At 37.6% G+C, this 72,089-nt stretch overlaps 2 protein-coding genes across 2 annotated transcripts; both read left to right on the top strand.

Moving 5' to 3' along the window:
- Positions 1-26,240: 26,240 nt before the first annotated feature.
- LOC125239446 (angiomotin-like) lies at positions 26,241-27,722 on the top strand. Its single transcript, XM_048147029.1, has 2 exons — positions 26,241-26,668; positions 27,310-27,722. Exons 1-2 carry the CDS (start codon positions 26,458-26,460, stop codon positions 27,720-27,722), a joined length of 624 nt encoding a protein of 207 aa, XP_048002986.1. The 5' UTR covers positions 26,241-26,457.
- An 18,193-nt stretch (positions 27,723-45,915) lies between these two features.
- Positions 45,916-55,625, top strand: LOC125239439. The gene is made up of 2 exons (XM_048147017.1): positions 45,916-46,251; positions 55,101-55,625. The coding sequence occupies exons 1-2, from the start codon at positions 45,916-45,918 to the stop codon at positions 55,437-55,439; spliced, it is 675 nt and encodes a 224-aa protein (XP_048002974.1). The 3' UTR covers positions 55,440-55,625.
- The last annotated feature ends 16,464 nt before the right edge of the window (positions 55,626-72,089 follow it).

The following is a 72,089-nucleotide window of genomic DNA, read 5'->3' as shown; positions in this document are numbered from 1 at the left end:
AGAGGAAGACATGTTGTACCGACTCCACATAACGTGGGATAAGGGTAGGAGGAAGAAGAAGAAGAAGAAGAAGAAGAAGAAGAGTTAAGTGATATCTAGCGAGAATCACGCGTCAATCGCGCATTCGCACGCTGTCTGAATGTACCTTTGGTGTAATCAGTCAAAAACCCTGACAAGAAAACCAAGAAAAGTAAACGTATTCATAGAAATCTTATTAAATGGACTGTCAATATTTGTCCCGATTTTTCCTCTATTAATAATAAAGCAATAAACTGCACTTCTAATATGACGGAATAGTTGTTTTCCATTAACCAGCAAATTGCTTCCAGTATCAATATTAAGCGGCATTGAAGGAAATAAGCTGGGAAATTACCCTCTTTTTTGTAGCTTTGAGTAACGTGGAGGCCTATTCTGTAAACGTATTGCCACCTAGCCAAACAAGACATCCGCCTAACAATATGTATACGTCAAATTATACGGTTCGGCACACTTATAGTAGAAATCAAATACTATACGCCAGGACCCCGACCAGGCCCCGTAGCCGACTGGCATTTCTACGACGCGAAACGAAATCGAAACGCCGCAGAAAGGTAGTCTGGCTCCTGTCGCGCCAATACGCAAGAGCGATAGAGATATACAGCTACGAAAGAGATATTATCGTGAGCGTTTCGTGAGTGTTTGTGCATTCGGCTATGTATACAGGCCTACGTCATTCGCTCGCGGTCGCGCGTGAAGTACGAGTATAGTCAACCAATTGGAACCCTAGGCCACTCTACAACCATGTCAAAATGACAAGCAGTAAGAGATTTCTTACAATTTTATTTATAACATCACTATGACATAATTCTACAGTGGCCTAGGGTTCTAATTGGTTGACAGTACCTACACGCTAGCTGTTCATTCGAATGAACAAGTGGCCGAGGGGCGTCACGCTCCCGCCTGTTGGTCGCGTGGCACGTACCTACTATTTTTCTGAGTTTTACGTAGTAATTAGTATTAGTTAAATAAAGCGTAGGTATTTGTTGTTTTGCGGGCAAATGGAGGATCTGTTACGTTAGTAACTTATACATATAGGAGGTAGGGCATAGCGAATGATATTCCGCTTTGTGTGGTAGGGCACAGCACAGCGGATATCGTCTCGCTCGAATCTAGAGCAGAGCCCAACTGGGGTAGTACCTCCGTCTTACAGAAGCCAAATAGCTCTAACCTACTCATAGTGTTGTGTTCCTGCCGGTGAGTAAGGCTGCCAGAGCTCAACGAGGGTGCGGTGCTGATGGCGGGAGGACTTACGGAACTAAATTGTTCCGTATATTGTCCTTTAGAGTCATCGGCAACCCGAACCCTCCTTGGAACTTGTACACTCCTTTTTGCTGTGTACTTAACACAGCAAAAGGGAATGTACAAGTTTCAAATGGGGTGGCAACGCGCATGTGACACTGTTTGCATTGCATGCGTTCATAGGTTACGGTGACCGCTTTCCATCAGGCGGACCGTATGCTTGTTTGCCACCGACGTAGTATATAAAAAAAAATACATAATTTATCGATACTACCTAGGTATCATGCCAAGATCTCGACAGTTCTGTTAAAAACAGTGCCCGATATAGAGTCTTCCGGCGTTACTTTTAGTCATTGTATGATAAAGAAATTCATGCCATGGCATGTTGTTTTTTATCATTTACCAGGTTTCATTTAAATCCATGAAGTTACTAAAGAAACGCCATAAGGAATAAGGATAGGTACTATTAAGATTTTTATTAGGTTTATAAAAGTAATACTATAAGCTCATCAGTCATCAGAATATCAAAGACCGTGGTATAAGGCATCTTGTTTTCTCAAAAAAAATTGAGATGAATTAAAGATTAAAACCTTTTTCAAGTTTCATCATCATCCTCCTTACGTTATCCCGGCATTTGCCACGCCTCACGGGAGCCTGGGTTCCGCTTTGACAACTAATCCCAAGATTTGGCTTAGGCACTAGTTTTTACGAAAGCGACTGCCATCTGACCTTCCAACCTGAAGGGTAAACTAGATCTTATTGGAATTAGTCCGGTTTCGTCACGGGGCGTTTTCCAAATTAAATCCCGAATATCGAATTTCACCAGATCTGGACGTGTTTGGGCTCATTCTTCTCAGAATCACGAGCTGATTCGATACCAACGATAAAAAAAATTAGTCCCTGTCATAAACTAACTATCAAACCTTCTCATACTTATTGCCTAGTTACTGTTGTTGACATTGTTGACATATTAAGCATTGCGCATTGTAATATGCCTACTTGAAAAATAAATATTTCATTTTCATTTCATTTTCATTTCATTTTATTTTGCTTGTCACTAAATTGAAAATATATTGTTATGATTGAATAACGTACATGTTTCTATTTTATTATGTAACAAATTGGGGACGATGGCGGACGAAACAGAACGCCTTATTCGTCTATACGCGGACAATTAACTAAGCTACAAACACAATTACAACAGATTCAACCTACGTCCGATTTCGAAGTAAGTCAGAGACTGTCAAGTTTAGAAAATTATGAAAAAAAATTCGATACAATTCAAAGTGAAATAGAAGCTCAATCAGAAAATTTAGAATCGGAGATAGAACAGCGACATACAACTGAAGAAAATATTTTACAACTGAAATTAAAACTGCACGGCTTACGCCCTACACCTATCACCGAGGCACCTTCAACGTACGTTTCCATTTCACAACCCACAAGGAGCTTAGAAGGTACGAGTACAGATCTACGACCACAACAAACACCCAGGCTCAATTTTACGCCTTTTCAAGAAAAAGAATCGTTCAAGAACTTTATTAAAAGACTGTCTGTATACCTGCTGCTGAACAATATAACTGACCCGAAAACTAAAGTATACATGTTATTATCAACACTACCTCCAGATCTACATGAAAGAGTCCACGATCTATCCTCTCCAGATGATTCAATTAACAAAACATTCGAAGAACTCTCAGACTTGTTAGACCAGTACATAGACCCGAAACCAAGCATCTGGGCGTCTCAACATACATTCATTACGCGCATGCAACAAGCTGATGAATCAGTTGCCATCTACGCGTCAGAACTAAAAAGGCTGTCGCTCAACTGTGAATTTAAATGCACGCACTGCAAAAAACCTACAATTGATTCATTTCTATCACTACAGTTGATACGTGGACTGAAGGATGGTGACATTAGAACCAAAATCTTACAAGAAGACGAAACCATGACATTTTCGAAATTGGTACATACTGCGACATCAATGGAGACTGGAAAAAACGAAAATTCAATTATGTCTACATCCATTCAGAAATGAACTACTGAGAATATTAACAAAATTTCGCAAGCGCAAAAACAAACAGTATACCCACCGAGATACAATACAAAAAGGACACAAATTACCATCAGAGACCTTAAGGGTAAATGCTACCGTTGCGGAGGTAACGATCACAAAGCAAACGAATGCGGCGCTATAAAAAGTACATGCATCAAGTGTCAAAAGGAAGGGCACTTAGCCCGTGTTTGCATGCAACGAACTGAACGCAATCAAACGAATCTCCTGAATCACTCAGCAAGTAGCGTCAGCACCAATGGCATGGCAGACATTCACCTCATCAAAAGCGAACTGTCAGACAAATTTATCATCACCGTTGACATTGAAGGCAAGAAGGTTAACATGGAATACGATACTGGAGCAGCACTTTCTGCAATGTCACTGAAGGACTACAAAAACCTAAAAATAAGTAACAAGATTTTACATACTTCTATGACATTCACAACCTATACTAAAGAACCTTTTGAACCCGTCGGCGTAGCATACGTTAAATGCAATTACAAAAAGCAAACATTTTATGGAAAATTATACATATTTGACATGGACGTCGAACCTGTTTTGGGTAAAAGCTGGATGAAAGAATTCAAAGTAGATTTGGCTGATATGAATAGCGTAGACACCTGCATGAAGACAACAAAATTTGAAAAGTTATTGGAAGAATGCGATTCTACCGTCTTCAATTCAAACTTGGGCGAGATTCCAAACGTTCGAGGCCACCTAACGCTGAAAGATGACGCGCGACCAATTTTCATCAAACCACGCAGAATTCCATACGCATTACGAGCCAAAGTAGATGATGAAATCGAAAGACTAGAAAAACAAGGAATCATTACAAAAATAGATCACTCCGATTGGGGTACACCAGTCGTACCTATAGTGAAACCCAATGGAAGCATACGACTTTGTGCAGACTACAAACAAAGCAATAAAAGATGAACAATACCCGATTCCTATAATTGAAGATATCTTTGCGGAGCGATTACAGACAAAATTCGGAGAGTTAAAAGTACCCTTCGCAGTACGCCGGCCAGTTCGGGATATTCACCCTATTTACTAATGTTTGGCAGAGAAGTAAGAACACGGCTGACGGCGAAGATTCGTGCGCCTCCAAAGTGCCATGCTCAATCTGCACCGAATACAAATCGGCAGTTCGCCTTAAACAGTCGAGTCCAAGCACGGAACTACTCCGGATCTGGACAGAAGTGGAAGTTCGGTACAGTGAAACGCCGACTTGGTAACCTACACTATGAAATTGCGATTGACGATGGACGTGTCTGGATACGTCACTTGGACCAACTGCTCCCGGCCTCCGGGATTCCCGGAAATCACGGGGGAGGCGTGTCATAAACTAACTATCAAACCTTCTCATGTAAGAATGTCCTATAATATTTATTTATTTATTTATTTATTTATTCTCATACTTATTGCCTAGTTACTGTTGTTGACATTGTTGACATATTTTGCTTGTCACTAAATTGAAAATATATTGTTATGATTGAATAACGTACATGTTTCTATTTTATTATGTAACAGTCCCAAATTTTCCATAGGTACAAAATTCGAGTTTCCAATACGTCACGCTAGGTAAGTTCATACTAAAGTCGTGACGTAAAAAGAAAAAAAAATTAGGACACATTTTTTTATCGTCGGGGTCTGAGAAGAATGAGCCCAAACACGCCCGGGGGAATTTTTTGAATCTCGCATACGGGATTTTGTCACTAAAATACCGGTTGAAACCGGTGACTTGCTTATTATTTTCAGTGACAATTTTCTGAATTCGAACGTGTGAGACTCAAAAATTAATTTAATTTGGAAAACGCCGAACGATGTTTTCCATCAACAAAAAGCGACCACCATTTCCAAGTTTGTAGAGGAGAAGCGGCCGCGAGCTTTGAGCAATATTTTTTCCTTGCAAGAAGTCAATTATACGATAGCGGATTATCAGAAAGGAAAATACGATTTTTGCTTGCAAAGAAATCATTTTTCGTATATATTTATTGGATTTATGTAATTTTTGGATGCAGAGTCATGTACAGAAAAGACTTACTGCAAAACATTTTTTTCTCAAAATTTTAATGAAATATGATGTCTACGTTGCTTATACCTAATGGACTCGGAAGTACCTATCGCTTTTTTAACCGCCGCCCCAAATCTCAAGGAAGGTGGTTCTCAATTCGCCTGTCTGTTTTTTTTAATGTTTGTTCCACGATATTTCCGTCGTTACTAGACCGATTTTGAAATATTTTTTTTTGTTTGAATGTATATGCATACAGATTGGTCCCATTTTTATCAAAACCCAGTTCTGATGATGGGATCCTGGAGAAATCGAGGGAACTCCTCAAATCTGTAAAGCATACATATGGTGATTTTTGTGTTTCTATAAGAACATCATGCATTCACGTACGGAACAGTGACATTTGGTGCAGTGTAACTGCTGATGATGGTCAGAACAGAACTCCTCAAATCTGAACGGCACACTTATAGTGACTTTGGTATTTTTATAAGAACATCATGCACCTACGTCCAGAACAGTGACATTTGGTGCAGTAGAGCTGCTGATGAAGATCAGAACGGAACTTCTTATATCTGAACGGCACGCTTATAATGACTTTGGTATTTTTAAAAGAACAGCTTGCGTATGTTTGTTAAGCATATTAATGTTATTGAAGAATTGAGGAAACTCCTCAAACCTTACCGGTATACGTAGGTATATTCATTTGTGTTACCATCAAATAATCAAAGATTTACATTAAAATCAGTTTTAAAAATACCTACACATTTCTACATAATCCAACACTCGCAAGTTGTACCTTTCGCCAGAACCCCAAAAGCGGCGGTTTTTTTTTTAATTATTGGCGCAACAACTCGAGAGGCCTGAAAAGAGATTTCATACTAGTACTTTTCAAGCGTAACTTGGCTGTGAGAATAAAAACCTAAAAATATCACGCTACCAATTGTACACATAATCCATTTTAATATCATAAATGGGAAAGTGTGTATGTCTGTTTGTTTGTCCGTCTTTCACGGCAAAACGGAGCGACGAATTGTCGAGATTTTTAAAATGGCGAGAATTGAAGGGATGGAGAGTGACAAAGGCTACATTTTGTCTCTACCTAACGCGAGCGAAACCGCGGGCATAAGCTAGTTCTGTATAAAGCAGCAAAATAAATAGTGTCCATTTAAAGTGAGAAACACGATTGCGTAGAGTGATACACTAAATGCTTCGCTAACTGTAGTTAGCGACAGTTGCGATAGCACTTAAGCGACAGTTACCAACTAAACTATTAGGGCCACTTGCACCAACGAAAATGGAGGGTTAACCCGAGCGTTAACCCACGATTTTATGTGGAATTTGACAGATGACAGCCCACTAACCCTGAGTTAAGTGATTGGTGCAAGTGGCCTTTAGTGACGCGCTTCACCGGAACATCTAACAAGAGTTTTTAACCCAGGACGCCGAAAATATGTTTTTAAATAATTATTAATGCATAACTCAAAACCCTTAATGGTATTAAATACATACAATACAACACGGAATCCCACACAACCCCCAAAGTGCGAAAGCCCTTAAAGCACTCAGGAATTCAAAGCTTTGACAGACGAGGCAATAACTCAAAACAGCAAGTTGCTCCGAGTGCTGGAGTTTTTGCCAATTTGTTACCGGGGCTTTCACAACATAGGCCCAGAGCTAATAGCGATTTAAATAAATAAAAAAATAGAAATATTTTTATTACCATAACACAAAAAGAATACAGCAAAAAAAAAACAAACAAAAATGAAAAGGTAATATGCAAATTCACTTAAACTAAGCATAGTATAAGAGCTAAGTACAGTGTGACATTTTTTTTATTGACATTTACATAATATACTACAATACTTACTCGTATCGTATATAAACTCACTCTTTTATTTTCAAAAGGGGAAGGTGGTTTATCTAATTGGAGATTTTTTTTTTTCACCACACCAACTGGTAAAGATCAATTTTGCTATTCGAAAACGGATAGCAAAATTTCATTTAATCCACAAGTGTGCAAAGTAATTTCTAACAAATTTTAACTTGATGTTTCTAGCTGGCTTGTAGAATTCACTAATCATAAATATGGAATACATTGATGGAATTGATTTAATTTGATGCTTTACAGTTAGTATTTTGTTCGTGTGGTGTGGTGAAAATTGTTATGTTTCACTCGGTGGCAAAGTTTATTTAACCTTCGTGCCTTGAAACCCTCGCAACGCTCAAGATTCCACTTTTTGCCCCCTTGTAAAACAAGACTTTGCCCCTTTGTAAAACAATAACTATTATTCTTAACTATACACAATTTTACTACTCTAAACTCAAGTACACCAACTGGTAAAGATCAATTTTGCTATTCGAAAACGGATAGCAAAATTTCATTTAATCCACAAGTGTGCAAAGTAATTTCTAACAAATTTTAACTTGATGTTTCTAGCTGGCTTGTAGAATTCACTAATCATAAATATGGAATACATTGATGGAATTGATTTAATTTGATGCTTTACAGTTAGTATTTTGTTCGTGTGGTGTGGTGAAAATTGTTATGTTTCACTCGGTGGCAAAGTTTATTTAACCTTCGTGCCTTGAAACCCTCGCAACGCTCAAGATTCCACTTTTTGCCCCCTTGTAAAACAAGACTTTGCCCCTTTGTAAAACAATAACTATTATTCTTAACTATACACAATTTTACTACTCTAAACTCAAGTAATGTTTCTTTATTGGTGTATATTCAAATTTGTCATATATCGAGGACGCACTTGTCTGAGAGCCAGGCGAGAATAAGCACCTAGCTCTTGGACTAGTGCGTCCCCGTAGACTCTCCCGATGACGTGATAAATGTAACGCGAGCAAACTGAAACAGAATACGCATTAGATTGATCCCGGCTCTTTATGGAGGAGATAAAATCATGTTTACAACCGTTCCCGATAAAATTACAACTGTGCCATAGCAACGAGGAGACACGCTGAAAGGTGCTGACAGGTAGAGCTGATTTCGCTTCTGATTTCTCAATTCAAACATCAGACTTTCTCAATTTTTACACATACTTAATGTTGTAAACGATACTTCATCACGTATAAGTATATTCAATTCAATTCAAAAACATTTCAGGTAAAACTCATAGTAAAAGAATACATTAAATACAATAAAAGCAACATAATTTAAATATTAAAAAATCGTCAATAAAAATTAAAAATAAAAGAAAAATAAAATTCAAAACATTAAATAAAAGTCAAAAAACATAAAAATTAAAATTATTCAATCTATTCCGATATTTACATTAAATTATACACCACGCCTCTAGAACCCATATGCAAGGAATTCCAGTGTCTCCAGAATGTACCGGCAGGATATCCAGAGATGAGCTGAAGCAGGCTGTTGGGACTATCACGTACCCGGTGCATGAGAGACTACGGAAGTTAGTTACGTTTCAAGGACAGCGTTGTGCCCGTGGTCTCGGTGGAGCGAACTGGCAAAAGTCGACCTCATTATCGCTCATAATAAATATTACGATATCTGTGATTATCCGACTTTCGCTTCCATTCACCAAAAACGGCTGATCAAAGTCAATAAATAAATGGAATCGTAAGGTACTAGTCCAAAAAATGTATTTTATATAAGTTTGAACCTGCAATCTGAGTTACCATTTATTAGTGTTATTACTAATTACTATTTACTCTATTGTATAGCCATAACGTGACATGATAACAGTGGACAATGTTGATGATTTACAATGTTATTCTAAACAGTACTCTAAGATTTATTAGGGTCAAACACGAATACATGTACAAAAATTACACTTCCAACTTTAAAATAAAACAGTACTTAACACTACTCCCATGCGAAAATTCATCCGCAACGCAGGCTTCGTCAGGTGGCCACAAATCCAAATCAACAACATGCTTCGTCAAACAAACTAATGATGATATCCGCAACAGGCTTCGTCATATATAAAATAATAACTTTAAGCTAAATGAAACCGTCCCGAATCGTACCTGGTTCAAATGTCCCCATCCACAGAACTAAATCAAGATAGAAGGAAAAAGTGTATCTACTTCGCGTGCGGAAAAGTTAAATAGCGAGCAACATTGTTCGCCGCGCAAGTCAGTCTGCTCCCGACCGCTGCCCGCGAGTGACATACAGTGAAAAATACAAAATGGGTCGGTATTCGATAATTAACTGTTTCAAACACCACCAATAAAAGCAAGGGTGTTAAACAAAGTGTTTCCTATCATCGGTAAGTACCATTTGTCCTAAAATATTTTTTATTAAATAAAAAACACGATTTTCCTATTTTTATCATCAAAACATTAGCTGACGTACGGCCGTCAAACTAGTTTTCCATTGCGGCTTTAATTTGACGAGTCCGACTTGGCGTGCGTTTAAAACAAGCGATATAAAAATAGGCTATTCAAACTGTCGAGACAAAGTGAAGGTAGATTTGTTATTTTGTCCGTCGAACTCACGTCGAACTTAAGAATAGTGGTGCACCACGGAACTATATCGTCATGTATGCTGCGATTTCCTTATTCGATTTAAATCGATTTAGCAAAGCAGTGGAAATTATAATTATGTTTTTATATTGTTATGAAACTATACATATAAAGTACCAGTGAAAAGTAAATTTAACTTTAAAATAGGTTACAGTTACGGTATTAACGTTGAATTTGTGGTCGGCAGAAAAACAAATACAAACATAATACGTTCTATATTTATTATGAATAAAAATAACTCTAAAAATGTGTTAATGGTTAATTATATTTATATATTACTAAAAGTTGTAACAAATAACATGAGGATAATGCTGTAAGTACATGGTCGATTTTCTTAAAAATATTACGAAATATTAACTAGTATTAATACCTACCTACAAAAATCTTTGTTCCTGGCCTTAGGCAAATTATATACCTACTAGTGAATTGTTTGTCATCACACGAATACAGGTATATACTTACTTCATTTCACAACGAAGATGAACATCCGATATTTTTAACTTCGGCGGGCATCCCGCACGCAACCTCCACAATCGATCGAATGGGTTACGCGGCGACAACGTTCCCATCACTAAAGTACACTCGTGACGTCATAGGTTCGACACAAAACGTTACACGCTCGGTTTCGCTGTTAATCGCCGAGCATTTTCCTTCTATCTTGATTTAGTTCTGTGTCCCCATCACACCGGCAGCGTTACCACGCTGAATAGCCAATGAGATCTGTTGGACCAGGTACGATCCGGACCGAGGGTCACATCCCTTGTCCCTTAGCCGCCGGCCCAAATCCCTTATAAACTTCTTCGCCTCCAGAGCTCAAGGTCCCGCAGTTTCGACTGCGACTGGCACAAAGTCGTACATTGGTACCAGGGCAGAGTATTTGGCATGCTTCATTTTGGCCGCATACTCCGCGGCTGACCCTGCAGACCTAACCGTAAGGTACCTGCAATCTTCACATTCGACATTCCATCACGACTTACACTTTCCTACTGCGCGAACATTTAAACTGCCAGCTTTTTGCTGACAGTATAAAATATAAATAGGTACGCTTGAATATAATATTCTGTCTATTTCCAGCAGCTGCCTTGTAACTGCGATGTTTTGGGCAGTACTCGCTGCCCGCTGGCTGTCTAACCACGGCGTGTTTTGCATAAACTGCCAGGGAATATTGATGGGCTGGTGCTGTGCAGAGGAACGATATTATCTGCCCAATTTTGATGGTTAAAATGAAATTAACCGTAAATTTGGCGCCCAACTTGGGGCCACCGACGTTTTAACTGTGATATGTAAATTTAAATAAATAAATAAATTAATAAATATTATAATAGGACATTCTTACACAGATAGACTGAGCCCCACGGTAAGCTCGAGAAGGCTTGTATTGTGGGTACTCGGTCAACGATATATATAATATACAAACACTTATATACATAGAAAACGTCCATGACTCAGGAACAAATATCTGTGATCATCACACAAATAAATGCCCTTACCGGGATTCGAACCCAGGACCGCGGCTCAGCAGGCAGAGTCACCACAGACTGAGCCAGACCGGTCGTCAAATTATGTACGTACACTGTTTATAACTGATTTTCTTTCAAAATAATACCTTTGCAATGTTTAGATCACGTATTCTGAAATGTAAACAACGACTGGCGTAATTTTAAAAGAAATAAATCACTAATTTGTAAACCTACGATCTTTCCCTAAATTAATATCAATAGTAGCATTCGTTTTCGAAACTGATATGCAAAACAAATACTGTGAAAAATATTATATTTTTTCTCTGATTTATAATGAATTGCATTATACATATTTCCATATACATCTACTTGAACTGCAACCCATTGTTTCCCAGCCTCTATAGTAATGTAGGTACTAATAACTTTCTACTTTAATTTGGCGCCCAACGTGGGACCTCCGATATCCATACTTTAATATTATAAATGGGAAAGTGTGTGTGTCTGTTTGTTTGTGCGTCTTTTACGGCAAAACAGAGAGACGTATTGGCGTGATTTTTTAAGTAGATGTAGTTGAAGGGATGGAGAGTTACATTGACTACTTTTTGTATTGGGAAGTTTGTATGGAACATTCCGCAATTTTCGAATTTAAGCCGCGGGCAAAAGCTAGTTCGAGTATAATCTCGTCGCTCGCCATCATCCGTTTATGTTTGCTCGGATTTGGGTCGGTATTGAATTTTAACTGTTTGTTGGGGCGCGATGGCCGGTTTTAATAATTGCGTTATCCGCTCTAACCACGTCACAGCGATCGGGAGGGTTATGTTCTCCATACAAATAAGACGAATAAATTACAGAAACAACCCACTTGGCATATAGTTTGACCTAAATCGGTTGTATGGCATTGATTTTGACTTTGACATGTAAATGACGGCGTTTATATTCAATTTAGCTGTCAACATTAATGTTGACACTGATTGACAAATTTAATGCGTGGCATAAATTGTACACAAATATCTAAGCCGAAAAGATATAAATAATAGTTAGAAAAAATACAGTATCACTGAGTGATAATGATAAGACCAAGATTTTGTTAATAGTAGAGATGGGCCGAATATTCGGTAAAATTCAGTATAAGGCATATTCGGCAAGTTTTTCAATGTTCGTATTTGGCCGAATAGTTCGGTTATATTGCCGAATATTTACAGAATAAACAAAGTAAATAAATAGCGTAAGTTGTTTTGTAATTCATCGGATAATGACATCCTATTTCAGCATTCTAAGGACCAAACGGGGTTAAAAATGTGTTACAATATAGGTAAGTACCTACAATAATTACGTAAAAAAGTAAAAATAACGTAGCTTAAGAAACAAAAACCAAAATTTTCTTATGCACTAAGTATAGGAAGATTAAGAGCCTTAGTTAGTACCAATTGCCAATCAGTGAAAAGTTTTTTATTTAAAATTTGGTGGAACCGAATATTCGTATTCGGCCCATCTCTAGTTAATAGTTTTTGAAGTGGAATTGCTTTTAGTAAATGCTAATAAATGGTCCTATTTTTAACATCCGACGCAAAGACGACAGACAGAGTGTTATTTATGTAGGTTTCGTTAGTCAGTAAAAAATTGTTCACAGTTCGAGTAATAAAGCAATAATCAAGAACGAATACAAGCTTACTTTGAATTGCAGAAATAAAATTGTAGATATCTGAGAAATAACAATATTATATAGAAACTCTATCAGAAATGAATGACAAACGGGCTTTATTGATTAAATTTTTCCCCGTAGTTCAAAGTTTAGTAATCTTAGTCAGTGAACCTAACATCGCCGGCCTTTGATAAACTTTAAATTTTTGAGAGCGAATTGAAATAAAGAACTGACAATTTGTTGCAATTGACCCTTGACTCTTAGACTGGTTTTAGATGGATGCATGGACCCGATATCGAGCTCAACGAATCCTTTACATCACAGCAGTCTCGTGTCAAACAGGATACGTTTGTAAATGGCCCCCGTCGGCCATTGGAGCTGCGGCTATGACGGATTAGCAGCGCCGTGGCAGCAGATGTATACTCGGCCACATTTTACATTTTTTTCCATACTACTATATACACAAAGAAAATTATTGTCTCAAAAAAAAAAGGAATAAGCAGAGTTCTGCTTTAGGAAGAATAAACTTCAAAAAATTTCTATTTTGTTTGTTAAGCAGATATTTTAGCTAAAAAAACAGGACGAACTGGTTCCGAAGTAAATGTTTGAATTTCCAATTTTTTTTGGATTAAAATATTTTTAACCGACGGAGCCACTGAAATTTACCAGAAGCATACAAACTTTTCTTTCTATTTATTTGCTTGTTTCCTCAGGAACTTTGACAATAGTGAATTTCTGGTTATTAAAACATGCCACTTCGGTGACATCTCCATGTCAACTATCAATAATGAACTGACTTTGCTTACAAATACCTTTTTATTAATAATTTTATTTTATGTAAAATTATTGTAAGTAAAATAAGATTATTATGATTTATGGAACTGATTTTCCTAAAACATAATTTTCATTGAATTTAGTACGTATTAAATTTGCGTTAGCACTGCCACGGTATCCTCAAATGGAAATATAATTTTGCAAATAAACTATGTCAGCTTCTTAAGAACCATTAAACGAGTATTTTTACAGAATAATGTGCTAGAGTGTACCCTTGATACGGTTGACGTGTCGGCGAGACGTGACAAGTTGCCGAGTGTACCGCTAACTGGACAGGTGAAGCTATGGATTACCCGGATATAATGCCGATACTCTATTGGTCCACGGTGGAACTAATAAAACACACACATGGCACAATATATAGCGAACCTATACTATAGTTGTCTTCCATAGATCAGATCTGATAAGATTCATAATTTGAGTAGGTAATATTTTTATCAGTCAAGTTCATATTACTCGTAAGAAGTATTTTTAACCCCCGACGCAAAAACGAAGGGGTGTTATAAGTTTAACGTATCTGTCTGTTTGTATGTCCATCTGTCTGTCTGTGGCATCGTAGCTCCCGAATGGATGAACCAATTTAAATTTAGTTTTTTTGAAATAAAACTATGGAAACGGATTAAATCGCGTATAATGAATTTAAAATACATCCCGACGTTTCGAACTCTTTACAGCGTTCGTGGTCAACGGGTGACTGAGGAAAAATTAAAATGTGCAAAAGCTACCCACTTACAAGAAATATTAACGAACCATGACCACAAATAATCTAGATTTCTAAGGCAGGTTCACACACTATTAATAAAGCTAGTTATACAATATTCAAAAAAATTTACCATTACTCTGTTAAAAAAATAATTAACCAATTAATCTACACAAAATTGACAAAGAAACAAACTGCAAATGTCCAACACCATACAACACAAATGCCTCACAGCCTTCGTCGTGCTTGTTCCATTATCAGATGTACTACTGGATCCCAAGCCGGTGGTAAAGTAAAGCCATCCTCTCTATTAAATTTTAGATTTTTTGTTTGATATCTGAATTAGTCGGTAGTGTTCATAGCCATGTTTCATGAAAATCGGTCCACTATGTCGGGTCGGGGGATTTTTCAATTTTTTTTATTTTGTGGTTAGGTTATCAGATAATGCGGGAGGGGTAAACTGGTCCAAGCACAGTTGTACATGAAGTAGGTAAGTACAGTCGACTTCGTAAATATGCGTACATTTTTTTCACTTTATTGCATAGTGTTACCTTAACACTATGCAATGAAATGTACACATATTTATGAACTCTACTGTACTTTTATTTGAGTCTAGACATCAACATATTTTCAGTACATTGTGGTATTTGATGGGTGTCAACAGCAGAAGTTGCATATAGTCGTGGAAAATCATATAGTCTAGTCTAATGACTGTAAAATTTCTTATGTATTACCTACTGTTCATGATTTCTTTTGCTTACCTAATATTAGCTTACATACCTATTTTTGTTAGTATGTTAACAATCTTTATATTCAGTAATGAACCTCCAGGTCTTTTTTTATCCAAATTACATAGTACCTACATTGTAGTACACCAACTCATTTGTTTATGTGACTGTTTGTGTTCTAAATAAATTAAAATAATAATAATAATAATATACAAAAAGTAAGTAACACTTCTTCCTAGCAACAATCACATTCATTATACACGTAAATTTTACCCTTGTTAACCTTAAAATTGTCTCCTTTGCCCTTACGCCCTCACGACACTCAACCTTTAACAGTTAAGCCAAACTTGTCCTAACCTGACCGCACTTTAAGTTAAGTACTACACTAATTAAGTTTAAATTAAAGTCCATGCACAAAAAGGTATACCTAAATGAATGACTGAGAGCTAACGGTTTAGCCAGACCGAAGCGGGTTCACTTGTAAGCCCTGAACTTTATAATTTTACTGGATTTTTTCTGTGACTTTTTGCATGAAATCAGTAATAGGGGCTAACGCCTGATGAAAAATTAAAGGCAATAATTAAATTTGAACAAAACGTTCAAATCAAGTAACAGGCGCTTCCTCACTACTAAGAGTGGCTTTTACTTTTCATGATACCTATTTTTTCAGGAGAAAATCATATGTCCTTGCCTGGAACTCGCTTGTTTTATACCAAATTTATAAGCATTATGAAACTTATCAGACAGCTACTTATATACCTTGTCCTTTCGAAAAGCATGCATTTTGATAATCAGATCAGGTTAGCGATGGAGCCCGATACATCATACTTCGTAGTGGGTGCTTCCGTTCTGACTAAAGTGATTAAAACTCCACTTTGACACTCAGACATAGGAAATAATGCAACTAATATGATATATTTTGTTAACATTCAAAATATATAATGGAACATTTTTACACGGTATGTATTTTTTTATATTATTATAAATGGGCTTACTCTTGGCTATAGACTAGTCAAAGGCCTACGATGAAGTGAAGTTGCCCAAGAAGGAATTGAAGATGCCTGTTGACCCTAGATTTGAATGTTTAATTTTATTTATTTGACCAACTTACATTTACAGAGAATCTAGGCATGCAAGTTATGGAATACAAACACTTAAAACTAACAATAAGCTTATAACTAAAATCAACTAATATTAATAGATGTGGGAGTGGATAATATGGACTCCAGGTAGCGGGCTGCAGTGGCTAGGACCTTAGGCTCTGTATGCAGAGAATGTCGTGGGATTATGTAAAATTATGTTATTAATATGGTTAAGTGCAACGTGTAAGAGGACTAGTCACTAGTGTTATTGTACTGGTCCTGGGTACCCTGGGTACTGGGGTCCCGAAAAATACAAAAAAAAATATGATCTTGTTTGTTCTTAAATAAAAGTGTAAAATTATAAACCAATAAGCATTCTATTTCTTCATTTTAAAAGTCGCCAAAGACGGAAACGTCACCTTCCGTCGGCCTAGCCGAAATGACAATCATTGACGCTAGACGTCTCTCTCTCGCGCCAATACGGAAGAAAGCGGGAAGAGCGATAGAGAAAGCTGCAATGATATTATCGTAAGCGTTAGTGCATTTGGCTGATCTTAAAACACTCCTAATGTAGCCTAACCGAAATGAAAATATTGACAATTTTTGACGCTAGACTCCGAACGAAACGCAGTCTGGCTCTGTCGAACCAATACGGAAGAGCGACAGAGACAGCTAGCTGCAACGACATTGTCATAAGCATTGCATTTGGCTGTGTACTCTGATCTTAAAACACAAATGTACAGAATGGCAGACGATTGCGAAGTTCTCGTCTCCGAGTTGACTCAGCGAGCATTTCGCATCCAGCTAATTTGATTCGCCGGTTGATGTATAGCGAAATGGAGGGGATCACTAAAGTATTGATGAGGCGTGGATGAGGCATTTTTATCATGCAATTTACTTACCCTTTGCGCAGCATGTCTTTTTTAGGGTTCCGTAGTCAACTAGGAACCCTTATAGTTTCGCCATGTCTGTCTGTCCGTCCGTCCGTCCGTCCGTCCGTCCGTCCGTCCGTCCGTCCGTCCGTCCGTCCGTCCGTCCGCGGATAATCTCAGTAACCGTAAGCACTAGAAAGCTGAAATTTGGTACTAATATGTATCTCAATCACGCCAACAAAGTGCAAAAATAAAAAATGGAAAAAAATGTTTTATTAGGGTACCCCCTACATGTAAAGTGGGGGCTGATATTTTTTTCATTCTAACCCCAACGTGTGATATATTGTTGGATAGGTATTTAAAAATGAAGAAGGGTTTATTAAGATCGTTTTTTGATAATATTAATAGTTTCGGAAATAATCGCTTCTAAAGGAAAAAAAAGTGCGTCCCCCCCCTCTAACTTTTGAACCCTATGTTCAAAAAATATGAAAAAAATCACAATAGTAGAACTTTATAAAAACTTTCTAGGAAAATTGTTTTGAACTTGATAGGTTTAGTAGTTTTTGAGAAAAATACGGAAAACTACGGAACCCTACACTGAGCGTGGCCCGACACGCTCTTGGCCGGTTTTTGTTTTATTAGACGTTCATGCCAATATCGTATCTTGGTACACAATCTGAATAGGGATGACGACTACATACAAAAATGGCATTCTGTTTAGTCCGTCAGTTAGATCGTCCAAAAATACTGTACACATAATTTTCGCTTTTTCTAATTAAGTAATGAAATAATACAAAAATATAGCAAAGTTCCGGAGTGCAGGGGACTTGTGACGTCACTTATAAGTAAAAATTGTACCTAGGCGTGACATCACGCGAAACTTCAACGCACTGTACCGTCGTCATTTTTCTTTTACGAGAAAAAAGAAAAAATACGTGTCTAAAATTCTTTGATAATCTAACTGACGGACTAATTATTTTTTTAGTCGTCTCGCCTATTCTACGCAATTAGTATTTCACCTCATTCACTATCATACGTTTGAAATTGGAAACGAAACAAATGACTGATCGATGAATTATTGTCATCTGAAGACAGATTCTCGAATTTGGTTTTAATCATAGCACTTATTAGTAACTTTAATTTAAGAACGTAGTTCAGCGAAAAATGATCCATATAACAAAATTATCATTGAAATGAATGACTTTTCCCATTGACAAAAGATTTAAATTATACTGTATATTTTTAATCCCCGACGCAAAAACGACGGGGTGTTATAAGTTTGGCGTGTCTGTCTGTCTGTCTGTCTGTCTATCTGTTTGTCTGTCTGTCTGTGTGTCTGTCTGTCTGTGGCATCGTAGCTCCCGAACGAATGAAGCGATTTAGATTTAGTTTTTTTTTGTCTGAAAGCTGAGTTAGTCGGGAGTGTTCTTAGCCATTTTTCATGAAAATCGGTCCACTATGTCGCGGTCGGGGGATTTTTCAAAATTTTAATTTTGTGGTTAGGTTATTTGTGGATTCCATCATTTTTAACCCCCGACGCAAAAACGACGGGGTGTTATAAGTTTGACGTGTCTGTCTGTCTGTCTGTCTGTCTGTCTGTCTGTCTGTCTGTCTGTCTGTCTGTCTGTCTGTCTGTCTGTCTGTCTGTCTGTCTGTCTGTTTGTCTGTGTGTGTGTCTGTCTGTGGCATCGTAGCTCTCGAACGGATGAACCGATTTTGATTTAGTTTTTTTTGTTTGAAAGCTGAATTAGTCGGGAGTGTTCTTAGCCATGTTTGATGGTAATCGGTCCACTATGTCGGAGGTTTTTCAAAATTTTAATTAGTTTTTTTTTTAATAAAAAAAAATTACAATGGTATGTGGCTGATTCTTAGCGGCCCGAAATGTATTACAAAAACACCTAAATACTATTTTTTTCAGCCTTCTAGCTCAAAAAATAAAGATTTTACACCCGGGTTAGATTTTTTTGAAAAAAAAATTTATCCAAATCGGTCCAAAAAAATGTCTATATATACTTACTTACTTACTTACTGCGATGGCTCAGCGACCCGAAGTGGATCTTGGCCTCCGACACTAGATTCCGCCATTCGCTCCTATCCTGTGCAATCTGATGCCACTCAGTCACTTGAAGGTCACGCAGGTCTTTCTGGACCTCGTCGATCCATCGGTACCTTGGCCTTCCGACCGGCCGTTTTTCAGTAGATCGCCACAAGTGAGCTCTTTTGGCCGCACGATCCTCTCCCATCCTCTCCACATGGCCGAGCCATCGCAGACGAGAAGCTTTACTCTCGCCGATGACGTTGGGCTCGCCCACTAGCTCTTCCACCTCCAAGTTCTTCCTGACTCTCCAAGAGCCATCCTCTCGTCTCGTAGGGCCTAAAATCTTTCTGAAGATCTTCCGCTCTGCCACTAAGAGCTTATTCTCCTCCTTCAGGGTCAACGTCCAAGCTTCGCATCCATATACCAAGATCGGTCTTATCACGGTCTTGTAAATCCTGATCTTGGTTCTTCTGCTGATGAGCTTGGACGTTAATATTTTGTGAAGGGCTGCTGAGCATCTTAGGGCATTCTGGATACGGATGTCGATTTTGTCTTCTCTCTGGTTGGTGTCAGTTATCGTGCAACCGAGGTACTTGAATGATGATACGCGCTTGTAGCAGTTCCCGTTAATGGTTATCCCGTCTCGGCGTCGTACCATTCTCCGTCTTTGCATGTGTAGATACTCCGTCTTCTCCAGACTGATTCTAAGCCCCACTTTTCCACCCTCCTCATCCAGAGCTTGTGCCATTTTTTGAACGTGCTCTTTAGTTTCACCTAGTAAGGCCAGATCGTCGGCGTATCCTACTATTTTGTGTCGGCCGTTCAACTCAACTCCCCCGTCATCGTCATACACTACGACTTTTCGAATGACGTACTCGAGTATCAAGTTGAACAGCAAGGGTGAAAGAGCATCGCCTTGTTTGAGCCCTGTAACGACATCAAACTCCTCCGTAAGGGTGCTACCCACTCTAACCCGCATTTTGCTTACTTGAGTGGCAACTTTGGTCATTCTGACTAGCTTGTCAGGTATGCCTAAGGTCTTGAGTATTTGGTAGAGAGCTTCCCTGTCGACGCTATCATAGGCTATATATACGAAAATATAAAATTCGTGTGGCACAATTGTGCCACCGAAAGCCCAAATCTGAAGTCCATTTTGGTCTATCTCTTATCGTTTCCGAGATATAACGTCTTGAAAGTACGAAATGTACTAAACTTCTACTATTTGTTTGTGAAATCGTTGCTATCACATTCCATCAGGCGCTCATGACTAAATTGTATGGAAGAGTCGAAATCCGACTCGCACTTGACCAATTATCGTAGAAAGTTGTGTTTCGACGTAAAACGATGAGGTGTTATAAGTTTGACGTGTCTATCTGTCTCTGTGTGTGTGTGTGTGTGTGTGTGTGTGTGTGTATGTGTGTGTCTGTCTGTGGCATCGCATCGTGTCGTAGCTCCTGAACGGATCTACCGATTTTGATTTATGTTTTTGTTTATAAAAGGTGAATTAGTCGAGTGTTTTTATTTATATTAGCTGTAGGTGAGGGCCTTTCTTCCCGTGGGAGAAGGCGACTGTGGGATGTGGGTTAAATTGTGGCGTAGGCGAGAGGCTGGCAACCTGTCACTGCAATGTCACAGTTTCGTTTTCTTTCAACCCCTTATTTGCCAACAGTGGCACTGAAACCTGAGTAATTTCATGTGCTCTGCCTACCCCTTCATGGGACACAGGCGTGATTGTATGTATATGTAGCTGTAGGTGATGGCCGCTGGTCCAAGATGGTCGCCGCCACAAAAAAAATATTTATTTATTATGGATTACAGAGGCAAGCATGATCGCGCGATAAATGATAAAACCAGCAGGGTTAGCACATGATGGCCGCGAGAGTATGTCACCGCGAGATAGACTACCGGTTCTTATGTCATTAATACAATTACGACAAAGACGTGTCATCTCATCTATCTCGCGGCGACATACTCTCGCGGCAATCATGTGCTAGGCCTAAAGGGGCGGCTCATTCTGCGATTCTATCGCCGCGCTACATGTACATGGCGGCGGCCGCGAGTTTCGCGGCCCGTTCACTGGTGACGACTGACGACCTTCACGCGGCGCAATAGAATTCTATGTCGGCTGCTCGCGTGCGGTCTGTTTGTTAATGTAGGTAAGAATTTAGAATGGCGGCATTTTATGAACATCAAAGGAGCCTTCAGTATTTGTACTATTATATTCTGTGATATTCGTACTATTAGTAAGTGCGAAAAGGACGGCCTGGCGCGACCATGCTATCGGTGCTGATTTTTAACCGCCGCCTCAAATCTCAAAGGAAGGGGTTCTCAATTCGTCTGTATTTTATTTTTTATGTTTGTTCCTCGATATCTCCGTCGCTACTGGACCGATTTTGAATTTTTTTTGATAGTATATGAATACAGATTGGTCCCATTTTTCTCAGAACCCAGTTCTGGGTGGCTAGCCGAATGGCACAATCGCTCACGAAACGCTCACGAAACGAAGCGCTAGTAGATATCTATCTCTATCGCGCTTGCGTATTGGCGCGGCAGAGCCAGCGGCGTATCGCTTTCGTTTGGCGTCGGAGAAATGCCATTCGGCTACGGGGCCTGATGATGGGATCCTGGAGAAATCGAGAGAACTCCTCAAATCTGAAAGGCATACATATGGTGATTTTTGTGTTTTTAAAGGAATGGCATGCATTTACTTACGGAACAGTGGCATTTGGTGCAGTGGAACTGCTGATGATGGTCAGAACGGAACTCCTCAAATCTGAACGGCACGCTTATAGTGACTTTAGTATTTTTATAAAAACAGCATGCACTTACCTCTAGAACATCTTGAACGTAAAAAATGTAGGTAAGTACTTAACATACAATTCGGTACTTGATTCCAAAACACAAGAAATATGACAAAAGAAAGAGCCCCCTACAAAAAGAAAGAAATAAAAACCTTAAATTATAAATTTAAAAAACCCCCGACACAAAAAAAAGGTGAATTAAATTAAAAATTAAATAAAAAAAGGGTGAAAAAAACTAAAAGTGCGAGCTTTCAAAAAGTAATAAAATAACTAAATAAGTAGCTCTAGGAATACCTACCTTCCTTCTTACGAAATACCTACCTTCTTCTTCTTAGGAATATCTACCTACCTTCTACCTTCTTACGAAATACGTAAGATGAAAACCTAACTACGAAATTCTTGAACGTAAAAATTTTGGTACTTAAACATAAAATTACTTGAATTCTTAAACACAAGAAATATGACAAAATAAATTATTAATTATTATTCTCTTTATTGATTTCCATTATTAATTAATGGTAAAGTGTTGTCGCGTCGGGGGACCGCTCTTTGCCTGTCTAACTTGAAACTTAAAAACTAAATATTCACACAGCTAAACTAACTTAATAAATGTTTAACAAAAAATTTACTAGGTACATACATTAAACTAACTACCTGAACATGAACAATGTACCTATACAACCAAAATGTCAAAGGAAGTATTAGAATTACAAGTAACGTATATGTTTACAACCAAACAAACTAGATAAGTGCTGAGCAAAAATTTCAACACCCAATCTTAAAATAAGACTCTAAAGATCTGCATCGGAAACACAACGCTACGCTAATATTGAGAGCGGTCCCCCGACGCGACAACACTTTACCATTAATTAATAATGGAAATCAATAAAGAGAATAATAATTAATAATTTATTTTGTCATATTTCTTGTGTTTAAGAATTCAAGTAATTTTTCTTACGTTTTGGACAGTTGATAAAGTTGGATAAGTCTTCGTTTCAAGATTTCATAGTACATTCTAGCACACATTGAGAATCATCATCCTTCAAATCAAGAGTGAACAGGCATCTTCTGGGCGAGCTCACTCCATCGTAGGCCACGTCTTTGCCTTTGGCTAGTCTGTGGCCAAGAGTAAGCCCATTTATAATAAATCTGATCTTCCAACCCACTAACTAACTAGGCCTCATTGGAATTAGTCCGGTTTTCCTTCTCCTAAAAGCAACTGGCAAATATCAAATTATATTTCGCACTTATGTTCCGAAACACTCGTTGGTACGAGCCGGTGTTCTAACCCGCGACCTCCGTATCGAAAGTCGCACGTTCTTACCGCTGGGTGCTTTTTTAGGGTTCCGTAGTCAACTAGGAACCCTTATAGTTTCGCCATGTCTGTCTGTCCGTCCGTCCGTCCGTCCGTCCGTCCGTCCGTCCGTCCGTCCGTCCGCGGATAATCTCAGTAACCGTAAGCACTAGAAAGCTGAAATTTGGTACCAATATGTATATCAATCACGCCAACAAAGTGCAAAAATAAAAAATGGAAAATAATGTTTTATTAGGGTACCCCCCCTACATGTAAAGTGGGGGCTGATATTTTTTTTCATTCCAACCCCAACGTGTGATATATAGTTGGATAGGTATTAAAAAATGAATAAGGGTTTACTAAGATCGTTTTTTGATAATATTAATATTTTCGGAAATAATCGCTCCTAAAGGAAAAAAAAGTGCGTCCCCCCCTCTAACTTTTGAACCATATGTTTAAAAAATATGAAAAAAATCAGAAAAGTAGAACTTTATAAAGAATTTCTAGGAAAATTATTTTGAACTTGATAGGTTCAGTAGTTTTTGAGAAAAATACGGAAAACTACGGAACCCTACACTGAGCGTGGCCCGACACGCTCTTGGCCGGTTTTTTTCTAGCACACATTGAGAATATCAAAAATAAATAAACCCCAACTCCTAAACGATTTTTCTACATCACCAGCAAAAACCCATCTTATTTCCATCGCATCCACTTTTCCTCACTCCCGACGTCTGATTGCCGTCTCGAATATTTATTAAATAAATATTGAACCGTCGCATTTATTCTGCGAAGACTTTTATAAACTTCTGTCAACACAGAATTCGACTTGCAGCGACTGTTTATTGGAAGCGGCGGATATTTAAATAAGGGCGCCATTTTATAAGGAAAGAGAACTGGGACAGGATAAAGACTAAGTAGGTTAGTTCTTACCTGGAAATAACTTGAATACTGAATATTTCACTAAGCAGCTTAGGGATTTGTATCTGAAAAGAATTTGAACAATCCTTAAGCCATAGTTCGATAATTATGTAACTACATATTTAGTTAAATTTAACACACCTCGGACACTGGCGATCAAATATATGAAAGAGGCGCCTTCTTAGCACACAGTCTAAGCTCGTGTAGGTGAACGCGTACTATGCTTGTATGAGTGAAATATGACAGGTCGACTGTTCGCTTTTTTGACAGGAGGTAACTGTGAGGTAACCAAGAGGGGGTGGGCGGCCATACTGTACGATAGTACTCTTTATTATACTGCCTACAGGGTTTCATAGCTGAGCAAACAAAATGTAACGCCTTGTACTACCTATGGAAGCAATGAAGATACTGATAACTAGCAAAGTATGTTATACTTTATTCGGCATTAATTTTAATCACCTCTTCTAGCCATTATCAGGCTTAACCAAGATCGCAATCGACACTATTATGGAACGAACGAAAAATTAAGCTTCTTCTGTATACTGTAATCTTTAGGGGTAAAGTGTCCATCCTATCTAAATCATCTGGAAGCCACTATCTAAATCATTCAAATTTTCAGAAATGTAATTACTTTTCCTACCTACTTATAATAGAAAAAATCCAATGAGAATTTTATTCCAGAACAAGTAATACAGCAGTGTATTAGGCAGGTTATTTAGTTCGGATTTCGGTTCCACCCGCGTCGGAAAATGTTCTAATTTCTTACGTTGCCCTTAATAGGCAATCTTTGAAAGATTACCATTGGGTGCGTTTAGACTTTACGATCGTCTTACGACTTGGTTGGAAAATGAAGTACCTAAGTACATACCTAAAACATAACGGCGCCTTCAAAAGAGAAAAGGCAAAAAACATGTGCGAGCACCGAAGAACTCAATCTCTTTTTAAAAATTGAAATTTTGAAAAAACCAACCGCGACATAGTGGACCGATTTTCATAAAACATGACTAAGAACACTCCCGACTAACTCAGCTTTCAGACAAAAAAACTAAATCTAAATCGGTTCATCCATTCGGGAGCTACGATGCCACAGACAGACACACACATAGACAGACAAATAGACAGAGAGACAGACAGACAGACACACAGACAGACACGTCAAACTTATAACACCCCGTCGTTTTTGCGTCGGGGGTTAAAAAACAACATTTAAGTAGAAGCAAATACATAATAGATAGATAAGGTGTAAGTGCGTTTTCACATTATCCGATCCGATATCGGATGTCGGACCGATATCCCATACATTACAGGCGCCATCTTGGATTTTTTCTATTGAAATCCTTCCGACATCCGATATCGGATCGGATAATGTGAAAACGGCCTAAGACGTGTGCTTCGGAACGGAGCCATCAAGAAATATATTAACACTTTCGAAACCGGGCTCTACGCGGCGCTACGACATTTTCGCTACATACGGGGAAACCCATGTAATCGGCTACGCTTCTACGAGCGGTGTGCCCGACAGTCGGGTTCTTGGTAGCGAAAGTGTTAAAATCGTTGTGTCTCGGTAACGTAGGTATTGTGGTTATCGCTCATCCTTATTCCGTACTTTAACTACCTACTAATATTCTCCACGGAGAGTCCACATCTGTATCCTTGGCTACAGGCCCTGAGAAACTTTTCACCGCAAGTAAAAAAAAAAATCACAGACAGAACCTTTCGCGTGTGACCCTTTTTAAACCCTGACGCAAAAAAGATGGGGTGTTATAAATTTGACGTGTCTGTCTGTATGTTTGTGTATGTGTCTGTCTGTGGCATCGTAGCTCCCTAACGGATGAACCGATTTAGATTTAGTTTTGTTTGAAACCTGGATTAGTCGGGAGTGTTCTTAGACATGTTTCATGAAAATCGGCCCACTATATCGCGATCGGGGTTCAAAGTTAATTTTTTTTAATATTGTATAACTAGCTTTATTAATAGTGTGTGAACCTGCCGTAAAAGTCTATATTAAACTTCTGTGATTCGCCCTTCGTGATTACACTGTACTTTACATGTAGTAGCACGCGAATGTGCTGCCATCGTACACAATTTTAGAGTAACATTTTTAACAAAAAAATATCTCGCCTAAATTGGGGGTATTTCATACACGTTTTGTGTGGCGGCCATCGTGCACGTACTTTTCCTTTGTTAGTGAAATAATTGTGTTTTTACTAAGTTTAGTGTAGTGTTTTGTGTTTGCGGATAACATGGGAAAACGCAAACATCGTGAGGAAGATGAGGAAGATTACTTGGAAAGAAAAATCCGAAGTCTCGAGAGGAAAAGATTGAAGATTCGTCGCAGGCGCCGTCATCGTAGTTATAGCCCTAGTACGTCCTCATATACAGATAATGAATATGAGTATGCGGACCAAGATATCGGTGAACCCGATCCCTTGCTAGAGGATTCGCAATATGAAGGTAAGATTTTCAGCTATCTTCGTCTAATCATTTGATAGAATGTGTCTTATGTACATGCCAGCTTTGTTTTATTAAATAGATACATTGTGCAATGAGTATAGTCTGTAAGGCTATTACCGACCCTAATTTATACCTTCAGTTCAATCCGAGAGGTTGATCGCTGTGTAAAAGGGAAGCACATATATTCCTAGAGCATCAGTCCGTGAGGCTATGCCGGAATACTATAGGTAAAATACCTGGTTGCGGCGAATTGTCAATGCTATCAGTCTAGACTACAGTCCGCGAGACTGTAGCACGACTGCCTATATGTTTAAGAACATTAATTACGTTAATTACAACGGCTTATATGTACTATTTTATACGTAAGTATATAGATATGTAGATACGTATGTAGATACGTACGTAGTTATAGTATAACATCCAACATCGAGGAAGTAGGCGGTAGAAACACTACCTATTACCCTACCAAATGGGCAATTCACAAAGATCACCGAGCCGCTTATGATGTCTGACCAGTATAAGCGTTGGTCTCTGATTGAAAACATCATGTCTAGAGATAAGGGTCAAAGATAATGGACACTTATTTTTTGTTGCTGAAATTAGAGCAGCATTGTGAAGGCTATTTGACCGTATTGTTATAGAATCCCCATTGACCAACAATACTGTATACGACTTAACCGATGATGAGGCCGGTGCTTCAACGTCGGGTGCGCTGCCTGCTGCTGGCGGGCTGCGATCGGTGGTCATACAGAATGGAAGCGCCGCCGGGCCCCGCGCGGTGGACGCGCCGGCCCCCGCGCCCCCTCCCGCACCCGCCGCCGCCGCCGCGCCGGCGTGCGCGCCCGCGGCCGCGACCACCACGCCGGCTGCGCCCGCTCCCGCGCCTACATCCGCAGCTACCACCACACAGGTGACCGGTGAACAAATTGGTTTACAAGAATCTACGCCGATTATGACCGCGCTTGATCCCGGTTTATTATGTTTGTTGGGCGATGAGCCCGTAAAAGAAGAAACATTTGGTCCTTGCATTCACGACGATATATCGACGAGATAGTCCAACATTCTAGTTAATGGTATGAAGGACGATATTAAGAATGATATTTTAAAACGTTACGAAATACCAGAAAATTTAAAGTTAGCGCAAGCTCCTATACTCAATCCCGAGATTAAGGTCGCGTGTAATGATAATGTTTTAAAACGGGATAATATTCTAAGTGACAAGCAAAGGTTGCTCTCGACTATTATAACAGGAGTTGCCAATACATTGTCGAATATCTTGACAACAGATTCAACTTTAGACAACAACAAACAGGGGATTATAAAGTCACTGAGCGATACAGGTAGACTATTATGTGCCAATTACTTTTTTCAGAGACTCAGAGCAGGCGTAATTTCTTGGTGCCTAGTTTAAATAAGGAGATCAAGGATAATATTAAGGACTTAAAGCGCGATAGTTTGCTTTTTGGTAAAGACTTACAAGAAAGTCTGAAGTCAATAAAAGCAATGACTAAAACCGGAGCAGAATTGAGACCGACTGTCACAAAGCCTAAATGGACGCCCAAGCACCAACAGGCAGGAGCAGGACCGTCGACATCGAGGGCTTTAAACTGGAGGGGGCAGCCGTCGTCGGCGTCGCGGCCGCCGCCTCGCCAGAGTCGCCAGACGCCAGCGAGGACGAGCTACACGCGTGGCGGGCGCAGACCGCCGCCGCCGTCCCGCCGCGCGAGCGACCGCCGAGCGCCGCCGCCGCGGCCGCACGCCCGGACCTCGCGCCGCTAGCATCGGATGCTGATACACAACCTCAGGCTGGTAGACTTCAATTCTTTTATAAAGTATGGTTAGGCATTACCAAGGATCCCACCGTATTGTCTTGGGTCCGTGGTGTGCGTATTCCAATATCGGATTGTATATCTCAATCGAATATTCCTGTTAACAAACCCGAGTCGGTTGCACACGAGACGATTATGAACGAGGAAGTCAAAAAACTTATTAGTGCTGGTGCTATACAAGAATGTGATCCGTGTCAGGATCAATTCTTGTCCAGTATTTTTCTTATTAAAAAGAGTAATGGAAAAAATAGATTCATTCTAAATTTAAAATCATTGAATAAGTTTATATGTACCCCGCACTTCAAACTCGAAGATTATAGGACAGCAATGAGACTTTTATCACAAAACGCTTACATGTGTTCAATAGATTTGAAAGACGCCTATTTTGCGATAAATATTGATCCTGATTACAGAAAATATTTACGATTTCTTTGGAAAAACAAAACATACGAATTCTTGGTATGTCCATTCGGCCTAAATATTGCTCCGTACATATTCACGAAGTTAATGCGTCCTGTTGTGCAGTTTTTGCGCAATCAAGGTTTTTTATCAGTCATTTACTTAGACGACTTGTTACTCTTCGGTGACACGTATTCTAACTGCTTACATAACTTTAATGTAACGAAAGACTTGTTAGAATCATTAGGATTTACAATAAATGTTGCTAAATCAATAGGTACACCAAGTCGAACGGCAAATTTTCTTGGGTTTAGTTTCAATTCTGCAAATTTGACAATTAATATTCCATGCGAAAAACGAGAGAGGATTAAAGGCGAACTTTTATACTTTAAATCCATTCGAAGATGTAAACTTCGTAATTTCGCACATTTGATAGGATTATTAGTTTCTGTTTGTCCGGCAGTACCATACGGCTGGTTGTATACTAAGATATTGGAAAGAATCAAATTTCTTTATTTAAGTAAAAATTATGACTATGATCAATACATTAGCATTCCGGGTAGCTTAGATGATGATCTAGATTGGTGGATATATAATATAGAAACATGTAGTAATCCGATCAAGACAGGAAATTATCAATTAGAGATATTTTCTGATGCGTCGCTAACAGGCTGGGGAGCAAGTTGCTCAGATATGACAGCCAGTGGTCAGTGGTCCAGTCATGAGCTTGGGCAACACATTAATTGTCTAGAGTTAACTGCCGCGTTTTTTGGTTTAAAAATATTTGCTAAAGATTACAAAAATTGTGAGATTTTGCTAAGGATAGACAATACCACTGCGATTTCATATATCAATCACATGGGTGGTGTTCGATTCCCACATCTGAGTGAATTAAGCCGACAGATATGGCAATGGTGCGAGGAACGCGACATACATAATTATATTTGCTTCGTATGTTCGTTCAGAAAACAACGATATAGCAGATGCAGAATCACGCCGGAAACATGCAGACATTGAGTGGGAGCTAGCCGACAGTGCCTTTCGGAAAATTTGTAATTTTTTAAACAAAAGTCCAGAGATTGACCTCTTTGCGAGTCGAATAAACAAAAAATGTACTAGATTTGTTTCGTGGCATCGTGATCCTGACGCGTACAATATCGACGCGTTTACCATATCTTGGTCGTCGTATTTCTTTTACGCTTTTCCACCATTTTGTCTAATACTTAGGATATTGCAAATGATAATAACAGATAAAGCGGAGGGCATTGTTGTTGTGCCACTATGGCCTACACAACCCTGGTTTCCTCTTTTTGAGAGATTATTGATTTCTGAACGAATAGAACTCCCACCTAAACCAAATTTATTGTCCTCCCCTTACAGTGTCGAACACAAGCTGCACAGGAGCCTTACCCTGGTTGCCGGAGTGTTGTCCGGGCGGCATTCATGAGGCAAGGCACTCCTGCAGAAGCGGCAGACATCATGCTAGCGTCACTTACAGAAACCACACTTAAGAGGGGGTAGAGCAGGGAGAATTTTCAGAATCTGTCAAATTACCCCATTACACACACAAACACCCTTCACTCACACTACCTCAATTTACTGTGAAAGGTCAGTGACCCTTAATTTTTTTCAAGAGTGTTATTTTGAGTTTGTAGTCAACTACTGACCTCCTTCGAGAAATTAAAACTCTAAAAAGGGTAGCATACAAGAAGACAGAGAAAGAATACGCGTCATCTAGCTTTCCTTCTCTGTTCATGTCTCATGTGAATTTAATTTACTTACCTAAATATGTAGATAACGTTCCTTACCCAGTTGATTGTTTACCTAGGTGTATTTAAAATTACTTTGCACTTCATTTTGCGTTACTTTTCTACATTTAGATAAAAAATCGTCAGCCTGCCTATCTCTGCAAAACATTAATCAAAGACGCGTGTGAAGGCCGATACCTCCAGGCAGACAATTATGGTCGCGTGATAAATGATAAAACATCAGGCTGTCCCTATCGCACTATTTGTAAGTGCCATAGGGACGGCACGATGTTTTATCATTTATCGCGCGACCATGATTGCCCTGCAGGTCTTCAGAGGCCTGTACGGGAAGCATGGTCGCGCGATAGACGATAAAATATCAGGCCGTCCCTATCGCACTTAGAAATAGTGCGATAGGGACGGCCTGCTATTTTATCACTTATCGCGCGACCATAATTGCCTGCCTGTGCTGCGCATTACGTATATACGGGTTGTATTAAAGACTATCAGATATTTTCTTTATTCTTTTTGGTCGTTAGGTTTTTTATCATTTATTTTAATACAAAAATAAAGCATGTGTATAAAATTAAACCTAATGAATATAGTACAGAGCTAGTATCGCATATCTTATCCAATACCGATACCGCCATCGCCATCTGCATCAGACTCTTGATCTTACCCAATTTCCGAGTCTCTTCTCTTAATTTCAGTTCCTTGAGTTGAAAATGTTGAAACTCATACTTAGTATTAAATAAAACACAAATACATATAAAAATCACAATATAATTTTAAATTATGGCTTAGGCCCTGTACCAGTTGCAGTCGCCACGTCTGTAAAGCCCCTTGTAGTTTCTTTTAAATGGCTAAATACCTAGATGTCATGTCATAAACATCTGTGATGTAACTGAAAATTAAAAAACATCGCTCAAATATAAGGTTCAAATTAGCATGGCAAAAAATACAGTGCAGTCAAAATACCATCAAAATACGAAAAAGCATATGTCAATGTCAATATCACTGCCGTATGCCGTATTTCAGGCCATAAGGGCTGTTTTCTCAAATATGAAAAAATCTCAAAAGCAGAATTTTAATAAGACTTTCTAGGAAAATTATTTTGAACTTGATATGTAGAACAATTTTTAAAAGTTGTACAAAAAAAATCTGAACTAAGTTTCTAACTATATGAAAAGCATTTTTATCTTAGATTGCATATTTTAGTATCGTAACGAATTTTCTTTCAAATAAAAAGATAATTATTAGAATAGGTTGACGGTGTCTACCGTAAACTGGGGTTACATTGACCGATTTGGGAATTTAAACTTCTCTAGTTTCTACATTTAATGGGTATTTTTACCCATTAAATGTAGGAGTAAGACAACTATAAATTCCAAAATTGGTCAACGTAACGTAACTAAGAAAGAAAAAAAATGGGACCATCAACTTTTTAAGTCTTTTCCTGCTAAAAATCTAAAAAGGTAACAAAATAAGTGATATCAGGATTATTGTTTTCTGTCACGATGCCTGCACGTATCAAATGTTTCTTTTTAACCCAGTGGTTGACTGGTAGAGAAGGCCTTAAGGCATTATGTCCACCATTTGTACTTAGTGTTTTATGTGTAATAAAGAATAAATAAATAAATAAAATAATGTACGCAGAAAAAAAAAAGATGTGATCAAACTTAAACTGACATTGGGATTACTTTGATACACTATATTTTTTTTAATGATAATCGAATGTAATTCCTTACAAAAGTATTTTATCTCAAGAAAAGATAAAAAAAATGGTTCGCAAAGTCAAATATTACAACTCTTTAACGCTATTTTGAGGTTACTTTGATCAAGAATAAAAATTACCATCTTCAAAAAACCAACTTTATTTGCAATTGTTTCAATATTTATCATAAGAAGAGATCCAATTATCAGCCTCAACTCAACAAGTACCGTGACATAATCAGACAATAATCAACTATGTGTCATTATGGTCAATGTTACCCCATGCAAGTGATCAAAGACACCCCACAGAGTAAATCATTAGTAGTAAATACCTAGTTTGACTTTATGATACAAAATTCAATACAATGGTATAGATAAACATATTTCTGGCAAGCTAATATTCACTGTGAACCTTTTACTTTAATACCCACTTCGTTAGTTTAGAAGTTTGTTTAAACATGAAAAATAGCAACAAACTATGCTTTTATTTTGACACGTTATCCGCACTGCCCACGACCATACTTACTTATTCACCGCGTCAGAGCACCATCTATAGAGGTTGGTTAAGCGTTATGATATGTGTAGATTTCATTACCGACTACTCATAAGGCGTCATCCATATATTACGTCACAGTGTAAGGGGGGGGGGTCATACTAAATGTGACAATCCCTGTTAAAGGGATACAAAAAAGCGTGACATAGGGGGGGGGAGGGGTCCAAAAACCAGAAATTTGGTGTGACGTAATATGTGGATGATCCCTAACATATTAAATCCTTATTTTTTTGGTCAAATAAATATAATATGCTCGTGACATATGACACGTGATATTTTGTTCGCAATCCGAAAGAGTCAACCCTAGCACTTTTCCCTATTCACCCCCTCCCCGACCCTAGTGAGCAAAAATTACTAAATAAAACGTCATATTTTCAAAGACAAACCAAAGTTCACACTGTCGGAAGATTTTTTGTGTAAAAAATTAGCATGGCACATATAAAAAAACTGCTATCGACGTTCAAAAGTCGGTTTTGGCCATATTCACTATAAATTACGTTAGTTTATACCCGTTCCGACCCCATGAACCCAAAATCTTCAGAAAACGATGTACTATGTAGCCCAATTTTAATTGGTATTTTGGAGGTAACTAGTAAAAATAATTTAGTTTTACAATTGTGCGAAAATAGATTCTCATTTGGCCGGTTTTTTTAACCTGGCCTGGTGGCCTAGTGGTAATAACGTTAGCTGCGTAAGCTGAAGGCCCGGGTTCGATTTCCGGCTCAGCCACCGTGGGCCTTGTCGTTTTTTTCTTTCATGTATGATATCTATTTAAATATATGTATGTATGTATGTGGACACTTTATTGTACATAAGACAAGTTAGGACATAAAAATACAGTATAGTTATGACGTACAAAGGCGATCTTCCCTATAAGGGATCTCATCCAACCTTTGAGCGAATTTAAAATTTATTATTTATATGAACTTGAAAAAGAACAAATCAAAAATTATTCAATAAAATAAACTTTTTAACAAAAAAAAAACCGCCTTCAAAAATAAGCGCGTTACAAAACACGGAGAAACTAAAAAGCAAAAAATAATAAACCTTTGAAATCAGATTTCTTATCGTATTGCAATAATCTAAACATCCAAATTATAAACAAATCAATTATTTTTGTAGTCGGTACCAAACCTGTTCGTCGCCTTGCTATTGCCTGTTTGCCCCACCCAACCATACACAGGCTGGTACCGACTCCAAAAATAATTGATTTGTTTATAATTTGGATGTTTAGATTATTGCAATACGATAAGAAATCTGAATTCAAAGGTTTATTATTTTTTGCTTTTTAGTTTCTACGTGTTTTGTAACGCGCTTATTTTTGAAGGCGGTTTTATTTTTTTTTGGTAAAAAGTTTATTTATTTGTTGATTTTTAGTGGTTCCTATTGATATTATATGTATCAGTCCGAATATATGCACACTAGTGAAAGAATTATCCTTTAACTCCTAACCATTGAGGAGTTGACCTTCCATCATCAGCTCAGCCACATAAAATTATTACCATCAGGCGTAAATACCTTTGAAAAATACACTAAAAACATTACATGTGCCTATAACATTTGAAGATTTCCCTCGATTTCTCCAGGATCCCATCATTAGACCCCGACTTGGTGCCAATGGGACCATCTCGGGATTATACCCGTACGATCAAAAAAAAAAATTTTGCAAATCGGTCCACAATTCTCGGAGATATCGAGTAACATACATACAAAAAAAAACATTCAGTCGAATTGAGAACCTCCTCCTTTTTTGAAGTCGGTTAAAAATAATTTTATTTCTTCCCTAGTTGTATAGTTTCATACTTATGATTTTTATTTTAAAGTAATCCGTTTATATTATAGCAACCATGGGTGATTTTTGTGGACTTAAGTAGAAACGCAGAGGTTGACAGAAGTGTGATTAATATTTCTAAGTGTTAATTTATTGTATCTAGTCTAACTACGAAGCAATACATTGACGTATAAATTGCGTCCATATACAGAGAGGTCATTCATAAAAATATCACTTTAGGTAACAAGTTATATATCTTTTATACAATGTGACTAGCATTGACCATACCATACATCCCAATTCACCCCTCATCCGACCCTAATCCCCCCCCTTCGTAAACCTATTCACCCCCTTTGCGACCCGATTCCCCCCATTCCTGATCCCATTCACCCCTCAGGCCGCGGATATTTATTCATCCCGTAAAAATTCCCCAACACAGTTGCATCGCTTTCTTCATGAAAACCATTATAAAAATGAAAATATGTCTTATGATTTTCTGTTATACATAAACTTTAGAAGTGTATACACATTCAAAAGGATAATGAACGATTAAAATAAGTAAAAATACAATAAATTTGAACGTCAACTTTGACAGACATGAAACTGTAAATATATTATTTTCCTACTTTGATTGCGGAAAATAGAAGGAATATGTAACATTATATACATTAGAAATATAATAACATTATATACCCCCGGAACCCTTTTCACCCCAAATTACGGTATTTTGCAAAAATTTCATTTTTGGCACAAGCTATTATCGCCGACTTTACCTTTCATTCAACAATCATCTATTGCTCTCCGAGACATTTCTAAAAAACCCTGACTCAATGGGGATACGACGTTTCATAACAGAGTTCCTATGATCACCTTTCTGCTCCATCATCAGATTAGCTCCATGATACCATAATATTGCATTGTTACTTGATTTACATATGTGTGCAAAATTTCAGCTCAATCGGAAACCGGAAAGTGGGTCAAATTTAACTTCTACGTTTTGACTCAAACTAACATACCTACTAACAAGGCACGTTGAATAAAAACTTGTATAAAGGCTTCTGATACTAGATTTGCAATAAATAGTCATACTAGTTATGAAAAAAAAAGCTGCACTTTTAGATGGAAGCAAGCCGCTTTGCATGGTGATAGTAGACGTCTTAGTAAACGATATTTTCCGAGGAAATCGAAATTTCATTCCTTAGGAAGCCGAGCGTAGCGAGGTGTTTTATGAAAATGAAAAAAATTCTATCTTTTTATTGTATCGTCCGATTTTGACAAAACGTGTCTCAAATGAAAGGTAATGTAATTGCTTGGCTTTATGTAATTTAAAAAAAAATTAAAAAAAAAATTATAAAAAGTAAGAAAAAAAATAAAAAAAGTAAATTTACGTCTCGCACTGAATAACTTCAAAGAATGACAGACGAAATGTACAATGCCGATATATGAGTTTTCTTAAATCAAAGACAGATAAATTCGTAGTTGAAAACTAAAAACCGCATCGAAATCGGATTAGCATTTTTTAAGATACAAGTTGCCAAAGTTGGGAAAATTTGCTTTATATGGCCACTTTGAAATTCCTTTGCCAGAAACTCAGAAATTATATATTTTTCTTACACAGAAAATTACATAGTAACAGCAGAACTCAAAATAAAATAAAAAATTCCGAGGATATCATAATTTCATCCCTTAGGACGACGAGCGTAGCGAGGTCTGTTACGAAAACCGAAAAAAAAATCTATTTTTTTTGTACGTCGTCCGATTTTGACAAAACATATTTCAATTGAAAGGTATTGCTTTATGTAACTTAAAAAAGATATTGAAAAAAAAATTAGAAAAAAAATGTAAGATTTTTAAAAAAAAAACTTCAATTTTCGTATCACACTGAATAACTGCAAAAAACGGTAGACACGATGTATAATCTCAATATATGAATTTTTTAAATTAAAGACAAATAGATTCATGATTATAAACTAAAAACCGAATTGAAATCGGATCAGTAGTTTTTAAGATATGAGTTGTCAAAGTTGGCTTAGTTTGTTTATATGGTCGCTTATAAATTCCTTAGCTAGAAAGTCAGAAACATTATATTTTTCTTACAGTTATAAGTATGCATTGGTAATAGACATTTCGATTCGGTTTTTAGTTTATAATCATGAATCTATTTGTCTTAAATTTAAAAAAAATCATATATCGATATTATACATCGTGTCTACCGTTTTTTGCAGTTATTCAGTGTGATACGAAAATTTAAGTTTTTTTTTTTAAACTTTTACATTTTTTTCCCAATTTTTTTCAATATTTTTTTTTAAGTTACATGAGCAATACCTTTCAATTGAAATATGTTTTGTCAAAAGCGGACGACGCACAAAAAAATTAGTTTTTTTTTTCGGTTTTCGTAACAGACCTCGCTACGCTCGTCGTCCTAAGGGATGAAATTATGATATCCTCGGAATTTTTTACATTATTTTGAGTTCTACTATCACTATGTACTTTTCTGTGTAAGAAAAATATATTATTTCTGACTTTCTGGCAAAGGAATTTCAAAGTGGCCATATAAAGCAAATTTTCCCAAATTTGGCAACTTGTATCTTAAGAAATGCTAATCCGATTTCGATGTGGTCTTTAGTTTTCAACTATGAATTTATCTGTCTTTGATTTAAAAAACTCATATATCGACATTGTACATTTTGTCTGTCATTATTTGAAGTTATTCAGTGCGAGACGTAAATTTACTTTTTTTAATTTTTTCTTACTTTTTTAAAATAATTTTTGTTTCATTTTTTTTTAATTATATAAAGCAATATATTTCATTTGAGATACGTTTTGTCAAAATCGGACGATACAATAAAAAGATAGAATTTTTTTTATTTTCATAAAACACCTCACTACGCTCGGTTTCCTAAGGGATGAAATTTCGATATCCTCGGAAAAAATCGTTTACTATGATGTCTACTATCACCATGCAAAGCGGCTTGCTTCCATCCAAAAGTGCAGCTTTTGGCCAAAAATTCTCCATAACAAGTATGACTAATATAAAGTTTACTTGTCATAATTTAAAAACAGATGAGACAGACATATCCAATGACAATAAGTCTACACCGTTTTCATGAACTGTCAAATCACCTCATACAACTTACGGCTGTAAGGCAACTATGTAGGGTTTGTTATTGCAAATTAATTACATATTAATGATTTCTAGCCCGTAAGATATATATTTGCTTTAACAATGGATAGATATTTATGCGGATGAGAGTGTAATTTAGGTTTTTATAAGGAATCAAATCAAAAAATTTTAAGCGACCCGATCAGATATTTATCCGGATAAGGACCCTCTCACATCTACCGTCTTGCGATCGTAGCGTCGGGCCAACTGTATGACTAAGCCGGGCTGACGCGGCGGCTTTTTCCATACAGTTGGCCCGACGCTACGCTCGCGAGACGCTAGAAAGAGAGACGATGTTTTTGACGGTCACGGAGCATCACCAATTTTTGCCGGGAACATGTCGTCATATACTTATGGCCCCCTATAGAAAATCAGATATTTTTGCACGGCCGTTCATAGTCATTTTATGCTGGTCACCAGCTGGTATTCCATGAATATTTGGTCTAGTTGAGTGGAGAAGTGCCATTCAAAACAAGCGCTTTCTAAACAACGATGTATTTAGGTACTTTATAATTTATTATTGTTTTCAACTTACGGTTACGTGTTCGCGGTATGCACAGAGTAAATCTTTAATGAAATTGAGACATTGTTTTATATATACAATTAAATTTGAACCAGAAGCACTATACCTATACCCGCTCGCATTCCCTTTTTTTCTATTCTAAGTAAGAATCGATTAATAAGTATCTAAATATGTATGGATAAATTAAATTGTAATTGTTTACATACAACCTGTGAAGTTTGGTTGACAAAATTTGACGTAGGTGCTGTCATATATATTATTTTTAAAATGACGTACTGTTAATACCAGCGTAATGAAAATGTATTCTAATGAGTAAAAGAAAACATGAAACTTTTTTCAATTTAACCGAACTAGAATGAAATAATTTATACTCATTCGGTTGTGTTCGTTATTTTCTTTAATAATGTGATATATTTTTATTTATTTTTTATGCACAAGCCATGCACCTTTAAACTTTAAATGAGATTGGATCTCCACCTGACATATTTGATTTACCCTATTTATTTTGAGCACAGTTTTACACTGGTATGGTTTTTCGTGTACGTACACTATTTTCTGTCAAAATATTTGTCAAATTTAATTGTCAACACGGAGCGACCGGCGACACGTCTGCCTCCGATGAGCCGCTCACGGCGTCTAATCGAAAGGAGAATTCTGACAGCAATGGCGAATGTATGGAAATTTTACGATAGTTTAAATTTAAGGTAAAATTTCTGTGTTGCATTTGAGAGGAAAAATATAAAAAACCTCAAAACTTCTAGTCCATTTATCTGGCTTTTAGAATCACGTAATGTTATAACTAAAGTATTGAATTTTTTTAACAAAGTTTACTAAACGGCGACATACGTTTTTCTCATTTTGGGTCAACTTTGCGTGGGTTTATTTATTATACCCTTAATAATTAGAGATTCTGAATAGTCAAAAGTTGTAGACACACTCTTTAAGATAATAACTACATTTATTTTATTCCATTTTATTGAGAAATGTGAGCAGCATTTGTTAAACGCCGAATGCTCTTTTCGAGGATTTCGTACGACCCCCTCTTAAGCAATATAATTGTTATTTAAAGAAATGGTATATATTTTGTAAGGAAAAATGTTATGATATTTTTGATGTCGGCGTAGCAGAAGTATTCGACCACGACGACCGGTCTGGCGCAGTCGGTAGTGACCCTGCCTGCTACGTCGCGGTCCCGGGTTCGAATCCCGGTAAGGGCATTTATTTGTGTGATGAGCACAGATATTTGTTCCTGAGTCATGGATGTTTTCTATGTATATAAGTATTTATATATTATATATATCGTTGTCTGAGTACCTGCAACACAAGCCTTCTTGAGCTTACCGTGGGACTCAGTCAATCTGTGTAAGAATGTCCTATAATATTTATTTATTTATTATTTATTAGATTATTTCACATTACTTTTTAATCAAGGTTGTCAATTTGGATCAATTAATACTGCGAAAGCAGTTTTGTCATTAATATTGAATAATAATGTTATAAATAATCCAACCGTGAAACGTTTTATGACGGGAGTATACAAACTGCGGTCTCCAAATCCACGATATGATTTTACTTGGGACCCTTCAATCGTTCTTAATCATTTAAGTTGTTGGTATCCAAATGAAAGCCTTTCTTACGAGCATCTTTCTAGGAAGTTAATAACTATTTTGGCATTAGTTACGGCACACCGTGTGCAAACCTTATCGTTAATCAAGCTAAGTAATATTCATAAATGTAATAAAAAATATATTATTAACATTACAGATAAGATTAAGACATCCGCAGTTAATCGCATGCAGCCAAAACTGATTCTGCCTTATTTCGATGAAAATCAGTCAATTTGTCCTGCAAGGACTTTAAAATGTTATTTGGTTGTCTCATCTACCAATCGCCCAAGCGATTGTGATTTTCTTTTTACAAGTTTTAAAAAACCATTTAGAAAAGTGTGTTCACAGACCTTGAGTCGATGGATCAAAACCACTTTGCTCGAGAGTGGTATTGATACATCGATCTTCAAATCGCATAGTACGAGACACGCAAGTACGTCAGCAGCCAACCGGCTCGGGGTTAATATAGAACTGATTAAGAATACCGCCGGTTGGTCAGATAATTCCTTGACGTTCGCTAGGTTCTATAATAGAGATGTTCTAGCGGACTCGTCCGAAGTTTTTGCTCGTACAATATTACATGGTAATAATAATTGAAGTGTCTGTTGATTACAGTTAAACTGACGTAAACGTTTGTTTTATTTACATTTTTCAAACATACATGTTTCATTTAATCTGCTATTTCGTGTAACTCTAAACATCTACATGTAAAGTACAGTGTAATCACGAAGGGCGAATCACAGAAGTTTAATAGATAATCAAACGAACTTACCTGTAAGTGATGTTCGATGACTATTAAACGATGTGATTCGCCCGAGTGATTACAACCCTCCCTGACCCGAACTGGTCAAGCTCCAGATTCTACCCAATTGGTCACGAAATAGCACACGTATTTGATGGCCTTTTTTTATAAGAAACGTGTATGAAATACCCCCAATTTAGGCGAGATATTTTTTTGTTAAAAATGTTACTCTAAAATTGTGTACGATGGCAGCACATTCGCGTGCTACTACATGTAAAGTACAGTGTAATCACTCGGGCGAATCACATCGTTTAATAGTCATCGAACATCACTTACAGGTAAGTTCGTTTGATTATCTATTACTTGTGGTCATGGTTAGTTAATATTTCTTGTATGTGGGTAGCTTTTGCACATTGTAATTTTTCCTCAGTCACCCGTTGACCACGAACGCTGTAAAGAGTTCGAAACGTCGGGATGAATTAGTAAAAAAAAAGTAAAAAGTAAAAATCGTTTATTGTTGCACATAAACACAAAGTCATTTGTTGCAAAAGATAGGTAAAATTTACATCCATTTGTGCATATCCTAATTATTGTTAACACAAGTTTCCAGGGGTCCCCGCACTAGGCTAGGCCTGTACCGCGGGAGACCTGTATTGCATTTATATGTCATGAAAGTTAGAAAAACAAGTTAGTTATATATTTAAAGTACAGTGTAAACAATGATTAAACATTGATTCTGTTGCCTAAAGTATTACAGTTTCAGAAGTTATTTTATACTATGGTTATAAATAAAATAAATAATAAAACAATTTTATTTCGGATAAAAATCCATAGCTGTTAGTAACATGTACATTTTTAACTTATAAAATAGTGTTAGTGGAATTACAGACTAATTATTAAACCTAGATATTTATTTATTTTTCTACAACATGGAGTTTATAATTAAGTTTTTACTAAATTACCTATTGAAGTAAGTTTTCAGTTTCATGGAAGTCTGTTGACAGTAGTTAGAAAATTAGAAAAACACAGTAACTATATAATTAAAAGTACAGTGTGAACAGTTATTAAACATTGATTCTGTTGCTCAAAATATTACAGTTTGCAGAAGTTATTTTATAGTATGGTTATAGTTAAAATTATTGTTAAATTACCTATTGAAGTAAGTTTTCAGTTTCATGGTAGTCAAGTGACAGTAACCATTTGCAAAGAATACGTTTAGCCTCCGATACCGTGCAACGTATCAGCCCGGTTTGCAGCTTTACGACAGTATTGTAGATTTTATAGCTTAAAACATCACCGAGGCGTCTGCCAAAAGCAGTGTTAACTGATGAGATGGGTAATCTAAAGATGCGTTTTGAGATCAGTTCGGAATAATTATCCAGCTTAGACGCGAATCTGTGCATAGAGAGGCAGACTTTGTGGATATAAAGCTGACGGACTGTAAGGACTTGGGCATCTGCGTAAAGACTTTTTGTTTCATATCTATAAGGCTTTTTGAGCATAACTTTCAGGACAGAGCGTTGGGCTCTCTCAACAACTAACATATAGGTTTTGGCAGCGCAGCCCCAGACTGATATCGCGTAAGTAATTATAGACTGACACAGAGATATGTAAATGTTTTATAAGAGAGTTGGATCCGCGGAGTGCCGGAGTTTCTTGAAGATGTATATTGTTTTACGGACTCTTTTAGAAAGACAAGAGATGTGACTTTTGAAGTTTAAATTTTCATCGATAAGCAAACCTAGATACTTCATAACTTTTGTACGACTTATGGTCTCACAAGAACAGGAGCGGACGTCTGTATCTGTACAAGAATGGATTTTAATTGCTAATGTTGGATCAGGAGGTCTAGAAGCGGCGGTTTTATGGAAACAAACAAATTTGGTTTTTTTACTGTTTAGTGTTAGCAGATTGTTACGAAACCAGCCTGCAGCATGGCTCATACCTTTTTCTGCTAAGGCAAGGACGCCATCCCAACTATTATCATTAAAGAGGATTACTGTGTCATCCGCGTAGCAAATAATTTCGGCTTTGGGGAGGTTAAGGTAGTGTATGTCATTTATATAGATCAGAAATAATGTGGGACCCAACACACTACCCTGGGGAACTCCAAAGTCTAGACTATCTAACCCGCTCTTGAGAGAATCCACTTTGACTAGTTGTTTTCTGTTAGTTAAATAGCTGTCGAACCAGGCCAGTGACACGCCGCGAATTCCTATTGTCTCGAGCTTTCGCAGCAATATTGGTTTCGACACCGTGTCAAAGGCCTTGGCCAATTCCAAAAAGACCCCAATACAATTAATGTTATTATCCAAATAGTTTGATATAAGTTTAACTAAAAGTGCGACGGCATCTTCAGTTGATTTTTGCGATCGGAAACCGTTGTAAATTCATTATACGTGATTTTATCCGTTTCCATTATTTCATTTCATGAGTAACTATCGCGGTAACCGAAGACAATATTAAATTTTTTGGTTAGGTTATGATACGGTTTAAATATCGAAACAAAACCGCACGGTGTAAAAGGCCCCTTGTAATCCGCTATTAATACGCAGCCGTCCAGAAATGTTTTTCAGCGGCAATTAGTGGGATCGACGGCTTTTGAACCGCCATCTTGTCCGATTGCTTTTTTATAAAACGGAGATTTGGCTGTTGGTGATTTTTTGACACGGATTCTGAAGATCTGTGAAAATCTGTGTGAAAAGAAAAGTACCTGCGAATATGTTGAATTACTGACCTTTTTCTGAAATAGGTATTTGTGATTAGAGTGACTTGCGTACTTAAAACTAGATGTAATTGTCACGAGGTCAAGAAACATGTACTCTGAGAGTAGGAACCTGTAAAAATATGGGTCTAGAAAACTTGGACTAAAGACCGTATAGACAGATAAAGTCTAAGAAAAAAACGTACCTCATCACCATACAGAAAAAGGTACGGTGACCTAGATGGCGATACACCTTTGGGGGGCGCTCGACTTGAAGAATATGGGCCATTTTTTTTTTATATAGGTTTGTATTATTATTCCAAGAAAATACAACATTTTAATAAAAAGGTAACTTAAAATAAATATTTACAAATAAACTAACTATTAAACCCCTCTCCTTATCGTTTCTGGTGCAAAAGTACCCATAATACTTATGGCGTTACCCCTTTGGATGGTTATGGATAACTTTTGCACCAAACTCCTTTTTGCCGTAATCTACGGCCTATGTCGGGCACAAACTCTTTTGCGTCGGCATCCGATATCGGATCGGGTAATGTGAAAACGGACTTACGTTTTCTAAGCATATTGCGAGGTGAACTCATAGAGCCACTATTACTTTTTTTTACACCATACATACATTTCAAGAAAAAGTGTGTCTTCTTAGTACTCTTCCTCTTCCATTAATAGCCGGTTTTTTAAACAAAACTAAAAAATCATCGTAAATATATTTCACTTTGATGCCTCAATAGTCATTAAAAACCCACCCCCACAAACTCAGGGGTGCCACTAACAAGGTTCACTATAAAGTAGCGTTCGCAGGCGTCGTAAACATTTTGCCGACATGTTTAGCACCCCTGGAGTGTAATAGATTCCTGTTATAGACAGTACGGTGAATGTGTAGTGAAAACTAAAAAGGGTGTTGAATACTTGCATTTCTTTCTAGAATCTAGATTAACTAGTTACCTTTTTAACCCCCGACGCAAAAACGACGGGGTTGTGTTACGAAACGTTCGAAAACCACCCTGGTTTTCGATCCTTTCTTCGTTTAGGTTAAGGCATTTATTTTCTATAATTAAAATCAATTTTTCCAATTTTTATCAATTTAATAATAATAATTCAATTTAATTTTAATTAATAATCATGTATCTGTTGACATTTCAATTTGTATATTCTTTGACTAAAATATTCAGTATTGTTCGAGTCGACATTATGCATTTTATAAATCTTCAGTATTAATTTATTCAATTTTTAATTTCATGTTATTGGTAATGTTTTAATTCATTCACATACTACTTGACTATTTTTTAAATAAAATATTCATTGAATTGTATAATTATAATAATATTTCAAATCTCTAGTTAAATCTAAATTTACAAATGGCAATGTGATAAGTTCAAATTTGACAGCTTTTAGAGCTTTTTGAAAACTTACGGTTATTCCGCCTCCAACGACATTCACTGTACCACTTTCTTTGTCCTCACAATTTGCATTTATTCACATTTTTTACAATTTGGAATCCATATCCACGCAATTTGGAGTTTACATGGTCCTTACGAAGCCTCTGGATTGTGAGAGGACAGGACTGTGGCACCGAGTCAGGCTCCACCTATGCAACGGGTCTTCATCATCGAAGCCGTGGGTCGACCAGGTTGGCGCAGGGCGTATTCAGCTGCGTGCAGGTTCCAGGGCTTCCACTCATCGCGTCCCATCCCATCAGCCAGGATCCAGGACGGGTGAAAGTCGCGACGAGCACACGCAGCATCCCATTGCAGTGGGCATCCATCCGTGACCAGCAGTCAGTCGCGGGATCCAGCCAATTCAGCGCCAACTAGACCAGTCCAGGAGTATTCAGTGGAGATCAGCGGGAGCCAATATTCAAGATCCAGCAGCATCCAGCACAGGAGGGAAAACGAACAAAGTGAGATCGTTCCATTCCTTTCTTTTTTTATCCACATTCCTTTGTTTTCTTAATTTTCTGTGTAGCTGCAATATTCATTAGGTATTATTCAGTCATACCTATTCAAATACCAAATTCATTGCTTTCCCATTCAGTGCAGAAAGTTAATTCATTGCCATAGTTTGGATTAGAAGCCACTAGACATTTCGATAGGATCATTCACTAGAGATATTCATTTTAGTAGGTATAACCTCTTGACCCAGTTCACAGTAATACATAAGATTTTAATATTAACTATCACTTTCACATAATTCCTATACAATACGATAACAATAATTCAATAATTTTGTAACTTTATTACGCTAATTTCAATTAAAAACTTCAAAAACAATAGGCAAACACGTTCTTAAAACAATCTTGATAACTAACTGCAGTGCAAATAAGTCGTAAACAAGATTACGTAATACAAGTGCATACCTGATTCGCATAGCAAATAGTTTTAGCGCCTGGAGATTTTTTAAGAGCAAAGTTTTTATATAAGGTCATAATTTGTACAAATATTTATAGGCTCATTTTTTTATCATTTTATTAGTTCACAATGTCTGAAGATTTAAAGAAGCTAAATTACAAGCGTGGCGCTATTAAAGGTAAAATTACAGCCTTTCAAAAGTTCGTCTCCAATGCAGCAGCGGAGCCGCAACTGAGCGAGTTACAACTTGCAGAATTGCAGCTGCGATTTGATAAAATAGTACCGCTATACGATGAATACGATGCATTACAGACGGACATCGAGATGTTGTCTGCGTCTACAAGCGGCGAGGACGTTGGCGAAGAGCGAGCTGTCTTCGAGGACGCCTACTACTCGAGCATGTCGTCTGCGCAAGTCCTGATTCAGAAAAATTCGAGACGAGCTTCAGTTGGAAATGAGTTCGAGGTAAGCTCTGCAAATACAGTTGTCAAGGCGTACAATTCTAATTTTATTAATTTGCCAAAGATTAATTTGCCTCGTTTTGAAGGTGGATATCAGGATTGGTTAGCATTCCGGGACACGTATCTCTCGTTAATACATAATAATGAGTCTATCAACACAATAAATAAATTTCATTACCTGCGCGCATCTCTGAAAGGCAGCGCTGCACTTATTATTCAAAGTTTGGATCTCACGTGTGACAATTATTCAATTGCATGGCAGTTACTTTCAGAGAGGTATGATAATCAGAAGTTGTTAGTAGCCAATCATGTTAATGCATTATTCAATGTCGAGCCCGTACGTCAAGAGTCGAGCCAGGCACTTAGGAATATTTTAGACGCCACAACAAAAAACCTACGCGCACTTCATTCGTTAGGTCAGCCAACCGATAATTGGGACACTTTAATTGTTCACATGATGTCGTCCAAATTAGACTCTGTTACCGCAAGGGAGTGGGAAGAGCGTCGCAATGCGGAGTCTACGGTTCCGACTCTGGAATTTTTCAAGACGTTCTTGTTGCAGAGAGCTGACTTTTTAGAAAGTCTTGCTGAGATTCAGTCAAATAGGCATAAAAATGATACATTATCATCATCATCGTTACATACGCATTTTAAACCTAAAATGGCTGTTGCCAGTGTTTCGTTTGACAATGATCGTATTAGGCCGTATTCGAATGTGTGTCCCATGTGTAAAAATAAACACCACTTATACAGTTGCTATTCATTTAGGAAGCTTCCGGTAGATGCACGGCTCAGTAAGGCGAAATTCTTTAGAGTCTGTTTAAATTGTTTGTGTCACGGGCATACAGAATCTCAGTGTCGGTTGTCACATTGTAAATACTGTAATAAAAAGCATCATACACTTATTCACACAGAGGCAATGCAGGGGGCAATTCAAAAGTCTGATGCTCCAAACAATATTGCAGTAGTTGCTGATCAGTCAGCGTCAGTTTCTAGGCCTCAATTCAAGCGGAAGTTGTTATCCACAGCTATAGTAAAGGTGGTTGACAGCAAGGGGGAGCTACAGACTGCACGTATGTTCTTAGATAACGGTAGTACGCTAAATTTTGTTACGACTGATTTGTGTAATAAACTTAGGTTGCGCACTTATCCAAACCAATCAGGGATTACTGGTATCATGAATCAGACTTCCAGTACGTCGCAGGAATGTGCCATTCAAATTCATTCATATGACGGTAATTATATACAAAATGGACGTCGTGTGTTCCGTCGCTCCAGTTATCACTTCACATATTCCGCATAGATATATTCATATTCAGGATATTCCATTCCCGTCCGGGATTATATTAGCAGATCCAAAGTTTAATGAGCCGTCTTCCATTGACATTTTAGTAGGTGCCGAGATATTCTGGGATGTTCTTGGAGTCAGAAAAATTGAGTTAGGTCCAAATCAGCCCACTCTTCGTGATTCTAAGTTCGGATGGCTGGTGTGTGGAGCAATTATTCATCCTAAAGTGGACGTGCCACAGACGTGCATGTTCACGCACGAGCTGCCTTCCGATTCAGGTGTTGATATATCTAGATTTTGGGAGTTAGACTCAGTTGCACCTAAGCACAAGTTCACGCCGGAAGAAAGCGCTTGTGAGGAACACTTTCAAAAAACTACGACACGTGATGCTGACGGTGGATTCATGGTTTCCATGCCGTTGAAGGAGTCGCCTGAGGTTCTGGGGGACTCATATCAGCGTGCCTTGGCTACATTTCTGTCAGTAGAGCGTCGTTTAGAACATAATCCAACCTTGAAAGACCTCTATGTAGATTTTTTAGATGAATATGAAAGTTTGGGTCATATGAGTAAATGCATGGGTGGTGAGCACGGAGTGTCGTGTTTCCTGCCACACCATGGAGTGCTTAGGGATTCCACCACAACCAAATTGAGGGTAGTATTCAATGGTTCAGCCCCCACAACCTCAGGCAAGTCGTTCAACGACATTCAAAGGGTTGGGCCAACTATACAAGACGATTTGCAGTCAATACTCATGCGTTTTCGTCAGCATAACTATGTAGTGACCGCTGATGTCGAGAAAATGTATCGACAGATATTAATACAGGATTCACAGCGGTCTCTGCAGAAGATACTGTGGCGGTCGCATCCGTCGCAGCCAATAGCAATATACACATTAAATACAGTGACATATGGCACAGCTAGTGCACCTTATCTTGCAACCAGATGTCTCACTCAGTTAGGGTATGATTCAAATGACATTAATGTCAAGCATGCAATTTGTCACGACTTTTATGTTGATTTTTTGTCAGGCAGAGACACGGTTGAGGAAACTATTCAGTTATGTCATAATGTAACACAAGAGTTAGAGTCAGCAAGATTTAATTTGCGTAAGTGGCATTCCAATAATAAAGATATTTTACTTGCAGTCAATCAAGATGTCAGTGGTTCAGACACTGTAGATTTGAGCAATGAAGAGTCATCCAAGACTCTTGGTTTAAATTGGTCATGTTTTCAAGACAGCCTGACGTTTGCCATTAACGTCGATACACAGAGTAAAATTAATAAAAGGTCAATTTTATCGACGATTTCACAGGTATTCGATCCACTTGGCCTAGTCGCTCCATGTATAGTAGAAGCGAAAATAATTATGCAGCAGCTCTGGATTAGCAAGTGTTCATGGGATGGTGAAATTCCTCAATCAATTAAAGATGCGTGGGTCCATTTTGCACATACATTGCCATACTTGAACAATTTGTTGATCCCGAGGTGTATTAAGTTACCGAATCCAACCGAAGTCTCACTTCATGTATTCACAGACGCCAGTGAGAAAGCATATGGTGCATGCGTTTATGTACGTAGTGTAGGCAATGACGGGGCTGTTAGTGTCCGTCTCTTGGCATCCAAGAGTAAAGTAGCTCCGATTAAACCTCAGACTACAATACCGCGTTTGGAGTTGAGTGGAGCTTTGCTTGGCGCGAAGCTTTATACAAAGGTGTCTTCGTCACTCACCTTAGCCATAGATCACTGCGTGTTTTGGTCAGATTCCACAATTGCATTAGGGTGGATTGCTGCAAATCCTCTGAATCTAAAGACGTTCGTGCGTCACAGGGTAAGCGAGATTCAGGAACGTACAGCTGGCTGTCAGTGGCGTTATGTACCGTCGAAGGAGAATCCAGCAGACTTAGTTTCTCGTGGTCTCAGCGCTGATCAGTTAGGCCAAACTTCTCTGTGGTGGTCGGGTCCACAATTTATTCAGTCAGATCAGACGCAGTGGCCAAGCAATCCAAATAAGAGATCCGACGGGGATCTCCCCGAGATGGTAGAGCGTTCTCTTGTTGTCAATCAGCCGACTGAAAACATATTTAGTACATTAATAAAAAACTCATCCAGTTACACAAAACTCAAGCGTGTCATGGCATATGTTTTTAGGTTTATTCATAATAGTCGCAGCAAAGAAAGCAAACAGCCTGGTTTTTTGACATATAAAGAGCTGGAAAACTCTTCTAACTTTCTTTTGCGTAGGGCTCAAGAAGACTCATTTCCTAACGAGATTGAGTTATTAAATTCAAAGAAACAATTACCTCGAAAGTGCAATCTGCGATCTCTGTCTCCGTTTCTCGGTGATGACAAGCTCATTCGTGTGGGGGGAAGACTGAGCAACTCTAGTTATGATTACAACCTTAACCTCTCGTATGCTTAGGAGCAGATCTGCTCCATATTGTTTCAACTTTAACATGTAGTTATTATGACTAATATATTAATGACAATTTTTTGACAGACGCATACGAAAGGTTAAGCATCCAGTGTTGCTCAGTTCCAAGCATCATCTTTGCAGGCTGATATTCAGGTTTTTTCATCTCACATTTTTGCATGCAGGGCCTCAGCTGCTCCTTGCTACCGTCAGGCATAAGTATTGGGCTATTCGTGGCAGGGACCTGGCGAAAAGTACAGTTTATAAGTGCGTCAAATGTACCCGTTTCAATGGAAAAACCATACAACCCATCATGGGTAACTTACCGAGAGAGCGTGTTGAATTAGAATATCCATTCCTTGAGACCGGTGTCGACTATGCTGGTCCGGTCATGATATCCAACCGGAAAGGCAGAGGTAGTGTGCTTGTAAAGGCGTATATTTGTGCATTTGTGTGCCTTGCAACCAAAGCGGTGCATCTCGAACTTGTTTCCGATATGACAACGGAAGCGTACATTGCAGCCTTGCGCAGGTTTATTGCTCGGCGTGGTAAGCCGCGGACAATATTTTCCGATAATGGCACAAATTTTCAAGGTGCTTGTAATGAATTCACAAAGGTTCTTAATGCATCGTCGTCATCAGATGTCGGTGAAGGTATTAAATTTTCATTCATACCGGCTTATGCAGCACATTTCGGCGGGTTATGGGAATCTGCCATAAAATCTGTTAAGCATCATCTCCGTCGTGTGCTTGACCAGACACACATGACGTATGAGGAAATGTCTACACTTTTAATCCAAATTGAGGCAATTTTAAATTCAAGGCCACTGACTCCAATGTCAGATGACCCAAATGACCTTTGTCCCTTAACTCCTTCCCACTTCCTAATAGGGCTCCCGGTCGTGACCGTGTATCGTGAACACGTAGCCGTACGCACGTTGCCGTGATACACGGCAACGGATTTCTGGTTCGTTCGTCACGTGAAAATAAATCACGTGAAATTAGGGTACGTACGTTCGTAGATCCGTCCGTACGTACGAATTCACGTGACACGCCCGTTCGGTCCGCCAGCGGCGTTTCATGAGAGAAGATAAGATCGGATGCAGTCTCTATAAGTTATGAATAAAAATGTAGGTATCGTGAGATTATATCTTAATTACTTTTGAATTAAAATTTATATTCAATACTGCGGTTTTTCAAATATTAATATGTAAGTAATAAATAAATATAACCAAATAAACGATCCGGGGTTTCCGATAGGCTTAATTTAGAAGTGGTTATAAAAATACCAACGATATGGGTAGGTAACCTTTTGTAAGGGTAACTGCTAGATTTGGTAACCGTTTCAGATAAAGTTTCCTTCCAGTCATTTGAGTTTTTTACTCTATCCAAAGGTTTTCAACAGTTATAATTCTAAATTCGACTTATTATTAAATAACCACTGTTAGCATTGTCTCTACGCTACAACCGACGCTTCGAGTACAAATTCAAAAAATGCTTATACTTTCACTAAAATATTACTTTTATGTTTATTAAAATGGCACTATACCATGACTATACCTTATCCTTTGTTAAGCTTATCTGTTGAGTGGTTGTGGTTGAAAAATACCATGCGTTAACGTGGTAATATGGGCTTAACCGTGCACCGTGATACCCTTGAATCTGCTTATTATGTGTCTGCAATGTTCGTTGACAAAAACTCTCTAGTTACCCTCTGATTAATAAGATTTAATAGGAAGATAAGTATTCACGGTACCATTCAATTATTGATGCAAGGAGTAAGACATTTGTCAATTTAGTATAAAAATTAAGAATGTGACGATAGGATGACATCCACGGAAACGTAATTTTAACACATACCTAGTTAATAATTATGTTATACATTTTACGCGAACTTACTTAACTGTTATAGCCACTATTTAATTAGGTAATTAGTGTAATTACGTTATATAGTAATAAGATTGATGGTAGTAAAAAAAAGTCTACTTTAAGAGGGTTCAAGGCGCAGGATTATCATTTTATTAAGATGTAAACACTGTTTTATGACTGATATATTGTTTCAAAAATAATAAATAGGCACTGCTTAATAAAGTGAGCTTCGTTATACTATTTACATGCAATAACTTTAAAATTATTTTTTCATGGTATTTAAACTTAGACCTTTGCTGCTTTCATTTACTTATTATGGATTACACCTATTTAAAAAATTGACTTACTCGTTTGATGTCGTAACAGTAACAGCAGATTTCAAATGAACTGACGTCAAATGCCTCGCGATAGATCCTGTAGTACCATGACGACACGGAAACTCATTGTTTGTCCGATCCTTGCAGAGACTACATAAAGTTGAATCTCCGACTCTGGTGGCATATCTCCACATCAAACTTTTCTTCGTTGTTAAGAGTTTCAAACATTAACAGTAACAATACAAAAAATTAACAAAACAACAAGACAATAACTTTTAAATTCACCGCTAAAGTAAAATGTCAAGGCCTTCAAGTGTTGATCAACTGGGATCTTACAAGTGACTAATTGAAATAAACTAAAATTCTAAACTGCCTCATCCAGATTAAATAAAAAATCCTAAAATGTAAAAATAACAGATCGCTCACTTCACTCAGCTTCACGTACAAAAGGCTGCTCGTAAATTTTACTGTCTTTATTACCACGTGGTGGAACTGCGCTTATTATTTGCAAAATACCACCACAGTAAGATAGCTGAGCTCGTTCGTCAAACAATACAGTGCTATAAAGGAATATACTATCTAAAAGTATTATTTAATGTACCGAAACTGATAAGAACTGCAGCTGTCATTTTTTTTGTCTTAGCCGTGGCCCCGCGCACATGTGTGCATATTTTTTGCCTGGAGTATAATAGTCATCATAAACTTGCTCTTTTGTTCACCTACACTCCTGTTTGTCTTGTTTACATTTAAGATTACGTTATAATTATGCTTACATAAGAGCAAGCTTAAATATTAATTAGTTAAAGCCACTTGGTAGGTTTTCATTTTCATACATAATAAATGAAAGAATAAATGTGAAAACCTTAAGAATAACATAATAATGCTTGACCAGAAATATATGGCTAAGCGTCGTGTTGCTGAATTTCATCAGAACTATTGTCCGGGATCCGTAAGTTCACATTTTTGACACATTTGTTTTGAAGTACATATGTTGCGATGTGGCTAAGGCGTATCGTTTGCCAAATCTAACGATTAATTTCGAATTGGTTGAATCGACTAGGCCCTATGGACAAGGAGGCGCTTAAACAAATATACGATTTCTATCAACTTACTGAAATGTCATTTGAATCGAAATTACACTCTGCCACAGCACTAGTTTAAAAATAAAAATTAATGATAAATGGTTTAATAAGTAAATCTTGCGTTATAAATTAATATCGTAAAATACTTACTAACGAAGATCCGCAAAAATGTAACATGTTTTAGATTATGTTTAAAGTAAGGGAAATATTATTTTTCTACTCGTCGATTGTAATCTGTCAATTAGGACACCACAGACTAAACTATAAGTGCTAACTTTTCAGTGTTGGATACTCTATGGCAGTTCCGACTCAACTATAATAATATATGTACTTAATCTCATTATAGTTGACTTTAAGTTAACTGTAATAATTTCAAAAATAGAACATCATACAACTTATATACTAATTTGTGATACCTGGCAAATTTTTCTGCATCTGAAATACATTTTTTTTATTTGTGGCGTTATCGGCCAATCAGAGACGGTTGTTACAAATAATTGGTTACTAGGTAATTCGATGTTGATACAACGGTGAACGACGCTATTAACATTAATTTAAACTTGCATGAATGATGATATTTCCGTCCATTGATGATGAAGATGATGACTCGTAGAAAAAGTATTGTATACAATAGTGATATAATTAAGTTTTTCACTCTCGTACCGTACTGTTAGGCCACTCAGCAAAGCTTCGTGGCCTAAACATGGTACTCGACTGAAAAGCTTTGTATTATATCGCGATTGTATAAAATACTATTTTAAGTACTTGATTTTTTTAACCATTATTACAGGATTTTACGTTTTGTGGACGCTGTCATGTGTGAAAAAGAGGTTCTTACACTTCTTACAGCTCTGGGACAATAGTTACTCCATACTATACTAAACTGTCACCACATACAGTTTTAAGTTAGTGTCAAGTATTTGAGGATTCTGACGGCACATGTCAAAAAATAAACAATATTAAGACGTAACGTAACACAGGTTGACATTTACCATACAGGTATATAGATAGTGTAAGGCATCGGACAGTTTGCTAGTTTTAATTTCAATAAAATCGGAAACAGAATAACGCCATAAATCACTTAATCTTCTCTTATAAAATAAACTCCCGGGGAGCCGCGTCTGTCTGTGTGTTCGTGATAAACTCAAAAACTGAACGGGTTTTCATATGGTTTTCACTTATGAATAGAGTAATTCTTGAGGAAAGTTCAGGTATATAATTTGTTAAAGTTTTGTTTGAATTGGTTGAAATATGACGATATTTTCTAATCGAGTTGGACAAAATCCCGCTGGCTGAGAGCTTTAATCGAAAACGCTGCCGAAACCGTTTGAGCTATATCAAAAAAATGTATTGGAAAATTGTGTCTCTCTAATAGGTCTACAAAAAAGTCCGCGATGGCATATGTCTATCTTTTACGGATAACTTATTATAACAATTTTTATCATAATCCCCGTGCGTAGCCGGGGAGGGCCGCTAGTTATATGTATTGTATAAAAATCGAAGCAAAACATAAATATAAGTTTAATTCATATGTAAAAAAAAATTCGTCCAGTATTAAGTATAGGTATTAAGTGATAATTCAATAATAGTCATGATTTGGTTTTCTCCCGGGCGAGTTAAATCTACAAAACGTACGATAAGTACTCTGCACACGAACTTAGTTCGGGCGGCGGCGTGTCACGGCCCGCGGCGTGTCACGTGAATCCGGGCGCTAAGGCAAGTACGTACGTACGTGCGTACGAGGTACGTACCTTGCCGTGTTCGTGAAATTCGTGATCTTAGTACCGCCGGTGTTAAGATCACGTAGCTACGGTTCGGCGTGAATCACGTGTATCCAGAGCCCTACTTCCTAATAGGGCGATCCACACAGTTCGTACCACATCCACAGATTACGGCAACCAACATCTCATCGCTTCAGCGCTGGAAACGCGTCGAGCTACTCAAGCAGCAGTTCTGGCATCGCTTCTCCACTGAGTATGTCCTTTGGCTTCAACAGAAGACAAAATGGCACGAATCCACGGGAGAGCTTCAGGAAGGTGCTCTGGTTGTTGTCAAAGACAGAACTCTGCCTCCCCTTCTCTGGCAACTTGGTCGAGTCGTCCGAGTTATTCCTGGCAGTGATGGCATCGCACGGGTGGCGGATATAAAAACAAAGAAAGGAGTCATCCGCAGGGCTTTCAACAACATCTGCCCTCTGCCTGTCAACAATCAAATTGCTCACCCTTGAGGCCGGGAGCATGTTACGAAACGTTCGAAAACCACCCTGGTTTTCGATCCTTTCTTCGTTTAGGTTAAGGCATTTATTTTCTATAATTAAAATCAATTTTTCCAATTTTTATCAATTTAATAATAATAATTCAATTTAATTTTAATTAATAATCATGTATCTGTTGACATTTCAATTTGTATATTCTTTGACTAAAATATTCAGTATTGTTCGAGTCGACATTATGCATTTTATAAATCTTCAGTATTAATTTATTCAATTTTTAATTTCATGTTATTGGTAATGTTTTAATTCATTCACATACTACTTGACTATTTTTTAAATAAAATATTCATTGAATTGTATAATTATAATAATATTTCAAATCTCTAGTTAAATCTAAATTTACAAATGGCAATGTGATAAGTTCAAATTTGACAGCTTTTAGAGCTTTTTGAAAACTTACGGTTATTCCGCCTCCAACGACATTCACTGTACCACTTTCTTTGTCTTCCACAATTCGGATTAAAACCAGCACCAAACTACAGTCCGCTTATTATTTCTACCACCACTACGAAGACCTGAGACCAGCGAAGAGTTTACAGTTGTATAAGTTTGACGTGTCTGTCTATCTGTCTGTCTTTCTCTCTGTCTGTCTGTCTGTCTGTCTGTCCGTCTGTCTGTCTGTGGTGTTGTAGCTCTCGAACGGATGAACCGATCTTAATAGCCATGTTTGATGGAAATCGACCCATTATGTCAGGGGTTTCTTCAAAATTTAAAATTTTGTGGTTAGATTATTAGATGTTCTTGTACTGTTTTTGTCACAGATTTCATGTATACCATAGATCAAGCCAACCGAACGTATCTACTTAGCTTGTCAGTCGAACTTAGTCTTTGTCTAGGTTATCCGTCTTTCTTCACAGTTTGCAACTTTTGGGCATTAATTTTTATAGGTAGAAGTGAAAGAAAACATTTAAAAAATTCCTCGTTACGAGATATTTAATTGCAATAACACAAAAGTTATGATGAACATTGAACACTCAAGGGCCGGAAACATTACATATTTCCTAGTAGGTAAGTAACAACGGCAGAACTATTTTTTTTTTATGGGATAGGAGGCAAACAAGCAGACAGGTCGCCTGATGGTAAGCGATCACCGCCGCCCATGGACACCCGAAACACCAGAGGTGTTGGAGGTGCGTTGCCGGCCTTTGAGATATGTACGCTCTTTTCTTCAAGATTTGAAGGTCGTATCGGTCCGGAAATACCGCAGGCGACAATTCATTCCACAGTTTAGCTTAAATAGTAGTAGTAGTTATAGTGTTAATTTTCAATTTCAATTTCAATTTAAATGATTTATTTGAAGTTATTACTAGCTTTTGCCCGCGGCTTCGCTCGCTTTAAACTCTAAAATTACGGAATACTCCACCCAACTGTTCACCCCCCATTTTAGAGAAGTGGGGGGTTAGAAAGCGACAAAAAGTAGCCTATGTCACTCTCCACCCCTTTAACTATCTGCACAAAAAATCACGACAATTCGTCGCTCCGTTTTGCCGTGAAAGGCGGACAAACAAACAGACACACACACATTCCCATTTATAATATTAAGTATGGATAAAATACATGATGTGTCAGAAAACCCCACTCTTCCGTAGAACGTTGAAAACTCAACATAATTGAAACAAATAAGTATTTATAACCAAACTTAGACTATAAGTACCTACATAAAGTGATACTTGTGTGGTGTGACCGAACTCTACGGATCTAAAATAGTGCTTAATAAAGATCTAACTTATAGGTACCAAGCGTTTTAAAAGTTTGGTTAAAAACTACCCCGACTACGTTTTTCCTAAACTCGAACCTAACTAGAACCTCATTTCCAGAACTTTTAATTAATTACACATCTCAAGTAACCCGTGAAATGTAAAAAATCTTTGTTTTGGCGCGAAACTACGCGAAATCCTTGATTCCCGCCTTCAAGCAATATGGCCGACTTTCTGAACGCCATCTTAAGTTTACCGTTACAACTCGCCCCTGACTTTATTCCCAACCTTGAGCTTAGGTGAAAAGACTGTTCTTTCTTTGCTTGTTTAGGTATAAGTGTATAAATAAGCTGGTATTCTTGTACAAAAGACTGATTGTGGCGACGGAAGCTTGGCAGGAGCGCCTTTGTGAGATGCGCGTGTGTAGGTTAGGTTCTGCTTTTTCAAAGCGGATTGTTGATTCTAGGGTCCCGTGGTAAATGAGGTGGAAGGCACGCTATCTTAGAAGAGAGTAAATATACTAGAGTCGTACCATTCATGTAATATGTTGAGATTGATTTTGATAGCCCCGACAGCGCGACATCGCTTCTATTTCATTTTAACTGTACGTATCTACAATAATTAAGTAATCTACAATTAAGATAATAGCAACACCATCCATAGGGTAATAGGTCAATAAGGGAAGTTACCAGATCCAAAGCTGCTACGTGAAAACGGCCTTAGAAGACCTTCCTTCGATTTAAAATAAATAATACTTTTTGTTTACAATTTCCATACTATTATTTCCAAATATAAACTATAAAGATACCTACTTCTAAAAATGTCTACTAAATGTAACCACAATCCAAAAAACAGGTGACAGATTTAACTTTTTAAAACTTTACCAAATTGAGATTCATACTAACTGTTCAAATATGCAAATAATTATGAGAAGATCCCCTCAGTTTCGAATAAACTTCACCGTCAAAGTGTAAAAGTTCGCATTTTACATGGAGCCGATACCGATTTGCATAATTCGCGGGTCACTCGTAATTTAGGTACCTACTTATAATATGAGAAGCTTTGACGTTTTATTTCTAAAGAAGTCTTGAGTTTGTGATGACGAAAAAAAAAATTAAGAACTATAAGTTTTTTTTTCGTCATCTCAGGCCTATCGACGCATAAACGGAGATTCCAAGAATCCAAAGAAGAATATCGTTTGTTCTTTAAAATAATAAAATGGACCTAAAATATTGGTGAAAATATGTTTTTGCCACTTCTAGGCTATGAAGCAGCGCCATCTTGTTTTATTCATGAATAGTGTGGGTCATTTCAGGTTATATTTTTTGTATGCGTTGGTCATGGTCAGTCCCGGTATGTTTTGTCCTTGCTGCTACTAAACGAGTCCTAGTTTATACGCTACTGGAAGTCAAATCAGACTATTTTTAAGAACTATCAAAACGAGTTTTAACGATTTGCTAATATGGAATGAATATAAAGTCGTGTCGACTGACGTCATGGTCAACTAATTTACTTTGTAATTTACAATCCGACTTATTAAAATTACAAATTGGGTTTAAAAATTACTACTGCCTATGTTTATCTTATACTTCTTCGCCCGCGTACTAATCTAATTTTGTTTTCCCATACAAACTTTAGAACCCCATTTCACCCCCTTAAGAGGTGAATTTTGAAAAATCCGTTCTTAGTGCTTCTCTACACCTTATAAGGGACCTACGTGCAAAATTTGGAATCTCTAGGACCAGCGGTTTCGGCTGTGCATTGATATTTATGTCAATCAGTCAGTCAGTTTCTTCTTTTATATATTCAGATAATTGATGCTTTATTTCGTGCATGGTATGAAATATTTTACTTCAAGTACAAGCACCCCATTCTTCGTCTATATTACATTAGAGTCAGCAATGTCAGCATTTCTACATCGATTTTCTATATATGTGAGGGCATAGACAATGGTCTAAAGGACTATAGCTACTCAGATAACAGTGCAGTAATGTTTGTATTAACCACACAATAGGGGTGACCTAGATAATAAACTTATACCTAACGTCTGACATATATATATTATAGTTAAGCTTAAATACTATCTTCAGTAGGGCTGCCTCTGAAATTAAATTGAAAGTATGTGTGTCTGTTTGTTTGTCCGTCTTTCACGGCAAAACAGAGCGAGGAATTGTCGTGATTTTTTAAGTGGAGATACTTGAAGGGATGGAGTGCCCTAGGCTACTTTATTCCTAAAATTATACCCAAAATTATTCATCATTAATTCATTATATAAATCGTTATTTCAGACTGGCAGATAGACATACAGACAAACAGACAGACAGTCACACTTACGCTTATATGTATAATTATTAGGAGTATGGATAATATAAAGACAGACAGACTGACCTACAGACAAAAATAGAGACAGGCTGACAGACCGACAGATAAACATACAGACCGACAAACAGACAGAAATGCAATTAGAAACACTTGCGTTTTCATTATTATTAATTGTCTGGATTGTAAGGGCATCACTAGCTGACGTTCGCATCACTAGCCGCTTGCAAGATGGCGTCAGAAGGAATTGTCGCCTCGCATCGTATCGATTGCTCTTGTATTTTAGGTTTCCGTTCAATGAACTTTATGATTAAGTGGTGACCTGTGCCGTAGCTGAATGGCATTTCTGCGACGCGAAACGAAAACGAAACGCCGCGAAAGGTAGTCTGGCTCTGTCCGGCCAAAACGCACGAGCGATAGAGATAGATATCGATGAGCGTTTCGTTTCGTGAGCGTTTGTGCCATTCGGCTACGCACCCTGGCGTTTTTACTCTAACAGGATATAACGTATCATGCTGCCATTTTTATCACTTATCCACGTGGATAAGACATCTGTCACTCTCACACTGACATACTTGCTAAAGCGTGACGGATGCTTTATCCACGTGGATAAGTGATAAAATTGGCAGCATGATACGCTGGCTGGTGTTTTTACTCTAATAGGATATAAATGATATAATAGAGAATGTTCCTAACAGTGATAACCCTGAAGATATGTGGTAGGCGATGTGTGGAATGCGCGATAATCTGCGACATCTCAATACCGGGCGTGCGACGGTATCTCAAGCCAAGTCTTACTGTGAATACTGTGATATACATTGACATTCAGCTTGAAATATAATAACACTTTAAATACAGGGTGTAACAAAAATGGTGGTGATCCGTTTAAGGGCGTATTCAGTATCGTATTCTCATCAGGAAAAAGTAGGATAAAAATTTTTTTTCGCAAAAAAATTTTTTATCTTTGTATGGAGATTCGACCGATTCGCGCGGCCCGGCTCATACAAAAGTGAAAATTTTTTTAGCGAAAAAAAATTCTACTTTTTCCTGATAAGAATACGATACTGAGTACGCCCTTAAACGGATCACCACCATTTTTGTTACACTCTGTATGTATTCAGCTTGAAGCTCAACACAATCTCGACTTAATAATAATAATATATTGTTGGATACCGTTTTAGGCAATGCAAATTAGGCAGGCGTCCGGTTTTTTATCCATAGCCCAGTATTTAGTCCATCACTTTCATCAAAATAGACCAGTTCATTTTAGATTCCATTAACTCTCAAATAGTCCTTACACCCTGGCGGGTGTTGCCTCTGCGTGTGTCCCATGATACGGGCAAAGGCAACATCCGCTCGGTGTACCCCTTACATTTCATTAAAGTGTCGAAAGGGCCTCTACGTGTTGGCTTCGGCCCCGCGCACGCCTCCCAAAGGTCCGGAATACCATTGTTCCGTGATGGGAAAGATATATTGTTGGAGACCGGAGCCTCATTAAAGAAATATAGCTGAAAAATAACCTAGCCACAAAATTAAAATTAAAAAAAAACCCCCGACCGCGCCCTGGTGGACCTATTTTTTTTTCACAATTGGCTCCCGCCTAACACAGCTTTCAAATAAAAAAAAAAGTAAATCGAAATCGGTTCATCTGTTCAGGAGCTACGATGCCACAGACAGACACACACACAGACAGACACGTCAAACTTATATCACCCCGTCGTTTTTGCGTCGGGGGTTAAAAACACACACAACAACACAACACAATATTTAGAATGACATAGAGTCAAATATGCATGCAGACAGACAGACAAACAGCAACAATAAATGTCAGTGTCGCATTTTAATCATCAAAGGAATTCGTCCCATTTTCCGTGTCCCAGAAAATTCGCCTGCTATATTGCTGTGTAAAATATTATGATGTGCGGTGCAGCACGGGAAGCATGGTCGCGCGATAGACGATAAAATAGCAGGCCGTCCCTATCGCACTATCTGTAAGTGCGATAGGGACAGCCTGATATTTTATCGTCTATCGCGCGACCATGCTTCCCATGCAGGTGTCAAAATACGGTCGCGTATTTTTAAACGACGGGGTGTTATAAGTTTGACGTGTCTGTCTGTCTGTTTGTCTATGTGTGTGTGTCTGTCTGTGGCATCGTAGCTCCCGAACGGATGAACCGATTTCTATTTAGTTTTTTTTGTCTGAAGGCTAAGTAATTTGGGAGTGTTCTTAGCCATGTTTCATGAAAATTGGTCTACGGGGGTTTTTTCAAAATTTTAATTTTGTGGTTATTACTATAACGCCTATGTACTGAAAATGTTGCCGAAAATAATTGTTTGTAAACATCTATTTTTCCTGAACAACTAGCGTCAATATTGTCCCAATTCCCGTGTTCCACAAATTCCCGTTATATTGCGGTAATAGGTATTATTAGGTGTAAAAAGATGAGCGCGGGAGCTCGCACCTGGTATCGACAGGTTAGGCCCACGGGGACTAAGGACTTGGGAAAGATATCATATCGTCACTACTTTTAAAAAATCTCGTATCTCACGGTGTTCCTCAAAGTTAAAACGCAGTAAGTATATATGCATTCCATACACAGAACTAGATTGAGATAGAAGAAACAAGTTCATCTATTTGTATAGGGGCCGAGCGTGTCAAATTTTGTACTGAAGTTGTTTCTTGCCTGTAATTTTAAATATGTCTCAGGCTCTTGATTGTTCATAATTTTTGTGTTGTTGCAATTGAATATCACGTAACGAGGCATTTTTTATGTTTTGGTTGACTTCAACTTACAAAGATTGACGCCCGAAAGCTGCAAGCTGCGATTAAAGACGGACAACTCAGTGGATTTCACTGAGTTCATTTGACACGCTAAGTAGATACGTTTGCTTGATCTATATGATTCCATACATACTTACTACAATTTTCTTTTCATTGACAGACGAAGATACAAGTTTTTTTAAAAGTAGTGACGATATTGTGTACAACCACAAAATTCAAATTTTGAAAAAAACCCCGACATAGTGCACCGATTTTCATGAAATATGGCTAAGAACACTCCTGACTAACTCAGCTTTCAAACAAAAAACACTATGTCAAAATCTGTTCCTCCGTTCGGGAGCTACGATGCCACAGACAGACACACACACACACACAGACAGACAGACAGACACGTCAAACTTATAACACCCCGTCGTTTTTGCGTCGGGGGTTAATAAAATAAAAATAAATAAATATTTTGTAAAATACAAATGCACCAAAACAAAAAATATAGTCTTGATTCGGTCAAACTTTGTTTTTTGAAAAATCGATTAAATCCAAATAAAGAAATGCGGTTTGATACCTAAGGGTAGTGTGCTTTGCGCACACTAGCGTCCCCTCCCCTCCACCTGACGCAACCCCCCCTTTTACCCTGAAATATGTCCCAAAATTCAGTTTTTGTTAATTTTTGAGGAAAGTATACATTTTAGAAAAAAAAAATGGCATTGAAAGAAATAAAGCTCATGAAATTCACAATAAGACAGGTCATTAATATTTTTGATATCATGCACTATTTTCATGTTATCTATATATATATATATATATATATATAAACGGCAAAGTCCTGAGTGAATGTCTGACTTAAATCAAGGCACAACCCAAACAGCTGGTGCTAGAGAATCCAAATTTGGCACGTAGGTTACTTATAAGGTCTACAAACCCGCTAAGGAAGAGTTTTTCAAAATTCATCCCCTAAGGGGGTGAAATGGGTGTCCAAAAATCGTTTGAGGATCTATCTTTATTTTGAGAATATGAGATTGAAACTTCGTATAAAGACTATAAAGGTAATATATTATAACGGAAAGAGACTAATTTCAGCGTTTTTGGATTTTTATCCTTTAAGAGAGTTAAAATGAGGCTGGCTGATGTTTGTATGGGAAATAAGTTTTATTTCAAGCTACGGACTTGAAACTTGGTAAAAAGATACTTCAGAAGGGCAAAAACTAGTAGCTTGATAAACTTTGACAAAATTCGGAAATTAAACCATTGATAAACATATTATTATTTCATTAAGTACTGAGTTATATCGAACTTCAACAAGCTAATGCACGAATATTGTAAGTGCTGCAAAAAAAATCATATTACCTTTTTTGTTTTAATAAGAATTAATTTAAGAATTTTCATAGACATTGAAATAGAAATGAAGAAAAACCGTAAACCGGGACCTATTTCGTGCTAAAAGGGGGTGTTGCGTCAGGGGGACGATAGGGGACGGTAGGGGACGCTAGTGTGCGCAAAGCACCATACCCTAAGGTACCATACTACATTAAAGTTTAGCTGGATTTAATTTTTTTTTAATTTCCCATACATTCGAACACAACAACCGAATCACCAGCAGGGTTGTGCTTGTGCTAACCGCCGTATGATTGCCGCGACAGTATGTCGGCGCGAGATACATCAGTACATCACACGTCGTCTTCTAATTGTATTAATGACAGAAAGACGGGTAGTCTATCTCGCGGCGACATACTCTCGCGCCAATCATGTGCTGTGTGCACCCAACAGTTTCATAACTTATTTACTTAAGGGGCTGACAACACCCAACTGCGCAAAATTGATGTTACTTGCGCAGTTTTTTGAGACAAACTATTAGTTTTAGTCAGGCAAGTAAATTATATGTTTTCTCTCTGCACCTTTATTTTCTCTGTCAAAAAACCTATTATATTTCAACAAACATAGCCGATTTAATGAAATTAAATTGATTTTAATGATTTTAATACACGATTTAATGAAATTGGCTCGATAGAAAAAAAATTGCAAAGATTGGTCTCGAGTTTGTCATTAAACGGTCGTATGTCGTTCAATTATTCACTTAATTGTCTTTAATTAATATTACATTACAATAACAAAAATATTATACATATCTAAAACACTAATGAAATATTTTGCACAAATAATGCATCTTTCTATTTTTAACCCCCGACGCAAAAACGACGGGGTGTTATAAGTTTGACGTGTCTGTCTATCTGTCTGCCTGGATGGATGAACCGATTTAGATTTAGTTTTTTTGTCTGAAAGCTGAGTTAATCGGGAGTGTTCTTAGCCATGTTTCATGAATATCGGTCTACTATGTCGCGGTCGGGGGTTTTTTCAAAATTTTAATTTTGTGGTTAGGTTATATTTAAATATTTTTCCGTAGTTTTCGAACATCGCGCTCTCACTTACTCCCATACGAATAGACAGTGTACGCTAGCTCCAAGGCCATTGGGTGTTGTCAGCGTCTTAATTTTATTTTAAAAATGTCTCAAGTCTTCCATTTAGTGGTCGCCTTGTATACTCACACTACAACTCTGACACCGAATACCGAGCGGGTATTCCCCCGACTCCGGGTAACTTTGCAATCTGACAGCTCCTTTTACAACAGACTTACAGGAATTCTACATTTTCTATTAAATATTCTAAATTGAATAATAGAACAGTTTACAACATATACAAGCAGAAGTAATTGAAAACAGAATACTGATTAATACTATTGTAATATTTAGCTAAAACTTGGTGAGCATAGACTCTTCGTTCGTCGCGACATCTATTGACAGTACCTACTGATAATTTACGCTGATTGCCGCGTGATTGTCGCTAGATGTCACTTAACTACATCTCGGACACTGGCGATCAAATATATGAAAGAGGCGCGTTCCTAGCACACATTCTAAGCTTGTGTAGGTGAACGCGTACCATGCTTGTATGAGTGAGATATGACAGGTCGATTGTTCGCGTTTTTGACAGGCGGTAACTGTCAGGTAACCGAGAGGGGGTGGGCGGCACTTTCAGAGGGGAGCGGGAGTGGCCATACTGTACGATAGTACTCTTTATTATACTGTGACTTAACTATGCCTATACAAAAATAACGCGCATTTCAGCAATTCCCGTCAACTTTGTACAATGCCACGTCAGCAAATTTTAATTGATCCTATTTTGTTACCAACATTTAGTAATATAATTCGACTTTCGTAAGATATATACAGGATAATTGTTATAATTAAGAAAATATAGATACTAGAGAACCTTAATGACGAAATAAAACTTAATAAAATCTCAATTCATCAACAAAATCTTGGTAACAAAATAGGAATTAATAAAAACAAATTTAACTTTTCCCTTAATTTTTGTACAAAGTTGACGGGAATTGCTGATTTACTGATGTATGGAGAGGAGTACAACTCCTCCCTTACTTATTCCTCTTATGCTAGAATTCCTTTGAATTCCTATCGGTCAACGACCGCACTATTTACGGTAGGTACAACTTACCTGAACTATCAGATCTTGGATCAGTTTAATGCAGTTCGCATAAAACCATCTCAATTTGTGTATTCTGTATTCAAATTGCTTTCACTTACCTACCGATAAAACTGTACTGTAAATACACTGATTCAGAGTTCGGTTCAGCCTGTAGGGTATAGACAGGGCTAGACATTGATACATAGTTTAATCAGAGGGTTTAATTGAGTGGGGCAGTCATTTAGCGTCGGAGCGTTTGTCTTTCGGTAACTTGAAGTGTTTGTTTTGTGAAATAAGTTTGATGGTTTTGAGTGAACAAATACAGAGGGATTGTGTTATGCCTGACTGTGCTTTGGAACAATGAATATGTAAGTCACACTAGACAATATTAATTTTAAAACCAATCACGAAATCTTAACAAAAAGTATTTTATTGAAAGATATGAAACCAAAGTAAAAGTTTCAATGTTTTCATACCTATAATAGTACATTACGATACTAGTGCGAAAAAAAGGAAGTTCGAAACGAGTGGCGATAAATTAAGACATGACCGAAGGGAGTGTTTTAAATCGACACGAGTTTTCAGTACAGATGTTGTTTTTTTTACGCACTAGTGCGAGAAGTGGTTCATTATATGCCAGTTCAAAATTTCGGAGGCTCATCTGTACTGAATAACGTCGTACGATACACGTGCGAAAAGGAAATTCGTAACTCGTGTCATTATCGCCACTCGTTTCGAACTTCCTTTTTTACGCACTTGTATTGTAATGTCCTATTTCAGTACAGATGGTGTTTTTTTACGCACTAGTGCGAGAAGTGGTTCAATTCTTGTCAGGTCAAAACTTCGGATGGCCATCTGTACCTACTGAAAAACATCGTACGATACACGTGCGAAAAGGAAATTCTTAACTCGTGTCATTATCGCCTCGTATCGTAATATACTATTTTTTAGGAAATCTAAATTATAATCCTATTCTTTGTTTAAAAGAAATCTAAGAAACTAGTGACGAATTACAATTTATTCAGAAAACAGCTTGAACAAAGTTGTTGCCTGGACCAAAAATTATAACCTCTAGAGTCTAAGTCGGGGAAACATTTATTTATCACGTGTGATTTTATATGATGCTTGTTGTGTTGTTACTTGTTAAAATTGCTTTGTAAATATATCCAAAACATGACTTTTTTTTAAATACTACGTCGGTGGTAAATGTAGTGTGACAGGCCACACTCACACTACTACTCCTAACCACACTATATAAGTATACAAATACAATTACAGTGTGCCGATACTTATATAGTGTGGTTAGGAGTAGTAGTGTGAGTGTGGCCTGTCACACTACATAAACAAGCATACAGTCCGCCTGATGGAAAGCGGTCACCGTAACCTATGGACGCCTGCAAATCAAGGAGTGTCACATGCGCGTTGCTTACCCATTAGATTTTTTTTTTTAACAAATAAGTACATTATGTTATTCACACTTATGTTTCTCGCCAAACCGTTTTGCAGCAAACTTGTACACTCCCTTTTGCTGTGTTAAGCACGCAGCAAACATAAGTGTACAAGCTCCAAGGAGGGTTCGGGTTCCGACGACTCAAAGGACAATAGACGGAACAAATTAGTTCCGTAGGTCCTTCCGTCACCAGCACACCGCACCCTCGTTGAGCTCTGGCAGCCTTACTCACCGGCAGGAACACAACACCATGAGTAGGGTCTAGTGCTATTTGGCTGCGGTCTTCTGTACTTCCCCAGTTGGGCTCTGCTCTAAAAGCAGGATATCATTCGCTATGCCCAGGAGGTATCCTGTTAACTTGGAAATCTAGATCAAAAACTACCAAGGACTTCATATCAGCCCTTTATCGCCCACTGCTGAGCATATGCCTCTCTTCTAGTACGCCACTTCTCCCGGTCTTGAGCTAGTCTCATCCAGTTGTGACTCGCTATTTTCCGGATGTTATCGACCCAAGGAGCCAACGGATGCCAGGCATTTCTTACATTTGTAAGCGGCCACCATTCCGTTAACATTTTAGTACAAGTTAGTCTTTAAGTGACGAAGTAATATATGTGACAACAAAGACAACCAAAATATATAAGTAACACGGTCTTATTTTAAGTACAGAATATATAATAGTACAAGTTTTTAGACCCACAAGAGTTACAAGTTACAAGCGGAAGTCTTTTTTCAACTTGTCATATTAAACATTACTACCACTTGTAAATTGTAACTAGTAGCTTCGAGAAATGGGCCTCAGGTCCTAATTTCTCAGTGCCAATAAAAAGAGTCACATAGGTATTGTTAAGAACAGGAAGGAAATTGACAAATTGTGCTATTTTCCTATAGCCTTGGGAAAGTTTCTAAAAAAAAAGTGGCAGATACTTACCCCCTTATTCATAAACGTTCACTAAAGTTATCAAGCCGATAAAGTTCGTTTGTCCCTTTCCGACGTTTTGGTGTGATAGAAAGGGACAAACGAACTTTATCGGCACGATAACTTTAGTGTACGTTTATGAATAAGGAGGTTAGTTTTAATCGTCATTTTAGAAATCTATCTGTATTTTTATTAACCGTCGCCTCATATCTCTCACAGAGGACGGTTCTCAAGTCGTCTGTATGTTTTTTTTTTTTTTTATGTTTCTTCCTCGATATCTCCGTCGTTACTGGACCGATTTTGAAAATTTTTTTTTTGATTGAATATATATGCATACAGATTGATCCCATTTTTCTCAGAACTCAGTTCTGATGATGGAATCCTGGAGAAATCGAGGGAACTCCTCGAATCTGAAAGGCATACATATGGTGATTTTTGTGTTTTTAAAGGAACAGCATGCATTTAGGTACGGAATAGTGAAATTTGGTGCAGTGGAACTGCTGATGATGGTCAGAACGGAACTCTTCAAATCTGAACGGCACGCTTATAGTGACTTTGGTATTTTTATAAGAACAGCATGCACTTTCGTCCAGAACAGTGACATTTGGTGCAGTGGAACTGCTGATGATGGTCAGAACCGAACTCCTCAAATCTGAACGGCACGCTTATAGTGACTTTGGTATTTTTATAAGAACAGCATGCACTCACGTCCAGAACAGTGACATTTGGTGCAGTGGAACTGCTGATGATGGCCAGAACCAAACTCCCCAAATCTGAACGGCACGCTTATAGTGACTTTGCCATTTTTATAAGAACAGCATGCACTTACGTCTAGAACAGTGACATTTAGTACAGTGGAACTGCTGATGATGGTCAGAACCGAACTCCTCAAATCTGAACGGCACGCTTATAGTGACTTTGGTATTTTTATAAGAACAGCATGCACTCACGTCCAGAACAGTGACATTTGGTGCAGTGGAACTGCTGATGATGGTCAGAACCGAACTCCTTAAATCTGAACGTCACACTCATAGTGACTTTGGTATTTTTGTAAGAAAAGCATGCATTTAAGTTCAGAACAGTGACATTTATTTAGTTATGTTTGTTAAGCATATTGAGTTTTCAAGTCAAAGTTTCTCAAGCTTCGATTTCTTATAATATAATCGGATTCATGAGGAATTGAGGAAACTCCTCAAACCTTAACGTTATACGTATATTCATTTGTGTTGCCATCTAATAATTAAAGCATTAATTTTATTTATTTATTTAATTTTAAGAAACAAACGGGCATATACAAAAAATGTCTACAATGATACTGTCTACGCTAAAGACCTACAGTTTCCTTAATTAATTATAGATGTGCTAATTATAATATTACCTATATGTATATTAACATTAATACTATAATAATTTTAAGAGGATACGATACCGAAGCACGAATTCAAATTTGAGATTTTTAGGTCTTTATCGCCGTCGCGCTGACGGGGGTGGAACCCACAGAGAGGCCCTGTGTGCGTGCGTGCGGCGCACGCACACACCCGCGTCCGCGGCCGGCGCAAGTACATACTCGCGCTCAAGCGCTCTCTATAGTTGTCTAGTTTCGGATTTCTGATGCAAAATGTTTTGGACTCCGTGAAGATAATAAGTGTACTGATTTGACTAAAATGCAAATTTGTAATGTTTTAAGGAATGGTAGAAACAATTCCTTATCTTATACATAATGTGATTATCTTAAAAGATGATTTTTTTTAAGATAGTCACATTGTTAGCGAAATAAAGTTATTCGGTATGTAAAAAGCTAAAACCTTTTCGATTTCAAAGAGAAGCCATATTATAGGAGTAGGTACGTACAATCAACCAATTAATCTGAATCCTAGGTCATAGGCCAATCTAGACCCTTTCACAGTAAAAGTAAAACTGACTTCTGTAGCAAATAAAGGACGGTGTCGATACGACAGGGTTCTAGAGTGGCCTAGGATTCTACATAATTGGTTGACAGTATCTACCTACCAAAAATGTATGTGAATCTTATTCTTTTTTTTGCACATGTTTGACAGAAGTGACAGCGTAGGAAAATTTAACTAGGTAACAATTTGGTACCTATTATACTTACCAGACACCGGATTATGTTCCAAGGTAATTAGAACTTTTTAGCAGAATTCTAACAAAAAATCTGCCAAAGCATAAGGACCTTTTTCAGATGGAAAGCTACATATGCATCTTATATTTCTAATTTTCTATTAGGGTTGTGTATACATATTACCTACCTAGCATTAGAAATACAAGGCTTAGCACAGAACAAGACCAACCATAAAAATGCTTAACTAATTTGCCAGCTAAATTTAAACCTAGGTATCGGTACTTAAACGTATTGATTGATATTTTTATTATTTAAAACTTATTTATACTTACATATCAGCATTTCTGTTACCATAGAATTAAAACGTATATAACACTCATTTCATCTACCAACTAAGGGCATCTGTAATCTACATACAAATAAGGCCCGGTTAAAAGTCTCGAAATGTTATGTACATTTTATAATTAGATAAGTGTAAATGGGTCAAAAAATTGGGTCCATGTGCAATTGTGCATTAAGTAGGTGCACTTTTCCCAAATTGCTGCATGTATGAAATAAGGCCCATCAGTAACTTAACAAAAAATAAGGTATTTACATACCGAATTAAGCGTAATTGTGTCGCTTAACTTCAAACCTGGATAAATTTCTGCTACAAGGTTAATATATATTTTTTATATATTCAATCTTAAAGCAGAATGGATTTAATAAGTACCCAAGTTTGAAACTAAGCGACACAATTGATAGTATGTATCTAGGAGATATTTTCTTTACAAAATCGTATTATTCAAGAGCGCTATGATAAACGCACGTCGAAATAAAGTAAAATTTACAATATTTACCGATGAGATTGTGCTCTGTGTGTAATGGTAAACATTAATAATATGAAAAGTAATTGTTTCAGTCAGAGCATCTTCACTCGTCAATTTCGTCTTACTCTTTAGTTGTGAAACATGGGTGACAAAGGACGGTCGCCGGAAGGAAAAGAATATAAATATACGGATACCTATATATATTATAATATTTATCCCGTAGGACAGCAGGTTACTTCAAAGTACTTTAATTAACTACCTAATTTTAATGTTGTCTTCGGTTCCCGTCGTCGTTCGTCGTTCGTCGAATCCCGGTAAGGGTATTTATTTGTGTGATGAGCACAGATATTTGTTCCTGAGTATGTATTTATCTATTTAAGTATGGTTTTGTATTACCTATGGGATATGGGTTAAATTGTGGCGTAGGCGAGAGGCTGGCAACCTGTCACTGCAATGTCACAGTTTCGTTTTCTTTCAACCCCTTATTTGCCAAGAGTGGCACTGAAGCTTTAGTAGTTTCATGTGTTCTGCCTACCCCTTTATGGAATACAGGCGTGATTGTATGTATGTATGTTATCTATTTAAGTATGTATTATTTATTTATTTATTAGTAAAAACATGTTTACATGACATTACAGTAAAACCAATGCGTCACGAAACTTAGATAACAAAAAAGAAAAAAAAACAGTAAGTAAGAACATGAAAAAAAAAAACAAACAATAAAGTTTAAAACTAAACAATTTATTTGGGCGATGACGTAACAGCGTGGCTCCGTTGCGTCGTTTGCCCCGGAATCGCCGAAAAACCACACCTTTCGGCCAGAAGTCTGCGCTCGCGATGGTGTCCTGCGCTATATCGTCGCCTAGCACCCATAGTACAAGCTTTGCTTAGTTTGGGGCTAAGTTGATCTGTGTAAGGTGTCCCCAATATTTATTTAATTACTTTACCATAATCATAATGTAATAAAATGTGCATTTTTTCGTGGTTACCAACATGCATACCAACCATAAAAATGCTTAACTAATTTGCCAGCTAAATTTAAACCTAGGCTATTTAAACGTATAGATACTTTATA

The sequence above is a fragment of the Leguminivora glycinivorella genome, chromosome 2, assembly GCF_023078275.1.
Source record: "Leguminivora glycinivorella isolate SPB_JAAS2020 chromosome 2, LegGlyc_1.1, whole genome shotgun sequence".
Classification (NCBI taxonomy): Eukaryota; Metazoa; Arthropoda; class Insecta; order Lepidoptera; family Tortricidae; genus Leguminivora; species Leguminivora glycinivorella.
The sequence above is the reverse complement of the archived record's forward strand: the minus strand, read 5'-3'. Positions and strand labels throughout refer to the sequence as shown.

Coding starts and splice junctions, on each gene's coding strand:
- LOC125239439 (XM_048147017.1), top strand. CDS start 45,916: ATGTCTGAAGATTTAAAGAAGCTAAATTACAAGCGTGGCGCTATTAAA. Junction 46,252..55,100: donor CAGTTGGAAATGAGTTCGAG/GTAAGCTCTGCA, acceptor CCACATCCACAG/ATTACGGCAACCAACATCTC.
- LOC125239446 (XM_048147029.1), top strand. CDS start 26,458: ATGGGAAAACGCAAACATCGTGAGGAAGATGAGGAAGATTACTTGGAA. Junction 26,669..27,309: donor AGAGGATTCGCAATATGAAG/GTAAGATTTTCA, acceptor GTATTGTTATAG/AATCCCCATTGACCAACAAT.